General features: G+C 43.0%; 1 protein-coding gene across 1 annotated transcript; it reads right to left on the reverse strand.

Moving 5' to 3' along the window:
- Positions 1 to 2,428: 2,428 nt before the first annotated feature.
- On the reverse strand, positions 2,429 to 17,061 carry CHMP2B (charged multivesicular body protein 2B). The gene is made up of 6 exons (XM_072138533.1): positions 16,903 to 17,061; positions 7,983 to 8,074; positions 6,867 to 7,061; positions 5,840 to 5,942; positions 5,420 to 5,526; positions 2,429 to 4,271 (listed from the first exon to the last, which is right to left on the reverse strand). Exons 1-6 carry the CDS (start codon positions 16,934 to 16,936, stop codon positions 4,158 to 4,160), a joined length of 645 nt encoding a protein of 214 aa, XP_071994634.1. The 5' UTR covers positions 16,937 to 17,061; the 3' UTR covers positions 2,429 to 4,157.
- Positions 17,062 to 72,089: the final 55,028 nt, after the last annotated feature.

The following is a 72,089-nucleotide window of genomic DNA, read 5'->3' on the forward strand; positions in this document are numbered from 1 at the left end:
GTGGCCCCTCCACTCTCTTCCTCATGCACTGTCCCAGCATCAAATCGGAGAGGGGAATCCCTGCCTCACACCCTAAGATTATCAAATCTGCTGCTGTAAGAGGTATTTCTCTTTGCAGGGTTTATCAGGCAGCAGAATGTATCTTCATCCGTTAACCCATTCCCTGCCAAGGACCTATCTGGAACATCCTGGCAGGGTGGCACTTCGGTTGCCAAGGATGTATGAGATATGTCCTTAGTATTAGGGGAATAGCTCATGTTCTCTATGCTGTAGAAACACATGTTTGAGCTTATTTTATAGATGATCTAGGACTCCAGCTCAAAGAGATCCCCAGTTATAAGCCGTTAAAGTGAGGCCTGTCAGTGTGCATCTGCATAATTCCTCTCCCTCTGTATCTATTGTGGATGTGGTCATAAATGATAACTTTTTCAAATGTTTTCATTGCATTTTAAAGAGAAGATTCTCATTTTTAAAATGAGCCCATAGCATATATGTAGCTCACATAAATCTAAAGATGTAAATAGTTAAAGACGCAAAAGAGAAGCCTAGATCCCAGTCTGTCTGTATAAGCTGTATGACACAGGAGGGGTAATATGCAATGCTCTTCGGAGGTATATACCTCACTGATTGTATGAGAACACTTGCCCTCAGATTGTGTTCATACAATGCACTGTGTTATGAAATACAATTCAAGAGCAGGAATGATCTTCTCCTGATCGCAGATTCTGTGTACAGAGCTGTATGAGGCTTGTTTTCTGGGTAACAAATTGTCCTTCTTAATGACGGAATTTATATTTATATACCATGCTGTGTATTGGAAAGTGGCAAAAAGATACTAAATGTGGTGAATTTGCCGGCTCGGTTTTTAAATTTCAATTGCAAAATGGCAAAAAAAGTGCAATTAATTTCGGCGCTATTTTCTGCTACAGGTTTTATCACTGGGAATAATTGTTTTTATATCGGATATAATAGGAGAGGGGCCGCGTTCCAAATTTTGTCCCGGGGCCCAGTGGACTCTAGTTACGCCACTGCTCAGTAATGTGCTACTAGGAGCCCTCACGAATGTAGTAACAAAAAACCTAAACTTATCTCTCCCTCAGCTTTCCCTTCACATGTATAGAAGCAAATAATCCACACAGACACAAGATGCAGAGAGTTCACAATCGTCCCCAGTCACCTCACACGCCACAGCAGGAAATGGCAGGAGAGACTCTCCAAGTCTTCAAGCTGTGCCCTCATGTGCTGTGCTGAAGTTATAGATAGATACTCCAAAAAAATGAGACTGTACTCCAAATTCAATGTGAAAAAAAGGGATGGGTGCTTTATTTACCCAAGTGCAACGTTTCAGACCCTGATCAGGATCCTTTTTTCAAGCCTTGAAAAAGGATCCTGAACAGGGTCTGAAACGTTGCACTTGGGTAAATAAAGCACCCATCCCTTTTTTTCACATTGAATTTGGAGTACAGTCTCATTTTTTTGGAGTACATTTGCCTGGTGTGTCAAGACCAGTGTTGGGGTTTGTACCCACAAAGGTTTTTGCTATTGCTTTGGTGCTGCTGGACTTTCTAATGTTTAGAACGACCTTGGATAAGGGGGGATGGGTAGTCATTTTGGACAGAGACCTTTACCAAAGAGAGCTAGAGTCTGTGCTAGGTGATAGTACTTATCTTATCTTAGACCTATGCATGATCCCACAGATTGGGGTTGAAATGCCTCGCTGATGAAGGTTTATACTGGGTATTTTTTATAGATCTGCTGCCGATTATCTTATTCCTAAACATTTTTTATGGTTTACCTGAATCATGTGATTTGGGATGTTACCTCCCCTTTGACATGACACTCCTTAGTGTCATGCCCACCTCGGGATACACTCGTTTCCATTGTGTCCGACTACCCAGTGTTCCTCAGGTATAAATAAGGACGCAACTTTACATGGCACTCATTGTACTCATCTCCTCAATGTACTCATTTTGGACTGTTTTTGCGCCTATGACAAGAGATTGTCATTGTCTAATTTTCTGCACTGTTCTCAGAGTTATCACTTGAATCCAGATGTGAAAGTTGCGACCAGCAGAATAGCCAAAAACAAAAAGTAACAGAGACAAGGCCAGACTTATGATAAATGAGTGTATGGGCGGCCATGGGTCCTCAGGAACATACCCCCACTCATACCCCCCTTATGGGCATCTGCCATTGGCTGCCACTATATACAATCCTTTGAACGTGTTGTGATGTGTTAGTGATACGTAGACTTCTGCCTTGTCTGAAACTGGGCACTTCCTCAAGCCTTAGTCCAAGCCTTCCTGAGAAATACATTATAGTGGAGCCTGCATTTGATGGCCGGTAACTTTACAAAAAGGAATTGGGTCCCAGGACCTTACACAGGACCAGACACAGCTCATCTCATAGTCACTGCACTGAGAGGAGATGATGGTTATGAAAAGGCTTTAATGTACAAAGGCACAAAATCAGGGTTGGAAAAAACACAAATACAATAAAACCTTAAAGTCCAACTTCCCAAAATGTAAAAGCAGAAGAGAAATAAAAAAGGCAGAACATAGTGAATACATGTGTACAGGAGAATAAGGGCTTGTTCACACCACTATATTACAGCTCATGTGGAGGTATAGATGTGTATATATGGTTCCTCCTATGTCTCTGATTCACATTCACATTCACACATTCATCCATATCTACTCTTAGTAATCCGGGGCTATATACGGGCACAGCTCTGCCATGCGAGGGATCACAGGGGAGAACATGACATGTAACAAGCCCTTATAGACATACAGACAATGTATAGAAACAAAAGAAGGTTCAGAAATCTCAGGCCAAAACTTGCAATATGGAGGAGGACCCAAGTCCCCACAGAAAAGAAAATACGATCAGTAAGGAAAAATAAAATAATTTACATGCAGGGTTATGTAAATTCTCGCCGACACGTCACCTCTCGTAATGCGGGATGATAGCGGGAGACGAAGCAGGCTTCATTGCGCATGCACTTTACCCACGGACCACACGCAGTGAAGCCGGAGAGTACAACTTCGGCTTCACTGCTGCAATAGGCAGGCGCCAAGAGCTCCGAAACAAGTAAGTATTGTTTTATTTTATTTTTTTTACTGCCCCCACCTTGTAACTCATAAAGGGTGATTCAGGTTTAGTGTCGCCCAGGTAGGTTCCCTTTAAGTCCGGGACTGCCTGTATAAGATTTTATTCATCCGGGAAGTAATGACCCAATCAGGCTGACTCTCCACCATTACTCCTCCATTATATTCTATAGTGCGGAGGGATGATGGAGCTGTACAGCCGCTCACACACCCTGTGTGATGGGGAAAGAGAACAGATGATGTGACATGAATACAGTCTTCCTGATCAATAGAAAGTCCTGACTGAAGAATTGAATACTAGGCATGCATGTTACCAGGCACATGGCCGAAACCAATGGTGAAAGAGAACCTTCCAGCTTTGTTTTTGCCCCTAGATCTCCACCACAACTTGATGTAATAGTCTAATGAAGTCAAACCAGACTTGTGTGAAATGTAAATTATCACTGAAGAGTCATCTGTCAAGAAGGAGATTTCTACAATCACAGATCTGCACAGACACAAAGCTCTCCTGCTAGCTACACAGAGCAGCATCACATGAACTTCCCCAGCCCCCACAGTGAGCAGGGCCTTCCACCTCCAGGAATTACAGTCCAGTGTGGTATCCAGTGTATGTCCTTATACAGGTGTAGGCCCAGTACGGCACTAAAGCCAGGCACAATATACCACACTGGACTGGAAATGGTGCGCATTTTAATGGTGCATTTAATTACTAGGAAAGACAAAAACATTGTGACCGGTTCCCTTTACCAGGCTTCAGTTCATTCGATGAATAACTTACAATGGAGATGCATATATCCAGAGAATTTTTACAAAATTTTACAATGAGGCAGAACCTAGACGTCGGCATCTCAGGACACAATGAGAAGTTTGTACAGAGTTAATGGGTTGTTGCCTATATACAGTTACTAGTATTATACAATGTAGTGTCCGACCGCAAACAAAAGACATTTTCTTCTCTCAGTCCTCAAAAATAAACTCCTGTTCACACTGTTCCGCTAGTAGCCAAAATACAAGTCCACACATAGCAGGAAGCTTCCCATGGTGAGGTCCTTAGTCTACTCCCAGGGCCTTCAGCTGGCGCTCAATCTCTTCATCTGAGATGGTGTTGGCTTTGGTAGAGGATGCGGAGGGGAGTCCTTTAGCCGCTGATGGAGCTTTTGCCATCTACAACGAGAAGAAGATTGTGAAAGGGAGAACAGATAATTACACAAAAGGAAATCTACCACCAAAATCCACGATAATCCCACAACTGTGCCTATGGTAATCTTCTTATATATGTTATCCTTGGCCTCCTTCCTTCTAGAATCAACTTTTAAAATTATGCCAATGAGGAGCCAGAAGGGTCATCCTCTGCCTGATGTAATCTCAGGCAAAGCACACAATGCAAGGGGGTGGGGGAGTGCTCCAGCACAATGTAACAGCCTGTGAAGCTACAGCACAAAGGGGCTCTAGTAACAACCCCCAGAGCACTTCTGGCTCCTAAACACACTTTGAAAGAGAAGGGGGCCATGAATAACAGATGTAAGAAGATTAGTACAGTCACAGTGTCTGGATCTATGAGTAAGTGTCCCTGGTTTATCATGATGGATTTTGAGGGTAGATTTTCTTTAACTTTGAGAATTGGACTGGCTGCTTAATTCACAAGTAAAGGTGGAACAATCCACCTCCTACTGGGGTTCTGTATTTACCCTGGGCCATGCTTCAGCTCCTGTGCCCAGCCAGACATTATTCCTCAGACCATGGGACATCACTTGTGACTTTAGAGGAAGTGATGTACCAACATCTGAGGAAACCCCCGATTTTCCAAAGTGACCTGTGACCCGATTGGTGCAGGTGCCAAAGTACAAGCAAATCAAAAGACGAGGGTGCACTGTCTCCATCTGGAGAAAACAAGGTCACCAGAGGCGACAGGGCTTTTTTTTACTATGAGAACTGTCACTCTGTGGAATAGCCTGCCTCAGGCGCTGGTCACAGCAGGGACAGCAGAGAGCTTCAAGAAGGGTCTAGATGCCTTTTTACATCTAAATAACATTGATGGTTATGAACAAGTGTCTTTTTTCAACCATATAAACTATGATACTATGAAGAACCGGCATTGGAGCAGGGTACATACACATCTAGTCTGTTTCTGCCCCCAAGTGTAGTTCAAAAATTTCCCCAAATAATCCCCATTGGTTTTACTAATGAAAGTAAAACACAGTGAGCAGATTCTTTTCACATCCACCCAATACCCCCCCCCCCACTTTGCATAAGAAAAAAGAAAAATTCTAAAAGTTATTAACAATTCCGAAATTATTGTGCTTGATACATACCTTCCCTGAGATTTCAATCCCAATCTCATCCAACACCTGGTTCACAATGTCTTGGCTTTCCTCTTCATCTTCAGAGGCATCAAAGATGTCATCCAGGGTGTCATTTACTGCAGGGGACAGGGGCAAATGTCAAATCACTTCAAAACTCAACAGCGCCCCCTGCCCCATATTTGTTCCCATTAACATTCAATAATAATCACCAAGGACATCCCTGCATGTATGGGGTCTCACAACAATGGCGCTGAACTACAGGTAACAGCATGTCCAGTGTCCGGGAGTTGCACAGGCGGTAAATATCCCGGTGCGTCAGTGATCGCTGTTTAACCCCATACATGCTGGGATTTATGGTACATGCTATACCAGAGCAGGAATATTGCTCAATAATAATTCCGGTAGAAGAAAAGAATCCTGGAGACTTACTCATTTCCTCAGTCATCTCCATCTTCAAGTTTTCCTTCTGGAAGTTTTGCATTGTTTGCAGAGTTTTCTGAGGATCCATTTTCTTGTTCACGGCTTGCATCGTCTAGAAGAAGAGAAAAATTAAAGCATAAAACGCAGATAATAATATATATTCTCACAAATCAATAGCTCCCGGGATGTAGGACAACTTTGTCTATTGCTTTCATTACCTGCGTCCTGCAGTTTCTTTGCTATCCTCCTCGGTTCAGCCAGTTCCTGTAGTAGCTTTCTCCCCTGGCTGTGCATATCTCTGCGAAACCCTACTATTTTTACAAAATAAATTCTACGGATTCTAACTGCTGAAGGGGAGGGACTGCTGCTCCCTGCTCACTCTGGAGGGGAGGGGGAATCATGTTATTCTGCTATGTGTAGCTAGCAGGAGAGATTTGTGTCTATGCAGATCTGTGGATGCAGAAGTCTCTTGAAAATAGAGAGGGGCTCCCCCCCCCCCCATCAGTTCCTCCATCTCAGTTTGTGATTCTGCAGAACTTTTTTCTGTCACTCAAGCTGTGTCATGAGAAGTATATCCTTCTCCCAGCCTCTGCTCTCACAACAGGGAAGCTATCACAAACTACACTTACTGTAATCATTTCACTGCTGGTTTCTACTATTTATTCCATGTTCCATACATATTGATGATTTACTTCTTGGTTTCTAGTTGGATTTGCTGCTAAGTTTCTTTATGGGAGAACACAAGGTATTACGGAAGTTATGGTCAGGATGTCACGGATTCAGCTTTAGAGCTTAGACAGGAAGAGGTTTATATCTGACCTCTTGACAATGACTTCAGAATTGAAAAATTAAACATATGGAAAGAAATATGGGCAGGATTCTGTCAGCAACTACAATTCTGTAATAATCATTATAAACCTGTAGTCTGCTTTAACCCTGTGTCTGCTCCGTAAGATCTGTGCGTCCTGCAGAGCTTAAATGCCAAAGAGGTGTGTCCTAGAAGAAACACATAGGCACACGTGAAGGGGGCGCTCACCTTTGCAGTGGTGGACATTGCACCCGCCATCTTCATCTGGGAGCTCATGACTTTGGTCTGCGTTGACATTGAGGTGACCTTGGAGCTGACGGCATAAGTTCTTGTTTTCTGCTTACGGAGTTGGACCAGTTGCTTTGCTAGAACCCTGCAGGCGTCCTTGTTACCTGCCTTGGCCATCTTCTTTATTTCCATTTCCTGAGGAGGAGGGGAGAAAGGGAAAGCGTAGTTGGGATAATTTAATAAAGATAAGACCCTGGAGATCAAAACTAACATCAGATAGCAATGCCTTGTTCCACCTTGATTTATCTTTTAGATACTTCTTTATAGCCATGTGGGTGGGGCCAACACAAAAGGGAGTTGTCTATTGAGAAGGGAAGTGCCTTATGTTACATATTAGAAACACACAGTGTATCTAGATGCATCAATTTACCAATATACATCTAGTAATAGTTCTGTTCCGCTTTCTTGATATGTAAAGTGAAGCCTCCTGTCTTTTACCTCATCAGCCTGAGATTCCTGTCCATAAAATGGCTGCAGATGGAGGGTCATGTGATCTCGATCTGTCCATAAGCAATCGCCCTGCCAGGACTAGGCTAATGGGATAATGGGGAGAGCCCATTATACAGAATATGTGTAGTATGTAAAGCCGAATGTCCTAATCTCTAAATCTTGCAGCAAAATAAGTTATGATAGCTGCCATAGGATGCCACTACTGGGTATCAATGAGGACTTGTCAGGACGATTTAGGACACCAACTAGAAGTCCCAAACTGCCTTGTAACATCTTTGTGACGGCTGTTAAAAAAAAAAATATATAAAATAAAATATATAAAGTTTATACTTACCTGGAGATAATTCAGATGCCTGTGTGATGTTTCAATGAAGCCGATGTAGTCCATCACAGTTTTATTGTGCATGTGCCAGAGCTACTCTACCTGTGCCATGTATTAAAGTGGCTTCATTGCATAATTGAGCAGGACCGAGGTTATTAGTGTTACACAATAAGTATTATAAGGCCATTTGGGGCACTAAGGACTAGTGGATTAGTGTCCCATATCACCCAGACAGGTTCCCTGTCCGGCAGACATAAGGCTCTGCCAGTCTTCATTGCACTCACCAGCTGTTTCTCCTGCTTCTCCAGGGCGGCGCGGTCTCTGGTTATCGCCCTCTGAGTGCCTCTTAGCTCCTTATTCTGCTCCTTTATTATGTCTGTGAGAGAGAGAGGAGACATTGGGAATAAATAAAAGCGCAGTATAAATGTCTGACTCCTTCCTGCCGGATCCTCTAATTCTCTCACTACGATCGCAGCAGACAATGGCAGATTATTAATGTGCGTATTAGACGCGGCGGGGTCAGGCGGGCGATCGCTGGTGAGAGCCGTAATAATCTGCAGATGCTACGGGGCGACTTGTACTTATGAATATTTAATAGGGGGAAGATTTAGGGATGTTCAATCTCAACTCTCAACCACTTAAAGAGAAGCTTTTTACCTTCTGACTATACACAAAAGAGATAAGCGGTGCCCAGGGGGCGTATTACATCTAATGAGGGCGTTTATAGCCTTAAAGGGATAGAGATATAATGACAGACATAAAGGGAATGTTCATTACTAATCTGTACTGTGTTCATAGTCTCCAACCTGTCGCCCAAAAACACCCAGAATGCTCTAACTATACACGATTGTAGCCCCCCTTAAAAGGGACCTCTACTCATTAACTCCTATGCCCACTCTCTTCATCCTGTATCTGTGCCGCTTCACACATCACAACTCAGTTGGAATTTTTCTCGCTCCGTTCCTAAAAAATTGGCCTTTTAGTTTTGGCACCAAATATGTTAATCAGGTTCAGGTGGGTGGTCCTGGGCTACAGCAGATACTACAGGAAAGCCCATTTGACAGTAGAGTCTAAAAAGCTTATCTGGTACTGAAACTGACATCACTAATCTTTTAGGCTTAGTGCCGGATAGAGAAATATTCCAACTGTTCCGGAATCCCTCTTGTCTTCTTTAATGGAACAAATTAAAACCCCTGCACCCCTTCATCTCCTTTACACATATACACAGACAGTCCCCTGGGTTATTTACAAGATAGGGTCCGGAGGTTTGTTCTTAAGTTGAATTTGTATGCAAGTCGGAACTGTATATTTTATAATTGTAGTTTCAGACAAAATTTCTTTTTGTCCCAGTGACAATTGGAGTTTCAAAATTGTTTTGCTGTAATGGGACCAAGGATAATCAATAAAGCTTCATTACAGACACCTTACAGCTGATCACTGCAGTCTGGGACTATAGTAAAGCATCCAGAGAGCTTCACCAGAGGTCACAGTGGGCAGAGGGGTCCGTATGTAACTAGGTGTCGTCTGTAAGTCGGGTGTCCTTAAGTAGGGGACCGCCTGTACTTTAGTCCTAGGCTACAATAATCAGCTATAACAATTATCACAGGTGTCTGTAATGAAGCTTTATTGTTAATCCTGGTTCTTATGACAACCCAACATTTTTAAATCCAATTGTCACAGAGACCAAAATATATTCTGTCTGGCGTTACAATTATAAAATATACAGTTCCGACTTACATACAAATTCGACTTAAGAACAAACCTATAGAACCTATCTTGTACTTAAGCCGGGGACTGCCTGGATTTCACATTAAGTTTTCACACCATTCACAACAGGTTTTGTAACTGCAATAAGCTTTCCTGTACAATCCTAATTTTAAAAAATACGGTACAATTTCTACACCCAAATAAACACTTGACTATGACATTTATAATAAAGGGGCTTCACATTGTGTTTTGCAGGGTCTACGTGCCACATAAACCAAGGAAACAAAGGACCCCCTTGTTTATAGAGAAATACTAATGTGACTTTTGTAACTTTGTCTTTAACTAAATTTTAAAAATACAGACAGCCCCCAACTTAAAGGGGCGTTCCAAGTTCAGCAAATTAATGCTAATGTTTCTATCTTATAAAATTGTCCAGTTTAGCAATTCCTCACAGTTTTCTAGATCTCTGCTTGCTCTGATTTTACAGAAAGCTTGTTTACTGCCAGTGGATAGAAAGCTGACCGCGGTCACACAGGTGCACGGCTCGTTAGTATCAGAGAGTAATCAGAGCCGTGTGATGTAACGAGCCGTGCACCTGTGTGACCATGGTCAGATTTCTATCCATTGCTAGTGAACATAGAAGCTTTCTATAGAATGACAGCAAACAGAGATCTAGAAAACTGTGAGGAATTGATACAGAAAGTAGATTAGAAAATTGTAGAACTTTTTATCATAAAAACATTAACATTAATTTGCAGAAATGGGAATAGCCCTTTAAGGACACCCGACTTACAGACGACCCCTAGTTATAGAGTGACCCCTCTGCCCCCTGTGACCTCTCTGGATGTTACTATAGTCCCAGGCTGTAATGATCAGCTGTAAGGTGTCTGTAATGAAGATTTATGGATAATCCTTGGTCCCATGTCAATCCAAAAATGTAAAAATCCAGTTGTCACTGGGAACAAAAATGATTTGTCTGGAGTCACAATGACAAAATATACATGTAACATACCAATTCAACATAACAAGTAATCGGGGACCGCTGTATATATAAATTTTGGCTTACATTGGGAACTTTTGGGCAATATATACCAAGAGATTCCCATGTATAGGCTAAAGGAAATCCTTCTCAGAGGAAACTGCAAAATCAATTTAAATCCCATGAAAAAAATGTTCAAAAAATACAGAAGTCATAGTGAAAATCCAGTAGTCCTATAGCCATAAATAGAGTACGCCCCCTGCAGGGCTATGCATCACTCACACTCCTATCCATCACATTGCATATATCCATAAAGAGTCATTGCTGGTAGATCTGCCTGGTCCATGAAGCCAGGTCAGTAGAAGAAGTGAATGTAGTCGTAGTCTCCTGGCCCTTTGCTCGGTCCGTCCCAGCTTGCCCAATGTCGGTAGGTTATCCTCTACGATTGGGGAAGGTCTCGGGGCGTTTGCTCCGTGGTAGTCGGTGGTAGTTCTATGCTCAGATGGTAAGATGTAAATGCGGACTATGTGGCAGTGCCGTGCCCACTTACAGAGGGCAGAGCTTATACGTCGCACTGCCAGACGATCCCGATTGGTTCCCGAAACACAGCGAAGTAAGAGAAGGGGGGAGTAACACGGAGCTAAACGCCGTCATACGTCTACTTCTATAGTGACGCCATCATGGGATATATGTGCCAGGGGCGTTGCATTGGGCAAGTGATAGGACTATGATTTACGTAACTATATTGTGTCATTCTACAATCCCTCCGTCTGTGTACGGACGAGACTTCACATTACAAAAGCAATGGCTTCCTCTATGGGTCTCTGACCCTGGCACTAGTAATAAAATGTCATATAACACGGAGCCGCTGGACTGGGCACGATACCCTACACTAATACAATCTGTCACTAGAAACACAGGACAGACCGTAAAGACAGGCTTCTCAGGGTTAATACAATCACTGCTGGAGGTAAAGTCGATGCAGTCGGTATAAACGGGGCGCGTGTGCGGATTTATACATCCTAATGTGCTATAGTACACAAATATATACATCTATCTATATACAGTCTATGTGACTGCAGTATCGAGACTGGTCACTAGAGGGAGCGGTGGGATAAAACATAAGCAGATGCTGGGGATCACATTACACACTGTGTATGCACAGCTGATAACAGAGAACAAAAGACTGCATTTATTCCCATCCATGCTGGCTTGGACCATGGGTACCCCCAAAATCTATATGTTCCACATGATTTAAGTTTACAGAGAACATCCCCAGGTTGATGCCAAAAGTTAAAACACAGCCCAATCCCTGCAGGAGATGTTTCTCCATTATCTGGAGACTCTTTTTGGGGCTCTTTAGGGTAAGTAAACACTGGGGGGACTGGATCCCCAGTGCTGACCAGAGTGCCCAGGAGGCACACACCTGACGTGCCCTGTATTACACCCGTCCCAGTAACTTAAATATCGGACACTAGATCACGTGGCACACAGCAGATTGTTTCTGTACCTGCTGCGCCATTCTGAAAACGTTCTGCGTGTGATCCTGACCCCGCGCTCCACCATAGATGGGAGACACACAAAGAGGTTCTGAAGCAGAGTTTTATGTACTTGTGCAAGTCAAAACCCATGAACGGATTCTGCAGGATGGAGAAGAATTTGTCCTAATTTCTATTCTTTCTAAAGTTCTTTTTAGATTCTTTATTTTGGTTTATAAAACTGAAGTTAAAACAGTATCAAAATCAGTTTTCTGGATCCGGTGGGAAAAAAAAAAACCTTCACCTATAAATTCAAGGACATTGATGCCTGGACGACTACAGACACATTGCTTGTTTTTAAACTACAGGTGGTCCCCGACTTAACACCCGACTTCCAGACGACCCCTAGTTACAAACGGACCTCTGGATGTTGGTAAGTTACCGTACTTTATCCTAAGGGTGAAGACGTTTTTAGGCCGTTTTTGGGCCATTTTTAGTTAGTGCGTTTTCAGATTGTTAAAAACGCAGTTTTTCCAAAATTGCGCAATTAAAAACGGACAAAAACGCATGTGTTTTTTACAATCTGAAAACTAAAAGCAGCCCAAAACGGCCTAAAAACGCCACGTGTGTCTTCACCTTAAGGCTACTATAAACACCTATAACAGTTATCACAGGTGTAGTGAAGCTTTATTGTTAATCCTGGTTCTAATGACAACCCAACATTTTTAAAATCCAATTGTCACAGAGGCCAGAAAAATTTGGCTGGTGTTACAATGATAAAATATACAGTTTCCACTTACATACAAATTCAACTTAAAAACAAACCTACAGACCCTATCTTGTATGTAACACGGGGACTGCCTAAGGGACGATAACTTTAAACTGACTTTTTTTTACATTTATGCCCCATAGATTGGGTTTAGATGACACTAAAATCACCGGACCTGCATCTTTCCAATTTTCGGTTTAATATGGAGAAAATAATAATAATTCAATAAACTTTATTTATATAGCGCCATCAAATTCTGCAGCACGTTAAAATAACAAAAATGACAACTTTCTTTCCCCAATTATAATTCAGAATAAAAAATGTCATTGATACGAATATGATAAAAAAATAACCCCTCTGATTCCCTCATGTAATATCCATATCACACGGGTGCTGCGTTTAACCCCTAATCATCCCAACAAAGATCCTGTGTTTGGTCACTGTGTATGGGATCACTAGGAGAGATATGATCCATCCCCAAAACTCATCATTTTAGCAAAAGTCAAAAAGTATCCAGCGACACCAGTAACCACAGAGGGTGCAACTAAAGACTCTATCAATGCATCAATAAATAGAATAAAAAACACCAGCACCAATAACTCAATAAAAAATGTGCAGGTACTTTACTTCAAAAAGGCAACATTTTGGTTCCTTTGTCAAGCAATAAATAAATATATATATACACCAGATGCATGGAGCATACAGGAGATATTTGTATCACTATCTCAGTGTAATGTGGATACATAATATCTGGATGTATCTGTAGGACCCTTGTCCCTACATAACTCATCCCCTCACCCCAGGACAGTGGTAGAGAAGCTATGGGTGCTGGAGGAGGTGCTCATAGTGGTCTCTCTGGACACTTAGGACTTTCCCCCAGCACAGAGTTTACTAGAAAGGACTGGACGGATCCTACGATGATAATCCTAATTTCCCAGTGTCCTGAGGACAAAGATACTGTCCAGCTCCGCCGCTGCTGTGGATGTGTATGAGCTGGATATTCATAGTGGTGGGATCTGTACTATGATTACATTGTATCTCTATGGGTTCTTAAGTGTTACCTATTAAGTGTATACATTTACTCCTATGGTCAGCAGCTGTGCATACTCCTCATAGACTGTTAGCTCTTGTGTCACCCCCTCATCCTCATAGACTGTATGCTCTTGTGTCACCCCTTTATCCTCATAGACTGTAAGCTCTTGTGTCACCCCCACATCCTCATAGACTGTAAGCTCTTGTGTCACCCCCTCATCCTCATAGACTGTAAGCTCTTGTGTCACCCCCTCATCCTCATAGACTGTAAGCTCTTGTGTCACCCCCTCATCCTCATAGACTGTAAGCTCTTGTGTCACCCCCTCATCCTCATAGACTGTAAGCTCTTGTGTCACCCCCTCATCCTCATAGACTGTAAGCTCTTGTGTCACCCCCTCATCCTCATAGACTGTAAGCTCTTGTGTCACCCCCTCATCCTCATAGACTGTAAGCTCTTGTGTCACCCCCTCATCCTCATAGACTGTAAGCTCTTGTGTCACCCCCTCATCCTCATAGACTGTAAGCTCTTGTGTCACCCCCTCATCCTCATAGACTGTAAGCTCTTGTGTCACCCCCTCCTCCTCATAGACTGTAAGCTCTTGTGTCACCCCCTCATCCTCATAGACTGTAAGCTCTTGTGTCACCCCCTCATCCTCATAGACTGTAAGCTCTTGTGTCACCCCCTCATCCTCATAGACTGTAAGCTCTTGTGTCACCCCCTCATCCTCATAGACTGTAAGCTCTTGTGTCACCCTCTCATCCTCATAGACTATAAGCTCTTGTGTCACCCCCTCCTCCTCATAGACTGTAAGTTCTTGTGAGCAGGGCCCCCACTCCTATTGTTCCTGTAATATTATATTTATAGATGTCCCTAATGATATGTAAAGAGCTGCAGAATATAATGGGGCTTTATAAAAAAAATATTCTGAGTATTATTACAGAGTATACCCGGTCACATATAGCAAAGTCCAGCATAGACCATCCCCCTGACACTACATATGACTAGATGACATATCCCTCTGATAACACTCCTGGTCATTCATTCACTCCTGGAACACCCGGCACCCAACCCTCCAGTGAGTCACCCCATGCGTCACCCTCTCGTCCTGCCCCTTTCCGTCACCTGATGAGTTAATGACATCAGTTCCGAGTCATACGCCGCATCACGTGGGTCAATAAGAGTTAAAACAAACTTCCGGATAGAAGTATCTATAGATGGAAACAAAATCTGACACTTCCAAAACAAAAATAAAAACCTTCCAGCATGCACAGGGTGCAGAGAAGATTAATTCCCCCACGAAGATGTAGCAGAGGCGAGATTGTCACTGCTCTGAGCTCCAGCTTCTGCAGTGCCATGGAACACATCCAGCTCTGCTACGTCTGTACTGCTATGTAACACATCCAGCTCTGCTACGTCTGTACTGCTATGTAACACATCCAGCTCTGCTACGTCTGTACTGCTATGTAACACATCCAGCTCTGCTACGTCTGTACTGCTATGTAACACATCCAGCTCTGCTACGTCTGTACTGCTATGTAACACATCCAGCTCTGCTACGTCTGTACTGCTATGTAACACATCCAGCTCTGCTACGTCTGTACTGCTATGTAACACATCCAGCTCTGCTACGTCTGTACTGCTATGTAACACATCCAGCACTTCTACGTCTCCAGTGCCATGTAACACATCCAGCTCTGCTACATCTGTACTGCTATGGTGACAGGACGGGGATCAGAAGGATATATTATTACACATAAAAAAAGTATATACCCCCCACCTAAATCTATAAGCACAGGCAGAGGACACAGACGCTGCAGTAATGGCCGCGCTGCAGAGGGGGGAGGCAGACTCAGAGCCAGACACAATGATAAGTCTATGGCACCGGGCACTACTGCTGTGCCAGTACATGATGGGGCACAGCCCAGATCTATAACCACGACAAGGGCAACTAGAGGCCTGCTTAAAGGGATCTTCCACTTATATCTCATTTATATGGCCTCCATGCTAGTGAGGGGGGCTATGGGTGATTAGACAGGTACTAGGGGCTATGGTGCCAGTGTAGACCACCGAGTGTAATTATATAGGACCTGTACACTATAGAGAACAGGGGACGCAGGTATATGACCCCCAGATCAAGACGTATAACTGCCATACAGTGCAATGCATCTGACATAGGGGGACAGTACCAGGACAGCAGAACTGTCATAGGGTCGGGGTATTGGAGAGGATACAGGAGGACAGGCAGAACTGTCATAGGGCCAGGGTATTGGTGAGGATAGAGGAGGACAGCAGAACTGTCATAGGGCCGGAGTATTGGTGAGGATAGAGGAGGACAGGCAGAACTGTCATAGGGCCGGGGTATTGGAGAGGATACAGGAGGACAGGCAGAACTGTCATAGGGCCGGGGTATTGGTGAGGATAGAGGAGGACAGGCAGAACTGTCATAGGGCCGGGGTATTGGTGAGAATACAGGAGGACAGGCAGAACTGTCATAGGGCCGGGGTATTGGTGAGGATAGAGGAGGACAGGCAGCACTGTCATAGGGCCGGGGTATTGGTGAGAATACAGGAGGACAGGCAGAATTATCATAGGTCCTGGGTATTGGAGAGGATACAGGAGGACAGGCAGCACTGTCATAGGGCCAGGGTATTGGTGAGGATAGAGGAGGACAGGCAGAACTGTCATAGGGCCGGGGTATTGGTGAGAATACAGGAGGACAGGCAGAACTGTCATAGGTCCTGGGTATTGGAGAGGATACAGGAGGACAGGCAGCACTGTCATAGGGCCAGGGTATTGGTGAGGATAGAGGAGGACAGGCAGAACTGTCATAGGGCCGGGGTATTGGTGAGGATAGAGGAGGACAGGCAGAACTGTCATAGGGCCGGGGTATTGGTGAGAATACAGGAGGACAGGCAGAACTGTCATAGGGCCGGGGTATTGGTGAGAATACAGGAGGACAGGCAGAACTGTCATAGGGCCGGGGTATTGGTGAGGATAGAGGAGGACAGGCAGCACTGTCATAGGGCCGGGGTATTGGTGAGAATACAGGAGGACAGGCAGAATTATCATAGGTCCTGGGTATTGGAGAGGATACAGGAGGACAGGCAGCACTGTCATAGGGCCAGGGTATTGGTGAGGATACAGGAGGACAGGCAGAATTATCATAGGGCCTGGGTATTAGTCCTATAGAAGGGATATGAGAAGGTGATGACAGGTGATGTGTGTGGGGGGCACTCACCGTCCACCGTCTTCTTCTTGAACAGGGAGGCCATGTCTGCTCTCTTCTCTTCACTTCCTCATTCACTGTGCGACCAGGAACCGGTTCCTCCGCTTCGCCCCCCTCCTCTCACGTGATCCAATGACGCCACGCCCTCACCTGGACCATGTGACCGTGTGACCTCGCCCCCTGTAGTGACGTTATGGTCGCCGCGGGGAGCCCGCAGAGTTTTGGTCACGTGACTCAGGTGTCAGTCACTGCTGTGAGGGAGAGGGCGGGGTGTGCTGGGACTTATAGTCCTCTTGGTTTTAGTGTAGAGTCCATGCCCGGGCCTGTACATGGAAGTGACAGGGCAGGTGGTGTGAGCAGTGACCGTACACACCTTGTTATTGTACAATACTAGCACGTGAAAACCATACGAAACCTAAGCCAGGGGGTACAATAAGAGAGGGAGCTGCTGGGGGTGCAATAAAAGGGGGTACAATAAGAGAGGGAGCTGCTTTGGGGTACAATAAGAGGGGGAGCTGCTGGGGGTGCAATAAGAGGGGGAGCTGCTGGGGTGCAATAAGAGGGGGAGCTGCTGGGGGTGCAATAAGAGAGGGAGCTGCTGGGGGTGCATTAAGAGGGGGAGCTGCTAGGGGTACAGTAGGAGGAGGGCTACTGGGGGTACAATAAGAGGGGGAGCTGCTGGGGGTGCAATAAGAGGGGGAGCTGCTAGCGGTACAATAAGAGGGGGAGCTGCTAGGGGTACAGTAGGAGGAGGGCTGCTGGGGGTACAATAAGATAAGGGGCTGCTAGGGGGTACAGTAAGAGAAGGGACTGCTAGGGGGTACAATAAGAGGGGGGCTGCTGGGGGTTACAATAGGGGGGTTCTCCTGAAGAGTACAATAAGAGGGGGGGGGGCTTACTACTGTGTGGGGGTAGTGTAAGGGGGAAAACAATTCTGCAGTGCACACAGAGTGCTGGATCTCTTGCCCCACTACCTGCATCCCCTCACATCTCGTACAGTCTCTCTCCCAGCAGTCACTTCTCACCTCATTAAAATCCTCAACCGCGCTCTCTCTTCTGGTGTTGTCCCCTCTTCCTTTAACCATGCGGTTGTTACCCCTTTACTAAAGAGACCTTCCCCGGACCCATCCAATGCTACTAACTACAGACCAGTCTCTAACCTCCCTTTCATCTCCAAACTCCTGGAACGCCGGGTCTATTCTCGACTAACCCGCTATCTCTCAGCTAACTCCCTCCTGGACCCCCTACAATCTGGTTTCCGCACCATGCATTCCACTGAAACTGCTCTTTCTAAAGTCTCCAATGATCTCCTCACTGCAAAATCCAAAGGTGACTATTCTCTCCTCATTCTCCTGGATCTCTCGGCAGCGTTCGATACTGTGGACCACCAGCTCCTCCTCAGGATGCTTCGCTCCATGAGCCTAAAGGACTCTGCACTCTCTTGGTTTTCTTCCTATCTCTCTGACCGCACTTTCAGTGTCTCCTTTTCTGGATCTTTCTCTTCTCATCATCCTCTCAGTGTCGGGGTTCCTCAGGGCTCAGTTCTAGGTCCTCTCCTCTCAGTGTCGGGGTTCCTCAGGGCTCAGTCCTAGGTCCTCTCCTCTCAGTGTCGGGGTTCCTCAGGGATCAGTCCTAGGTCCTCTTCTCTTCTCCCTCTATACTGCCCCCATTGGACAAACCATCATCAGATTTGGTTTCCAGTATCATCTTTATGCTGATGACACCCAGCTATAAACTTCTGCACGTAACATCACCCCTGCCTTACTCTCTGCTTACTTACTTGTCTCTCTGCTGTCTCTAACATCATGTCCTCTCTCTTCTTGAAACTTATTCTTTCTAAGACTGAACTTCTTGTGTTTCCACCATCTACTAACCAACCTAACCCCGACCTCTCCATCTCGGTCTGTTGGATCACTATAGCCCCGGGGCACAGGCCGCTGTTTTGGGGTTGTGCTGGACTCTGACCTCTCCTTTTCACCATATATTCAATCTCTTGCTCGCTCTTGCCGGATGCATCTCAGAAACATCTCCAGAATCCGACTGTTTCTGACATTTGAAACCTCTAAAATGCTAATTGTTGCACTTATTCACTCTCGACTAGACTACTGTAACTCTCAATATAACAGAACAACACAACACCGATTAACAGTACTAACAATAACAGAGGTCACTTACCCCTTGAGAAAGACCAGCGGGTTGAAACGCACGTCGGGGGCTGAACACCAGGTACTGTGGTCCACGGGATCTCCCTTTCACAGATTTTCATCCTTGTTTGGGTCTGATACTTTTTTCAGATAACTGCATGTTTATTTGTAGTATTCATTTGCTTAACTTCTGTGTTTGGGCATGAGTTTTTGTTATGTGGTGCAGTACACATTACTGCCATTAGGAGGTGCGCTCCCTTTGCACTACTCCATATACAGCTGTGTACCCTTACCTGGGTTGTTCATGCATTGTCTCTCCTGGAACTTTTTAGTACATTTTAAAGAATTAATTTGTTATCAATAAAGTTTCTCTATTTTATAAGATTATTATTGGCATGGATTTCCCTTTTTTCGTCTATTTTTTTTGGTATTTACTGTAACTCCCTACTAATTGGTCTTCCACTCTCTAAACTCTCTCCTCTACAATCTATTCTTAATGCAGCTGCCAGGATCGTCTTTCAGGCCAACCCTACACGGATGCCTCCATTTTGTGGCAATCACTGCACTGGTTGCCAGTCTCTTCCGTATTCACTTTAAAATAATAGCCCTCATCCACAAAGCTCTGAATAATGCTGCACCTCCCTATCTCTCTTCTCTCATCTCAGTCTATCGCCCTTCCCGTGCTCTTCAATCTGCCAGTGACATTAGATTAATCTCTACCTTAATTTGAACCTCCCATGCACATCTCCAGGACTTCTCCCGAGTTGCACCAATTCTCTGGAATGCCCTTCCCCGGACTCTCAGACTAATACCCACCCTCCAAAGCTTCAAACGTGCTCTTAAAACCCATCTCTTTAGGCAAGCCTATCATACTCGCTAACTGCATGAAATGTCAACTCTCCCTTTACTAATCCATCCTATGTCCTATCTCCCGTCTTTTATTCGGCAAACAGCAGATATTTACCAAGCTCCAGGCTTCTCTGCAGTCACTTTCACCTAGGACCCTGTAAATAAGATGGCTGCTTATGGCTGTAATTATTATTATTTATATTGAAATTATTTTATATTGTTCCCTTATTAACAATGGCTGGACCAATATACAATCTCTTTTACCTCTTGTGTCACCCCTCATCCTCATAATCTGTAAGCTCTTGTGTCACCCCCTCATCCTCGTAGTCTGTAAGCTCTTGTGTCACCCCCTCATCCTCATAGACTACAAGCTCTTATGTCACCCCCTCATCCTCATAGACCGTAAGCTCTTGTGTCACCCCCTCATCCTCATAGTCTGTAAGCTCTTGTGTCACCCCCTCATCCTCATAGACTACAAGTTCTTATGTCACCCCCTCATCCTCATAGACCGTAAGCTCTTGTGTCACTCCCTCATCCTCGTAGTCTGTAAGCTCTTGTGAGCAGGGCCCTCACTGTTTGTTCTTTGTAATGTAATATAGTTGTATATGTCCCCTATGATCTGTAAAGCGCTATGGAATTTGATGGCGTTATATAAATAAAGATTATTATTATATTATTATCTGAATCTCACTAACAGAATGGGTGCTCATTTCCTAAGGGTCGTACTGCTCACTTTTGCTGGACTGTTCTCCTTTTTCGGGGATTACACGGCTTGGACAGGTATTTTACAGGGGTCTGCGCTGGGATTTTGGCACGTGCAATCTTTTTGTGGCTTCCATGCGACACATATTAGGGGTCGTGCAGTCGGACGAGATTTAACTTTCAAATTGTGTCGGGAGCCTAAGCACTTACATGCACCAGGAAGAAGATGGTGAGCTCTGTCGGACCTGAGCGGTCAAGCGGCACATGCAGGATATCAGGCGCACGATCTTAGTGAATCGTGGAAAATTGCATTATTGTCAGACAATGCACTTTCTGTGAACTCCAGCGGCCGGGTGTGTAAATGTCCCCCATTATAAGAATTTATCCTCTACAGTTTTACTCTATGCAGAATTTAGCTTATACAATGTAATTAAGATGACACTTTTTAACTCTTCTGGCTCCAGCAGTGTGCAAGCTGTTACCTCGCTAAGTTCGGCTTAAGACTCGGCTGTTCTGCTGCACTTCAAAACTGCAGGCCCAAATTTCTTCTTCCAATTCCTACCCAAAATTTTTTTTAAAAATTAAATTAAATTAAATATTTCCACAGAGGTTTGGCCACTCTTTTATATAAATTGCCCATGTGCCTTTACTGCCTTAATAATAATCCCTTGCATTTCTTCAAGTGTTTCAGTATTCCTGCAGAAAGCATGGACCTGTCTCTGACCGCACTGTTACACAAGACTCCATGAGAGCAGAGGAGCTGTGGGGAACACTGGTGGTAACTACTGAGTTTATTTTTCTTATATATGGAGAGACTGCTGGACATTTCATCACTGGGGGAGGCTGCTAGGCATTTCATTAGCGGGGGTGATTGCTGGGCATTTCATTAATGGGGGGGGGCTGCTGTGCATTTCATTAGTGAGAGAATCTGGGTATTTTATTACTGGGGGAGGCTGCTGGACTTAACATTACTGAGGGAGGCTGCTGGGCATTTCATTACTAGGGGAGGATGATGGACTTTACATTACTGGGGAGGCTGCTGGGCATTTCATTACTAGGGGAGGATGATGGACTTTACATTACTGGGGAGGCTGCTGGGCATTTCATTACTAGGGGAGGATGATGGACTTTACATTACTGGGGAGGCTGCTGCGCATTTTATTAGCGGAGGAGGCTGCTGGGCATCTCATTAGCAGTGGAGGTTGCAGGGCATCTCATTAACGGGGGAGGCTGCTGGGCATCTCATTAGCGGGGGAGGCTGCTGGGCATCTCATTAGCGGGGGAGGCTGCTGGGCATCTCATTAGCGGGGGAGGCTGCTGGGCATTATATTACTGGGGGAGGCTACTGGGCATTTCATTAGACAGTAGTGATAACATAAGGTGCTTCGACTTGTATTCCGGTCAGGTTATACTCGAGTATATACAGTAACTGATTATAGCACTCAGTGCCATAGAGAATTAATGGGGTATCAGGGACCTGCTCTCATTTAGGGTAATAGAACCTTACAGGGGGGCACAGCAGTTTCCCATAATGCACAGCAGTGATTGTGTGGCTCTGCTGTACCAGCTTCTCAAAAGCTGGACAAGATGTTACTGCAAGCTGCCCCCTGTCCTCCCAACACCAAAGAGGGGATAAATCTAGGATCTTGGGGTCACATTCTTCTTCCTCCCTGTGGATGAGCTTTACTGCTGCACCATCCAAAGTCTATATGACAGGTACCTGACCTTTGCCATTTGACCTCTACCACCTATCATTATACTATGGATGCCACGGCGGAGGATGTATGTAACTCGGTGCACTCTTTCACTGCTGTGATTATTTTCATACAGCAAAATCTAGTAATATAAAAATGTACACAGAGACTTAACACTCATGGGAAATTTTAAGTGAAAAGGGGGACGTGTGATGTTTGTGGCTAAAAGTCTGACCCAGGAACAACTTTATGCTGGGGATACACAGGTAAGTGTATTTCTTACTGTACAAAACATTCCACATGGTCTGATATTTTGCTTCAAAAATCCTCAAGCCCCTTTGCACCACATATTTTTTGCTCAGCACATAGATCAGATTCTGATGAAATTATCCACCATGATGATAATTTACAATGCGGCAGACTAGTTATCAGAGATTGTCTATCCTGTGTATCCTAACCCTTTGGCTGGATAGTTAAGCAGCAGAATTGTGTGATACATTTCTGTGATTCTCCCATTCACCTCTATGGGGCTGGTAGTGATCCTTGGACTTGATTACAAAACTACACTGAATGTATTACACATTCTTAGTGGGGTTGGCCTATATTACTAAACTTTACCCTAATAGGGTCACCCATGTAGTACTTACCCTGGTAAAGTTTGTGTAAAGCTATTGGGACTTCTAATGACGTGCTATGTGCTTCTATCTTTGGGTGGATGGAGGAGGCCGTGCAAGCAATACAGTCCCAAGTCCTGCTCCCCAGGGCCACATTATCCACAGATCTTGGTGACTTTACAGAAACTTTACCAGGGAAGTACAAGACCCTAATAGTGTCACCCATGTAGTACCCTAGTAAAGTTTGTGTAAAGCCACTGGGACTTCTTATGACGTGCCATGTTGCTGCAACCTTAGGGTAGATGGAGGAGGCCATGCAAGCTGTACTATCCCGAGTCCTGCTGCCCAGGGTCATATGACCCACAGATCCTGGTGGCTTCACAGAAACTTTACCAGGTTAAGTATAAGACCCTAACAGTGTCAACCATGTGGTACCCTGGTAAAGTTTGTGTAAAGCCACTGGGACTTCCTTGGATATCCCATGTTCTGCCTTCAGGCGGATGGAGGAGGCCATGCAGGAATTACTGTCCTGAGTCCTGCTGCCCGTGGTCACATGACCTGCAGATCATGGTGGGTTTGTAGATGCTATACCTGGGTAAGTACTATATGGGTGACCCTATAAGAGTCTTGTACTTACCCTGGTAAAGTTTGGTCAACCCCTTTAACATAAAAGTGCAAAATGTGCTGAAACTTTATATTACCCCTGAACAAATCTATAAACTCTATCTAGAACATCACATACAATATTCATCAGGACTGTGGCAGTGACTAATATTCTGATCAGACTCCGGGGTAATTAGATGTGTAACTGCTCCACATCTCACTACATTGATAGGATGAAAGACCCCCTGTATGAGAGCACAGATCCCCCTCTGATGACACTAACAGGCTGTGATTTATCTCCTCCCTGTCCTATTACATGCTGTTATCTAATCACATCTGGATCACAGGAGCCTTTAAGATGCAGAACTTTTTTTGTGACAAATTGACAGACTTTTCTGTGAGCGATCAGAACTGGGGGTTAATACCGACTGCCTTATTACCTTAAAAAAATCTTTTAAAAAAAATTGCTGTAAAATTTTCCATGCCCATAGGGTAATTTATTTTCACATTCTTTATTGTGGCAGAATAAACACAGGTATAAATAATGAATTATATTAAGCATTGAGGAAGATAAAAAATAGAGAACAGTAAATGTGCATCATTTTTTATGGAGATATTGGTGTCATTTTTTGACGTTCTCATTCATATCATTTGGGGGAATGCAAAATCTTATGATCACTTTTTATAAAAATTTTTAATGGAAACCTACCCATCAAGCGTGATAAACCAGGGGCACTTACTCCTAGATCCAGGCACTGTGACTGTGGTTATCTAATATTTGTTATCCATGGCTTTTTTCCTTCAAAAATTATGCTAATGAGTCAGAAGGGCTCTGTGGACATTAACAGAACCCCTCCGTGCTGTAGTTTCATAGGCTGTTACACTCTGTAGGCGCACCTCCCCTAACCCGCTGTGTAACATGTACATGTAGAGAAAGGTGAAAATTCTGTGGAGAGGAAGGGCTGTATACTACTGGGGGCAGTGCTGTATACTACTGGGGGCAGTGCTGTATACTACTGGGGGTAGTCCTATATACTACTGGGGGCAGTGCTGTATACTACTGGGGACTGGCTGTATACTACTGGGGACTGGCTGTATACTACTGGGGGTAGTCCTGTATACTACTGGGGGCAGTGCTGTATACTACTGGGGACTGGCTGTATACTGCTGGGGACTGGCTGTTTACTACTGGGGACTAGCTGTATACTACTGGGGGCAGGCTGTACACTACTGGGGGCAGGCTGTACACTACTGGGGGTAGTCCTGTATACTACTGGGGGCAGGCTGTATACTACTGGGGACTGGCTGTATACTACTGGGGGCAGTGCTGTATACTACTGGGGGCAGTGCTGTATACTACTGGGGACTGGCTGTATTCTACTGGGGACTGGCTGTATACTACTGGGGACTGGCTGTATACTACTGGGGGCAGTGCTGTATACTACTGGGGGCAGGCTGTATACTACTGGGGGCAGTGTTGTATACTACTGGGGGCAGGCTGTATAGTACTGGGGGCAGTGCTGTATACTACTGGGGGCAAGCTGTATACTACTGGGGGCAGGCTGTATACTACTGGGGGCAGTGCTGTATACTACTGGGGGCAGGCTGTATACTACTGGGGGCAGGCTGTATACTACTGGGGGCTGTGCTGTATACTACTGGGGGCAAGCTGTATACTACTGGGGGCAGGCTGTATACTACTGGGAGCAGTGCTGTATACTACTGGGGGCAGGCTGTATACTGCTGGGGACTGGCTGTATTCTACTGGGGACTGGCTGTATACTACTGGGGGTAGTCCTGTATACTACTGGGGGCAAGCTGTATACTAGTGGAGACTGGCTGTATACTACTGGGGACTGGCTGTATAATACTGGGGACTAGCTGTATACTACTGGGGACTAGCTGTATACTACTGGGGGCAGGCTGTATACTACTGGGGGCAAGCTGTATACTACTGGGGGCAGGCTGGCTACATACTGGGGGGGTCTTTGACCAATGCATGTCCCACCCTTGGCTTATACTCGAGTCAATAGGTTTTCCCAGTTTATGATGGTAAAATTAGGGGTCTCGGCTTATACTCGGATCGGCTTATACTCGAGTATATACGGTAATTGTGAAAATTTTTTGAAGATTTGGGTGTTTTTTGTTTTTTTTTTTCGTTACGGCTTCCACCACACGGGATATATATTTTTATTTTTTTTGTACAAAACAGGGATATTGTGATGCAGTGATGCCTAAGATGCTTATGATTTGTTTATATTTTTCTATTCTAGGGCAAGGTGGTGATTTGAAAATGTAGTCTTTAGTTTTTTTGTCTGTTTTTTTTGTCTGTTTTTAACTTCTATGGTCTTTTGAACTCTAATCTGATGTCTCCTACAATATACTGCAATGGAACTGTGCATTGGTAATTTTGTGAGTCTCGCTGGATCTATTACGTATCATTTTATGACTTGTCTTATGTCATAGCAACAGATTGCTGCCCCCAGTGATAGTTGGTGACAATTACATTCAGTGTAGCAATGCGTTTGGCTATGACTCCTGATCTGTAACATCCACGGTCAGTTCTAGTAGAATGCACCATACAATCTTGTTTTCTGAAATTTCTGCTGTATTTGTTCTACAGACGCAGAGGGGAGAAGGAGCAGGGAGTCACAGCTGCTAGATTTCCACCCCCCAGCTCAAGGTGTACTATGAACCAAAGAGGGGAAAGCTGGTGGAAAAATGAAGGATCTAAGTCACTTAAAGGGGTGTTCCAATTTCAGCAAATACTGTATATACTCGAGTATAAGCTGAGTTTTTCAGCACAATTTTGTGATTAAATAGCCCCACTAGGTTGATACATGATTATATGAAAAAAAAAAAAAAACTCATATACTCACCCTCCGGCACTCTCCGCAGCTTCTCTTTTCCACGCAGCTTCCTTCTCATGCACAGGAACACATGAAGCCCATGTAATCGGGTCGTATATTATTGCAGGTATATAGGCTTATACTCGAGTCAATACACTTTTTATAAGGTAAAATTAGGTGCCTCAGCTTATACTCGGGTCGGCTTATACTATTATCAAATATTCAATAAATATTATTGTTTATATGATGAACATTTTTCATTTCAATTTTCCAATATCTTTCCTGTATCAATTCATCAGAGTTTTGTAGATCTTTGCTGGCAATTTACTTTCATTTGATAGAAATCTGTCCATGATCATATGATGTCACACAGATGCACGGCCCACTAAATTAGGCAGCTCTGATTACTTTCTGTGACGATAACAAGCCGTGCACCTGTGTGACATCACATGAGCAGAGATTTAATGAGCTGTGCACCTGTGTGACATCATATGACCAAGGATAGAATGAGCTGTGCACCTGTGTGAAGTCACATGACCTGGGATATAATGAGCTGTGCACCTGTGTGACATCACATGACCAGGGACATAATGAGCCGTACACCTGTGTGACATCACATGACCAGGGATATAAGAAGCTGTGCACCTGTGTGAAGTCACATGACCAGGGATATAATGAGCCATGCACCTGTGTGGCATCACATGACCAGGGATATAATGAGCCATGCACCTGTGTGACATTACATGACCAGGGACATAACGAGCCGTACACCTGTGTGACATCACATGACCAGGGACATAACGAGTTTTGCACCTGTGTGACATTACATGACCAGGGATATAATGAGCCATGCACCTGTGTGGCATCACATGACCAGGGATATAATGAGCCATGCACCTGTGTGACATTACATGACCAGGGACATAACGAGCCATACACCTGTGTGACATCACATGACCAGGGACATAACGAGTTGTGCATCTGTGTGACATCACATGACCAGGGATATAAGAAGCCGTGCACCTGTGTGACATTACATGACCAGGGATATAAAGAGCCGTGCACCTGTGTGACAGCACATAACTGGGTATATAACGAGCCGCCCACCTGTGTGACATCACATGGCAAGGGATATAAGAAGCCGGCACCTGTGTGACATCACATTACCAGGGATATAACAAGCCGGCACCTATGTGACATCACATGACCAGGGACATAACGAGCCATGCACCTGTGTGACATCACATGACCAGGGACATAACGAGCCATGCACCTGTGTGACATCACATGACCAGGGACATAATGAGCCATGCACCTGTGTGACATCACATGACCAGGGGTTTAACGAGCCATGCGCCTGTGTGAAATCACATGACCAGGGACTGGTTTATATCGACAGGTAAGCAAACAAGAAGCTTCATGTTGAAGAACAGCAAGCAGAGATCTAGTAAAGCACAAGGAGTTACTGCAGAAGGTATATTGGAAAATGTTATAACTTTGCAGTGTAATAACAATTGTACTTATTTGCATAGATGAGACCCCCCCCCCCCCCTTTAATGGGGATTTACTCGTAATTGTTTAAAGGTTACTTCCACTTTGCACCATTTTCCTGAACTATAAAAGTGAAAAACTCTGCATAAAATTTGGAAGACAAAGGACAGATGAAATATACTGCGAGTGGTTGGCTCTGGGGGACCCACTATTAGCAGATTTTAGTAAATGACCTTCCTTCCTGCCAGTGAACATGTGGCATTGTCACTTCTGGAATCTACAGGAAACTTCTTGGGTGATATGGGAAGTTTTGGCAGGTGCAGGCGGACACCATTGTGCTCTCATGTACCACTTTCCATCCATGCCCCTGCCCAGTGTATGAGCTGGCACGTCTTATATCTACATCTCTATGTGACACTTATTACTGGGTTCATTAATTTGTAAAAACCTTGGCGTACACATCCTGAAGAAGGTTCAAGGTAAATGAATGGCTGTTGCTGGGTGGTCTCCGTGTCTCTGCAGGAGGGCGGGTGATTAATGGGTTTGTCATTAGGGCCAAGTCTGGGATAACGCGGTGACGATCCTGTAGAGACGTAGAATGAAGGGTTACAAGTGCTGAATAATGTATTTCATTACTTCTCCTCACAAGGAAAGTCCTTCCCCCGGTTATGATGAACGCTTGTTTCTACCTCCATTATATCGTCTCCATTTTTTGACTAATTATCGGCCCCCTTTGGACTTTGGATTGGGGCACCATTAACATTTGGGTGAGGGGCTTCATTTGTTTTTTATGACATCAGTCATTAATCTGGCGCACCACATCTCATCCTTTCTAAATAGGTCAAATGATTCTGTCTGATAAACATTTGCTGCTTAAAGTGGATGTCCCATTATTAAAGGAGATGTCCAGGTAAAAAAAAAAATAAGAATCTTTAACCCTTAAAGGACCCCATTATATATTGTGTAAGTGATCAGACATGTAGGGTTCAAGTACCCTGGGGGGGGGGAGAGGGGGCTGAAATAATAGTAAAAATAATCAATACGTTTTTAAAAATTGTAAAAACAAGTAAAACAATAAACATATTGGGGCTTATTTACTAAGGGTGCTGATCACACTTTCATCCGACTGTTCACGGTTTTTGGGATTTGCGCAGCTTGGACAGGTTTTTGCACTGGGATTGTGTCGCATGTGATCGGATTGTGGTGCGGCTGCACTGCTTCCATGCGACAGAAATCAGGGGGCATGGGTTGTCGGACGATCAGACTGATTCAGACTGAGCGCGGGATTTAACTTTCAAATTGTTTCGCAAGACAATGCACTTACATGCACCAGGAAGAGGAAGGAGAACTTTGTCTGACCTGAGCGGGGAAGCGACATATGGAGGATATAGGACGCACGATCTTAGTGAATCACGGCACAGTACATTGGAGTCGGACAATGCACTTTCGTGAACTCTGCGGGAGCAGGTAAATAAATGTGCCCCATTAGGTATTGCTGTGTCCCAAAATGTCCTATGGCACAGAATATTGAATGTTGCCACTAGACTATACAATTCATTTCGCAGAATTGTATAAAAAAAGAAGAAATAAAAAAGAGAAATGGAGAGGAGTGATTTTAAAAAAAATTTAAAACTTGGTCCTGAAGCAGTAAATAATGTGAAGAGCTGTGTTAGGTGGCATTTTTGCGGGATGAGCTGTCATTTTCATTGTTACCATTTTGAGGACTGTACGACCTCATTGTCACTTTTTGTTCAATTTCTTATGAGTGGCAAAATGGCGATAAATTGTTGGTTCAGATGTTTGGAACTTTGCCATGAAGGTGTATACTGCATGGGCTGCTCATTTTTGCAGTATGATAGATGAGGCATTTTGGGGCTGTGGGGAAACATAATGGGGCAAATTTACTTATCTGGTCCTGTACAGATCCCCGATCCGGACAGTCCGACGAGGATGAAGTCCGGTGCTATTCATGAAGATCGTGCGCCCGAGTTCCTGCATGTGTCGCTTCCCCGCTGAGGTCCGCCGGAGTTCACCTTCTTCTTCCCGGTGCATGTAAGTGCATGTCTTGCGACACAATTCTAAATGTTAAATCTTGCGCGTTGTCCGAATCCATTGGGTTGTCCGTCGGCCACGCCCCCCAATTTCTGTCGTGTGCAAGCCGGCGCCGATGCAGCAAAATCCTATCGCGTGCGACACAATCCCAGGCGCGACGTGGTGCAAAAATGCGCTCCGCGGACCCTTAATAAATGAGCCCCAATATGTTTATTATTTAATTTCGTTTTATTATTTTATTATTTCATAAATATTAATTATTATTTAATTTGTTTATATATGGAAAGGGCGGATTATTAGACTCTTTACTTTTTAATCATTTTTAGTTTTTATAACATTTTCTTTAGTCTGTTGCTTATAAAATATACTATATTGTGAATATACTGCTCATCTATTGTGACCTGCCTCCAGCAGACTGTAATGGATATGGTCAAATGACAGGCCTAGAAGCCTCAGAGAGCTTTGAGGATTTCATGGCAATCAATTGTCACCCCCAGATGAAGTCACAGGGGCTGTCAATATGTTGAATGCTCATGTGCCGCTGGTGTTTAGGTGCCTAAGAGGTTATCTACTGTAATCAGTAATCAGTAATCAACTACAAAATGCAGAAGATACCTGGCCTTCATGAAAAGGGCTTAGCCATGAGTCTTCTCGATGCAGCCCCTACTGCAGCACAACGTATCTGTGTATAACCAACATTACCAACTCTACTTACCTTTTTATACCCCAGCATGATACATGTGCGATATGAGCCATTGTGGCACATTTATCAGGAGATTGTCTGCCATTGGGGGTGGATTTAATAATGGAAACTATGCAACTTATTATTGAACCCTAGTGGACCATTTGTTATAAAAGGGTATGTTCAAGAAAAATGGGAAAAAGCTAAAAAAACTGACTTGCATCACATGTTCATCCACCCTTATGGGTGTGCATTTTAGCAATAATCGCTGTTGTCATCGGGGAGCAATGATCTGTTTTTATGACAGCCTTGGGTCTTTGTAATACCCACGTCTATAAAGTTTATGATCATTTGTTTCAATGTGCCAGTGATGGTCATTGTCATATTCCAGAGTGGGGATGGGGACTCTCTAAGCAGACACTCCATGATCCTTCTGTGCTGTGAGATGCTGTGTGCTGACAATGTGCTTATATTATCAGGGTACAGGGTTTATCTATACTTTTATTAAGCTTCTGAACATTCTACCAGTATCTGACACATAGAAAAAGAGAGATAAGACATTTCAGAGATGAGAGATGATGAGATCCTTGTCACACAATGACACACTATCAGCTCTGCTATATCTCAGCTATTACACACACAGCATCAGCTTTGCTATATCCCTCGCTTCCTGATAAAGACCTTATCTATCTGTAACTTCTAGAGTAAGTCTCTGCACACTTCTGCTTGTCGGCAGGAAGTGCCTGTGTCTGAGCTGGTCTTGTAATGCAGGGGGGATGGGGCAGGGTGCAGAGAGAACTATAGTGTGCAGACAGCAGAAGCTATTCATGGGAAGAATCGACCACAGTCTGAAGATTTACAGTCCGACCAAGGGACAACCAAAATTGTGTACACCAGGACTGGTAGAGACAGGTTGGACTTGTATCTGTAAAACACTGTGGGGCACATTTACTTACCCGGTCTTGTCGCAATCCCCGATCTGGACTGTCCAACTAGGATGAAGTCCAGCGCGATTCACCAAGATCGTGAGCCCAATATCCTGCATGTGTTGCTTCCTCACTGAGGTCCGCTGGAGTTCACCCTCTTCTTCCCTGTGTATGTGAGTGCATGTCTTGCGACACAATTTGAATTTTGAAACCTGTGCTTAGTCCGAATCTGTCGAGTTGTCCGATGGCCACGCCCCCAATTTGTGTCGCATGAAAGTCGGCGCGATTGTGCCAAAATCCGATAACGTGCTCCAAAAACTCCTGGCGCAAATCGGAAATAGTCAGGAAACCCGATGGAAATGTGGTCCACGGACCCTTAATAAATGTGCCCCTGTATTTTTGTTAATAACAGTGAATTAGAGAATGTGTTATTTTGTTATCCTGACTATACAGAAAAATCTTGTCTTTTTGGAAATTACCTCTTTAAAGTGCATCAACAAATAAAAGGTACACTATCCCAAAGCACTGCCCTACGAGCCGTATAATTAAACAGCAAGCGCTACAATTTGATAATATGGCGCAAAGTGCACATTATGGAGGCAAATCGCACTAAGGCAGTTTGCACCAGTTTTCATATATTTGGGCCATTTAGTAGAAAGTTATACAAGTCTTTTCTTCTCTGCAACACAAGCCCCTGGTATACACCAGACTGATCTTTTATTGCTGATCTTCCAGTATCTCAGGACGCCGTCCCATCAGTCTTCAGGCTCTTCCCGTTATTTATTGGATTGATGCCGTTCTGGATGTATGGCTGGTGACTATAACATAAGGAATGTAGCGCTGGTGATACATGTTATACAGCAGACTCATGATTTCATAGTAATGTCATAAAAACAGTGTGTTACTTGTCACCAGTGAACAATAGGGTTATGTATATGATTTCCTTCCTGCGAGTATTATAAATTGCACAACCAAAACAAGAAAACCAATTAATGTAAATCTGAAGCAGACAAAATGTGCAGCGTCTTTCTTAGAGATTTCTAGGGGAGAGATAAATCAGAGGAGAAATCCCATTGAGCCTGTTTACTCAGCTGCAGATACACGAAATGACAGTAATTCAGCTGGAGGTCATCGCTCTCCCTCACAATCTAACACAGATATACAGGGTAAGGCAGTACATAGCAGGGAGCAGAACTTCACAAGTGTATATACTGGTGGTCCCCTACTTAAGAACACCCGACTTACAGATGACCCCTAGTTACAAACGGACCTCTGGATATTGGTAATTTACTGTACTTTAGTCCTAGGCTACAATGATCAGCTGTAACAGTTATCACAATGAAGATTTATTGTTAATCCTGGTTCTTATGACAACCCAACATTTTTAAAATCCAATTGTCACGGAGACCAAAAAAATTTTTTGACTGAGGTTACAATTAGAAACTATACAGTTCTGACTTACATACAAATTCAACTTAAGAACAAACCTACAGACCTTATCTTCTATGTAACCCAGTATACAATTAGAGAAATACGCACAATTTCAAGGTTTGTGTAGTCCTATGTGATTACAGACAGTATCCGGGTTACATACAAGATAGGTTCCATAGGTCTGTTCTTAAGTTGAATTTGTATGTAAGTCGAAACTGTATATTTTTAAATTGTAGATCCAGACAAAATTTTTTTTTGTCCCAGTGACAATTGGAGTTTCAAAATTTTTTGCTGTAATGGGTGCAATGATTATCAATAAAACTTCATTACAGACACCTTACAGCTGATTATTACAGTCTGGGACTATAGTAACATTCAGAGAGGTCATCAGAGGTCACAGTGGGCAGAGGGGTCTGTCTTTAACTAGGGGTCATCTGTAAGTCGGGTGTCCTTAATTAGGGGACTACCTGTATATCCTAACATGAGTAAAATAGCAGTCATTTAAGCTCATTTTATAAATTGTGTAATTTGCAGATACCTTCAAGTTATCAATTTTAAAGGAAATCAACCACTAAAAAAACACAAAAAAGACTACAAATACTCACCTCTGCTCACCTTCACCTTGATCCCGGCGCTGTCCCTCGCTAAGCTTGACACGCTGGGATCACCTAGAAAATAAACGTATAATTAGCAGCACGGAGCGTGACGTCTTGTCCCCAGGCTCCATGCTGCTAATTAGAACTTTCTTTTCTTGGTGATCCCCAAGTGTCAAGACTTCAGTGGTTGATTTCCTTTAATCTGGCATCTAGTGCTAATTTCCCTAATTATATTAAAGAAAAAACTATTTACCTGGCGACTGAGTTTGCAAAAATGTTGTGCGGTTCCAAAGCGACTGAAACCCCCTGGCAGCTGATTGTCCAGATGAAGGTGACCCTATCAATCATAGCCAGAGAAGTTGGTCATTCCAAATCTGTGAATTTCTAGAATTTTGCATCTTTACAACCTCAAGAACTCATTCCCAAACTCCCCCAAGAAGGCTGGTTGCTCTCAAAAGACAAATGCAAGAGAGGACAGGATAATGCAGAGAATCTCCATAGGTAATTTTTCAACACTTTCAACATTGCTCACCAGTTTAGCACTGAACAGGGTATGGATCCGACTCTAATACAGTGTATCCATTTTAGCACATTTGGACTGAAAGCCCACTATGCAGTGAATGAACCTCTCATTAGCAAACATAATCAAAAGGCTTGACTCACCTTTGCTGAGGAGGATGTTGTGTGGACAGAGGAGAAGTAGTTCACAGATCATTACATTTAAGTGATAAAAGCAAGTTCTAGTTATTTGGATCTGATGGGAAACATAATGCTTGTCTACAAAGACTGAACGCGAAGTGTGTATATATGCAGTACTGTGCAACTGTGTTAGGCAGGTGCAGAAATTGCTATAGATAATTTCAAGAAAGTATATAATCACTTAAATATGAGTGCATGCTGCGCAAGGATAACATCCTCAGAATCAAGGATCCCTGTAGGTGACTGATCACAACTATATTAAGTTGTCTATCTTGGTCAATTCTCAAGTCAAAAAAGTGATAAAAATGTTAAAGTTCTTCCAAATTTAAAAGGAATCTATCACATAATTTTGCCCCCCCCCAAACTAAAATTAAAGTTGTGTAGGTTTTAAAACCCTTAAACCAGGCACCATTTGGTTCATTCTCACATTTCTTTATTTGATGTTTAATGTCCTAATTCTGTAAGTTACAAAACAAAATGTTTTAATAAATACATTAATGAGCCTAAAGCCTGCCTGTTACATACTTACAGTACTTCTCATGGTAGTGATACTGCGGTGGATCTTGCAGTCTGATTGTCAGGATGTGGAGTTAGTGGATCCTCTGTACCACCACGGACGATGACGTAAGCCGACACCTTGGACCAGAGTCTAAGTGGTACCCGGTTTTCACCAGAGCCCGCTGTAAAGCAGGTTGGACTTGTTGCGCCATGGTACCACCGGGTCATTCCACAGGCACGACTTTGTCTGTGGTGGCGGCCAAGGCGAAGTACAGAATCGTAAGGCAAACTCATGGTCGGGAACAGGCTGAAGGTCAAGACAGGCAGCACAGGATTGGAACAGCTTGGAACAGATTTCTGTGAGGCACTAGGCACAAAGATCCGTCGGGGAATGCTGGGAGAGGCCTGCTTTTATCAATTTCCTGGAAATGGTGCACTGGCCCTTTAAATCTTCGGGTGCCGGCAGGCGCACACCCTAGGAGGCAGGAATGTGCGCGCTAGGCTGCCGGAGCAGGAACGTGGACAGGTAAGGCAGGTAAGGGAGCCGTGGCCGCAAAGAGGCATGGGTTTGACCGTGACCCGGGACGTGGGTTGCGGATGCACCCGTGACACTGATGACGTCTTTCAATTGCACATGTGCAATTTACATCTAGAAGAAGTCTCCACTACTTCTGTCCACTGTCCAGTGCGGTAACCACCTCTGGCAGGTATATTTATGCTGTCATAGATACTGATTTTAATATTTTTTCATTATTATATAATCACATACATAGGGGATCGTCCCATTTTTGCATGTTATGTCTTATCCAACCAATATGACCCCCACAAATCACAAGCGGGTCCAACTCCCTTAACAAATAAATACATTTAATAACTATGACATACACCTCCTGTCACTCCATTGGAGGAGGAGGGCACCAGTGGACAGACCCCCACTGAGCATATTATCATATTGGGGCAGATTTACTTACCTGGGCCATTCGCGATCCAGCGGCGCGTTCTCTGCGGTGGATTCGGGTCCGGCTGGGATTCACTAAGGTAGTTCCTGCGACATCCACCACGTGTCGCTGCTGTGCTGAAGTTCCCCGGAATGCACTTATCTTCACCAAGCCGGACCGAGTGAAGGTAAGTGCGAGTCCCGCAACGCTTATTTTTTTTAATGCGGCGGTTTTTCCGAATTTTTCGGCCATACCCCCCCTCGATTTCCTTTGCGTGCATGCCAGCGCCGATGCGCCACAATCCGATCGCGTGGGCAATACCGGGAAAATCGGCGCAAATCGGAAATATTCGGGTAACACGTCGGGAAAACGCGAATCGGGCCCTTAGTAAATGACCCCCATTATGTCCTATTCTATGGATAGTAGAAATAGTGTAAACTCCGACACTCCGTTTAATCACCCATATTATTAAAATAAATCAATTTTCAAATATATATATTTTACATCATGTGAATGGCTGGGTGAATATTCATAATAAAACTTGAATATGAATGTCCATGTTCATTATATTTGTGTGAATTACATCTGTGAAATTTATTGTACAAATAATTTACCTCAATTCAACAATTTTTTAAGAAAAGCATTTAAGATGTTGACCCAGATATCAATAAAAAAAGCAGGGTTTAGATGTCTTTTACACAAATCGAGTCCATGGAGGCTCCGTCCTACCACTAATTAGTCAACTGACGGTATCCTGGTGCTACAAGACACCATCAGAGGTTTTGTAGCGTCCATTCCTCAGTTGGTCATAATAGTAATAATCTTTATTTATATAGCGCCATCAAATTTCGCAGAAGTTAACAAATCATAGCGGTTTTGAAGTCAAAAGTTGAGCCTGAGTAATAAATTCATGAATTGGTGATTGGTGTGTGTATGCTATGACTGTGGCTCTAGACTGGATTTGCCATCTAAATAAAATTATTCTGGGGCACAGTCTCCATCAAAGCTCATTTCTAGTAGCCTCTGAGGTCCATTATTGTGTTAGAGTCTGGGCCCATTTTGGATCCTTTGGTACTTTGGTGGGCCAGTCAAAACTTATACGAAACATCTAACAATAATAAATGAGTGGTACCCCCATTGTAACTATGACTTTTGCTACAAAAATGTCCTTTCCATTACAGCCGTGGGGTATGTGATCAATACTGAGGGTATGGATGTGGGGCTCAGTCCTTTCCGTAAGGACATCCAAACATATTCAATAAAGTTATATAAGAACGGAACTCACCCTCAATTCTTCACTCAAAAATTTTCTTTAATTCTCTTAGTTATCCTCACAAAACCACAGGTGATGGTAAAACAGTGTAAGGAGGGAGGATATAGGAGGACATCTCAGGCTGCCAGAAGAAGCTAGTCCAAGCGAGAAACCGGTGTTGCCTCTAGACAAGCCGTCCTTCTATGTCCTCCCTGATTAAATAATTGAGGTGCTGTTCTTACATAACTTTATTCGATACACTGTACACAATACACAATATCCAATTGTTCTATAGAATTGGGGGTTTCTCTTGGTTACCGATGCCTTAGGTGCTGCAAAATTCTGTACAAGCTAAAATACACATTGACCTGCACCACACAATTTACCATGAGTAGAGTAACGCTTAGCATATATACTCGGGTATTAGCCAACCCGAGTATAAGCCGAGACCCCCAATTTTACCACCAAACCTGGGAAAACATATTGACTAGAGTATAAGCTGAGGGTGGGAAATGCATTGGTCACAGCTTCCCAGTATACAGCCAGCTAGCCCACTGTAGTATATAGCCAGCCAGCCCCATGTAGTATACAGCCAGCCAGCCACATGTAGTGCATAGCCAGCCTGCCCCCATGTAGTATATAGCCAGCCCCATGTAGTATACAGCCAGCCAGTCCCAGTAGTATACAGCCTGCCAGCCCCCATGTAGTATATAGCCAGCCAGCCCCAGTAGTATACAGCCTGCTAGCCCACATGTAGTATACAGCCAGCCAGCCCCATGTAGTATACAGCCAGCCAGCCTGCCCCATGTAGTAGTATACAGCCAGCCAGCCCCATGTAGTAGTATACAGCCAGCCAGCCCCATGTAGTAGTATACAGCCAGCCAGCCCCATGTAGTATACAGCGAGCCATCCCCATGTAATTTATAGCCAGCCAGCCAGCGGTAGTATATAGCCAACCAGCACCATGTAGTATACAGCCAGCCCCCTGTAGTATACAGCCAGCCCGCAGTTTGCCAAGCACATAAAAAAAATAAACGTACATACTCACCTTCAGATGGTTCCGATGCCTGGCTCCTCTTCTTTCTTCCCTTTGCTGTAACAGCCGACAAAGGCGCGTCCACGCAATCTGCCGGCATCTATGACATCATCAGCTAATACAGCAAAGAGAAGACAGAAGAGGAGCCGCGGTGAACATTGGGCCGTCGGAAGGTGAGTATGTAAGTTTATTTTTTTTATTGACTCGTAAATAAGCCTAGCTGATGTTTTTTAGCACATTTTTTGTGCTGAAAAACTCAGCTTATACACGAGTATATACGTTATTATATAATAGACAAGTATAATACAGACATTTTAGAAATAAAGGTCACTTCAGGGTCCAGTATACCATAACACATTTTTTCAAGATCTGTCCATTAATAAGCTTATTTTTCTGTGAACTCAGACTCGTATAACAACATCAACATTGAGATATCATAAGGATAAAACTCCGCTCCTCAGTAGTAAATTCTCTCCGTCGGTTGAAGGTTATGACTTGGATATCCTGTTAACTACAATACGGAGCTCTGTCATCTTGACACATTTTCCATGTCAGGAGTCCTTCTAAATGTTAATGTCAACATAAATTCATTACCTCATGCTGAATGCCCATATTAATTTTGATGGCCTTTGAGAGTTTCATATTTTAGGTCTGCGTTATCATTTTGTGCTTGTGCTGCGCTGTAACGCGGGGATGTATGTAGTCGTTACAAGTGGGAATTAAACATTGTGGAAATGTATTCAATCGAGCGTGACACTAGGTTTCATGACCCCGCTGTTAGTTTGCAGCCTTAGGCTTTACATCTTCCCCCAGGAATAAAGAGAAGAGGAAATTCATTACAAAATGCATTAATTATCATATAGAGCAGAGCGCTTAAGAATTTCCAAACAGATTACGAGAGCGAAGTCATTGCCCTTGGATAGAAATAGTTAAAATATACATTGGTGCGGTAAAAACCCATTATGTAGTCTGACCTACTAAAATATTTTTCTGAAAATTATAAAGAATAAATAAAGATGGAATTTTTTAATTAAAACAAAATGTGATGTGAATGCAGATAACACAGGGCAATGTGTAATATTTGTCTTCTGCTAATTATCAATAATCACATGTGCTCAGTCAGAGGGGTAACCACTGTGTATATGTGGATATAGGGTAACCAGGGTTCAGGCGCCTGCTGCTTTATCATCATACTTTACATAATTCTTGTTTTCTTATTTAATATATAATCAAGCTGTTTAGTTGTGTAAATTGGCTTCTCTCTGATTAATAACTAGACTGTTCGCTTCCAGCGTTTGTTACTACGTGGAGTCACACTTGGATCCATTTTGTTTGAAATGAAAAATTTCTTAGTTGGAACTTTTTTTTTAAAGGTATTGTCCTTCAATTGACATCTATTTAATTGACCACTTTGATGCCCTGGTAAAAAGGTCCAAAAGTGCAAAGAGCAGTTTCACACAAAGGCACCAGCATTATATTTAAATAAGGAACATTCTTATGATTGCTGGGGGTTAGGATAGTTGAACCCCAAAAATCAGACGCACTGGGGCACATTTACTTATCCGTCCACTCAAGTTCCACGAAAGTGCATTGTCTGACCGGAATGCACTCTGCCGCGATTCACTACGATTGTGCGCCCAATATCCTACATGTGTCGCTTCCCCGCTCAGGTCTGCCGGAGTTCACTTTCTTCTTCCTGGTGCATGTAAGTGCTTGGGCTTGCGACACAATTTGAATTTTAAATCCCATGCTCAGTCCAAATCAGTTGCATCGCCCGACGGCCCGCCCCCCGATTTCTGTTGCATGAAAGCCGGCGCTGCTGCGCCACAATCCGATCACATGCGATACAATCCCCAGTTAAATACTTGTCGCAGTGGCGCAAATCCCGAAAATGTTGGAAAATCCAACGAAAGTGCGATCTGCTGACCCTTAGTAAATATGCCCCATTGTATAGTGACGAAGGGGACCTGAAACGTAAAGTACTTTGGTCAGAAGTCCAGGTGCGGTTCAACCAACCGCAATCAATGCCGTGATGTCACAGGGAACCCAGCCAATATGGTGATGCACATACCGAGGGTGGCTTTGCCTGCAGGATTACACCTGTGATTGGTGCCAGGTGCTACCGATGAGCGAGTGAACCAAATTATAGGGATAACTGCAATCGTGCAAGCACCAATCGTGGGTGTTCGGATTCAAATCTGGGTCCACGAAACTGGACTTTGACCAAACGTGCAGGACCCAAATACTGATGAATCCTAATGCTACCAAACATACCAGTCACCTCCAGTCCCAATTACCTCAAGACTCCATTGGCCCCTATTTTGTTGATGATCTCAACACAGAAATGTGACTGTTCAGCCCATGACTGGTCTTATATAGTTTGTTACCAGACATTGATTGGCTACATTTCTGATAGATCGGGAGACAGGAAATGACATAGTGGTAATTGCGGAAATGAAACCCATGGAGAAAGGTCTATGGAGTCACATAGTAACCCAAAGGGGAAGAAACATCCACCAGGGTTGGAACTCTCAATCTGTAGCTGCTCACCTTTTTACCCACTTGGGTCCCTGCTTTCCACCTTAGGTCGGATGCTGATAAAAATATTCAATTATACCAAAGCATCCAAATTCCACCCACATATAGTGAGATGTATATAAACTCGTAATCCATAGAAAAAAATAGACACTAAAACGGTGCTGAGACAATCCCTTTAATGACTCCCATTCTCAGTATGGAATCATTTATTAAAGGGATTGTCCTGACAAAATAATCCCTGTCTTTCTGTCATATAACTTTGTGCCCAAAGTACTTTGTTAGCATTTAGTTTGTGTTGTCTTCTTATGTGGCACATGGACTTTTGGGCTTCTCTTAGGCTAAACTTTTTCTGCCTTCTTGATTTACTCAAGAGGTGGGTTGTGAGGTTGCTCTTAGAAAAATATTGACAAAGATATCTGTAAAATAGGTTCTCAATATAATATGAGCACCCCAGCATATCAGCTGTTATAGGTTATAGGTTATGGAACAGGAAGCACATAGCTCCATTCTTTGTGTAGTGGACAGACCAGGTTACTGCAGATCAGTTTCTGTTCATTTAAATGGCAGTTAAGCTGCAGTGACTTGGTTCATTCGCTACCTAGAGAATGCCACTGCCTGCTTTCTGTTCCATTCCCTTATTTTTAGCTTGGACTAATGAAATTTATCATCAAAATCATCATGATAAACCAGGGGCACTTACTCATAGGTCCAGGCACTGTGACTGTGGTAATCTTTTAAAACTGGTTATCCGTGGCCTCTTCTAAATTCAACTTTTAAAAAGATAAACCTGAAGGGTTCAACGGGGAGTTCCCACAGCTTTTCCGTAGTGCAGAATCATAGGCTGTTACACTGTGCTGCACCCCCCCCCCCCCCACACACACTGTGTTCTGAAACTTCCTCTCCTGCCAAGAGATCACATTAGACAGCAGGAGAGGGGAAGTCCTGGGAGAGCAAATGGGAGACAGTGTAACAGCCTGTGAAGCTACAACACAGCGGGACTGATAATGACCCCCAGCGCCCATCAGGCACATTAGCATACTTTAAAAATTTGTTTTTAGAATGAAGGAGGCAAAGAGTATCACATATAAAAGATTATGACAGTCTTAATCTATGAGTAAGTGTCCCTGATTTATCACAATGGATTTTGATGGGAGATTTCCTTTAAAAGGAAACCCCATTTTGTAGCAGATCTGATAATGGACTAAAGGGATATATGAACTTCATTCCTTCTGATGAATATACACAACTTATTTCCTCCAATACTTTTATTGGTTTAAGTGGGTAGAAATATAAATATATACATGCGGTCCCCTACTTAAGGACACTTGACTTACAGACAACCCTTAGTTACAGACGGACCCCTCTGCCCCCTGTGACCTCTGGTGAAACTCTCTGGATGTTACTATAGTCCCAGACTGCAATGATCAGCTGTAAGGTGTCTGTAATGAAGCTTTATTAATAATTCTTGGTCCCATTACAGCAAAAAAATTTGAAACTCTAATTATCCCTGGGGCAAAAAAAAAATGTTGTCTGGATCTACAATTATAAAATATACAGTTTTGACTCACATACAAATTCAACTTAAGGACAAACCTATGGAACCTATCTTGTACGTAACCCGGGGACTGCCTGTATATGGTAACAAAAACCACACAGTAGAATGTAACAATTGCAGACTTGCTTTGTTAGGGTGAAGATGTATCACTCCATCCTGCGGGGAGTCTATTTTTATGCAGAATCTGTTTTTCAAGTTATTTATTACCTCATGTCAGTGTCTGTGTTGCGTTCACGATTGTCTGCACTCACCGAAATTTATGGCATGTTGTATAGAGACAGTAATAATGGACACGATTCCATCCGCGGCTCCATGATTACAATATTCACTCCGAGTGTAAATTCTCGGTAACAGGTCACAGGATGTAATTGGCTCCTCCATATCCCCTACCTGCAGTATTATTATGGAGACATTGCTATATCTTGTTTTATGCCAATTAAGTCTTTGTTTAGTTTTTTTTTTTTTACGATCTTGTTCTTTCTCGAACAGAAATCAATTTCCACAGTGGAGAAATATCATTCAGTTTTATTGGAGTCACATTCTATTACCAAGAGGTTTTCATGACAGTCTCATTGATTCTCGAAACAAAACTTAGAAGAATATATAAAATATGATCATGATACGGCAGAGACGAGATGTTCCTCAATTATTGAGCTCTGGACACAGAACGTACCGGAAATATTAGATTTTCGGGGATTACACGGCTTGGACAGGTATTTAACAGGTGTCTGTGGTGGGATTTTGGCGGACACAATCCTTTTTTGGTGCATCGGCACTGGCAAAATGTGCTCCAATGGGGCACATTTACTTACCGGTCCCATTGACGCAGCCAATCTGGAATGTCCAACGAGGATTCAGAGCTGCCGCGATTCAAGATCGTGCGTCCAATTTCCTTCCCCCGCTGAGCTCCGCCGGAGTTCACCTTCTTCTTCCCGGTGCATGTGAGTGCTGATCATGCAACACAATTTGGTTTTTAAATTCTGTGGTTTGTCCGAATCAGCCTGGTTGTCTGACGTCCACGCCTCCCTGGTTTGTGTTGCATGCAAGCCGGCGCCGATGCGACACAATCCGATCCCGTGCGTCAAAAACCCGGGGAAATTCAGGGCAAATCGAAAAAAATTGCGTACCGGCGATGGCTTTAAAAAAAAAATAAACATGTACTCACCACGCTTGTCGCTTCCAGCGATCCCGCGCAGCTCCACTCCAACATCCTCCGGCCACAGGCCACTGCAACCCGTCACCATGTCCCAGTGCCTAATCCAGTGCAGATACTGGTAAGCAAGGCCTGCAGCTGGAAGATGTTGGAGCCTTACACATTGATGAGATTCCAGGTGATAAAGGCAATGTAATGTTTGCTTCAGACCCCCGGCGCATGCTCACACCCAAAGTCAGTGTACCATGCTGCGCTGTGGATGCCCTGTACATCAACACATGCAAGGTGAAGCAAGGTGTACTGACCTTCACTATGCTGGGCATAGTTGTCCCAGACAACTGAAGTCACTGAAACAATGCCACCTTTACCACCTTGAATGTCTGGAACATGGCTACATAGACACAGGAAAGGTAATAAGTTTTGGGACACTAAAGTTGCCTGCAATTCATTTAGGTGCCTCAAACATCCTGATAAGAATTGGAGTTGATGGTGATGAATGGTCCTTTTAGCAGATACAAGCAGACGTTCCATTTGTGTCCTTTATAATTCACTTCAGTATTAACAGATTTCCATTTTTCTCAATTGTCTGCATTATTATTTTCATCTACTTCCGTCAACTTTTGAGTTTTTTCCATTCTAGGGCTCTGAGCCTTTATAGAGAAGATGGCAACATCTTTGCCCCTGATCTTGGTAGTGAAACATATTGTCGGAACAAAAATTATGATCTCTCTATCGACTTCCAAACACATTCATATTGTCATATGAATATTTAATTATGTTTGACGGGAATGGTTAAAGGGAAGCTGCCTGTGAAAAATGTGATGACAGGTTCCCTTTAAGTCATCAATTATTTTTCTTTGCTAAATCCCTTCAAATACAATTGATTTGCCTGTGATTTTAAGGCTCATGGGGAAAAATATTATTTTGATTTACCACATATAAATTTAAAATTTTAAGACACAGCTTCACCCTTGTCCATGATTTGTATTTAGTATTGCAGCTCAATCCTGCTCACGTAACTGATTGCCATCAAAATCCATTATGATAAACCAGGGATACTTACTCATTGATCCAGGCACCATGACTGTGGTAATCTTCTTATATTTGTTATTCATGGCCTCTTTCCCCTTAAAAAACAACTTTTCAAATTATGGTAATTAGTTAGAAGGGCTCTTGGGGTGTTACCAGAGCGCCTCTGTGCACTGCCTTTACAGGATATTACACTGTTCATCCCCTGCTCCGTCAGCACTTCCCACCTACAATGGGCTGCAACATGCCCAGGAGCTCTTATGACTCATTAGCATAATTTTTAAAGTTGATTTTAGAAGAAAGGGGCCCATGGATAACACAGTCATAGTACCTGGATCTTTGAGTAAGTGTCCCTGGTTTGTAATGTGGATTTTGATGGTAAATTTTCTTAAATTTGTTTTCATGCATTGTGAACCTAACATACCTTGAGAATGCTGTAGCTACACTGATGCAGAAACATATCTTGTTTATTCATTGAAGTGAGTGGTTTTGCTGAAAAAACAATTATAAAATTATGATAATGAGGCTCTGTCACTCCTGTGGCTGCTCGGCTGCTTCAATGAATGCTGTAATCACTATGTTGTCCCTGACAGGCAGAAGTAATCGATCGCTGCACCCCCCCTTCCCCTGCTGCTGACTATGAGTCATCCAGTTCAGGATGATTAGTCCTGTCTGTACAGTTCAGGAAGCTCCGTGTAATGTGTTTATGTACTGCAGCCAGTCTGTACCCAGCTTTCCTAAGGTCCTAAATTCCTAATTCTTTTTTAAACAAAACCACTCGGATCAGGGATTAAACAAGATATTTTTCTGCATCAGTGTCACTACAGCATTCTCAAGGTATGTTTGGTTCACAATGCATAAAAAAACAAATGGTAGATTTCCTTCAACTACAATACCCGGCATAACTCAAAGTTAGTAGAAGTCTTGCCCTTCCCCACCCCCAAAAACAACACTACAACCTACAAACAATACCAAGACTTTTTTTTTAATTTTTTACTTTCAGAAAACCCCAAGGTTTTGTAACGAGGCTCTTTTGGTAATGACCACATGTAGCACATGAAAGGAGTGTTGACAGTTAATTGATCAATTTTAATGTGTTAATATCTAAATCAGAGACAAGAAGCTTCTACAATATCATAGTGATAGTAGAGATATTTTTCAAGTATAAAAAAATATATATAAAAAAAAAAAACTTCAAAGGCAAAAGCTGGAGAAGATGTGTTTTCTCGATGACTTTGCCCAAGGATAAACATGTAACCGCTGGTGCCATCCTTGTAATAATAATAAAAAAAAAACTCTTTTAGTGCTTTATCATAGGCTGGAAGATCTCCTTAAGGCATCTGTCTATGCAGACAGAGATTGCATGAGGGAGATTTATTAACACAAACTACCGAGTCAAAAGGGATTCAAGCTAAATGCTTATTTTTTTTTTACATAATAGCTTTTAATACTAATTCTTGCCTGAAGCTCTAGAACTCTTTATGATTAGCTATTACGGAGGCACAACTATGTTTGGTCATCGTTTTAACAGCCACCTTAAATAAATTAGTTTTATCCCCCCCCCCCCCCTTCCCCTCTCCCTGATCCTAGCAGATACGCCGCGTAACACTCTACATTGTATTGTAGGTAATTGCCATTTAATTGGTTGTTTGCTTAGCGATACAAAAATTAAAGCTGTTTAAGCAATTTTTGCCAGGAGCATCGCAACGTAACAGGAAAATTCTTCACGAAATAATCAAGTTTTAATTATCACAGTATGTAGGTAAACAGAACATATGTGTAATTAGTCCGTCGCGCTAATCGTTCAAAGGGTACTATTGTCTGACAAAATATTTGGGGAATACAGGTCTAATGGATGTGGTAATGGTCATTAAAATAAAATCCGCCTTAATAAGTGTCCCTGACAACAGAGGTCTTTGAGATCGGTACCGCTGCTCTGGTGTGCTCGGTATTTCTCTACATAAAGATCAAAGATATGGAAAATAAGAGCTGTACTGAATACATCAAGTATTCGAGTCTGCTGTGTGTGGGGCTACCATAATGCAGGGTGCCCAAGAGTGAAAGAAAGTTCTCAACATAATAAAGATGATTTATAAACCCCTTAATTTACAATTTTACTCAGTTTTTTGATGTTTTAACTCCTATAACTGATGGTCAGTGAAAATTCCTGAGTGTGGGGGCGGAGATTCTCTAAGCAGACACATTATGAATCCTCTGTGCTACGAGATGAGGTGTGCTAACAAAGTATTTAGATTATCAGGGTACAGGTTTATATACACTTTTATTTAGCTTCTGAACATTCACTAGTATCTGACATATAGAAAAATAGAGATAAGGCAGATCAGAGATGATGAGATCCATGAGATGGATATAACATACAATGACACTCTGCAAACTCACCTGTAACACACACTGCCAGCTATACTATATCTCAGCTATAACACACACTGTCAGCTATACTATATCTCAGCTATAACACACAGTGTCAGCTATACTATATCTCAGCTATAACACACACTGTCAGCTATACTATATCTCAGCTATAACACACACTGTCAGCGCTTCTATATGGCTCTTTCCCTTACTATAAAGATGTTGGTGCAGATTTACTTACCCGGTCCATTCGCGATCCAGCGGGGCGTTCTATGCGGTGGATTTGGGTCCGGCCTGGATTCATTAAGGCAGTTTCTCCGACGTCCACCAGGTGGCGCTGCTGCGCTGAAGAGCATCGGAACGCACTCAAGTTCACCGGCCTATTCCTAGTGAAGGTAAGTGCTAGCTCCGCGACACATTTTTTTTTTTAAAATGCTGCGTTTTTTCCGAATCCGTCGGGTTTTCGTTCAGCCACGCCACGAGTGTGGGGGCGGAGATTCTCTAAGCAGACACATTATGAATCCTCTGTGCTACGAGATGAGGTGTGCTAACAAAGTATTTAGATTATCAGGGTACAGGTTTATATACACTTTTATTTAGCTTCTGAACATTCACTAGTATCTGACATATAGAAAAATAGAGATAAGGCAGATCAGAGATGATGAGATCCATGAGATGGATATAACATACAATGACACTCTGCAAACTCACCTGTAACACACACTGCCAGCTATACTATATCTCAGCTATAACACACACTGTCAGCTATACTATATCTCAGCTATAACACACACTGTCAGCTATACTATATCTCAGCTATAACACACACTGTCAGCTATACTATATCTCAGCTATAACACACACTGTCAGCGCTTCTATATGGCTCTTTCCCTTACTATAAAGATGTTGGTGCAGATTTACTTACCCGGTCCATTCGCGATCCAGCGGCGCGTTCTATGCGGTGGATTTGGGTCCGGCCTGGATTCATTAAGGCAGTTTCTCCGACGTCCACCAGGTGGCGCTGCTGCGCTGAAGAGCATCGGAACGCACTCAAGTTCACCGGCCTATTCCTAGTGAAGGTAAGTGCTAGCTCCGCGACACATTTTTTTAAAAAAAATGCTGCGTTTTTTCCGAATCCGTCGGGTTTTCGTTCGGCCACGCCCCCCGATGCGCCACAATCCAATTGCGTGCGCCAAAATCCCAGGGCAATTCAGGGGAAATCGGCGCAAATCGGAAATATTTGGGTAATACATCGGGAAACCGTGAATCGGGCCCTTAGTAAATGACCCCCATTATCTTGCCTGTAGCTTGTAGAGTAAGTATGTACATTCTGCTTGCCGGAAGGAAGTGCCTGTGTCTGAGCTGGTCTTGTAATGCAGGAGGGAGGGACAGGAGGCAGAGAGCACTACATCCTGCGTACAGGAGAAACTATTCATGAGAAGAATCTGCCCTGCCTGATCATAATCAGAAGATTTAAGGTCGTATCCAGGGGCAACCAAAATTGTGTACACCAGAACTGATAGAGACGGATTGGAATTATATCTGTGAAATGCTGTATTTTTGTTAATAACAGTGAATTAGAGAATGTGTTATTTTATGATCCTGAGTACATTTAAGTATCTGTGAGCTAATGTGTTTTTCGAGGGAAGGCACTTCTGCAGCCAGTTACCTCAGCCGTGACCTCTTCACCTCCGGCACTAACCTCAGAGGTGACCCCCAAGTCTGACGTTCACTGTCAGATTTATGTGACAGAGACGGCAGATATCGGAACTGAAATAAAATGGAGATTACAAGTCACATAATGACTAGAAACAGTAATAATAGCGATTGCTGCAAAGTTTTAGATACTCTTAAAGTCTTCACAGTGTATATTACTCCACAAAACTGTCTCCAGTACATTGATAAATGCCGCCCACTTGGTTTAATTGGGAATGTATTCTTGACATTATCGGCAATTTGCCCAGCCGAACATAATCTGTAATTCTTTTTTATTGTTTAAAAGTGGTAATGCCATTATAATGCAATAAAGAGCCGGCTATACCCACAATGCTGTGCAGTGCTATCCTCGGAGTGGAGAGGTTTCCCACCATCCAGTCTCCGTAGAGCATCTTAAGTGATAAAGTTGATGAGAATAATAGTTTTTGAATTTCAATGTTGTTAGCATCTGCTTAATTGATTTTTGTCAACGTTAACAATTTCCCATTAGATCACAGCTGTTATGTTTTATTTCACCGAGTGGCTCTACTAGACGCTCTCCGAGGGAACATATTTCAGTACAGTATTGCATCTGTACCTGACAGCGGTGGAGAGGGCCAACCTCCCCGATAGAGACAAAGCACTTACCGAGACAGCGATCATCATCTACTCTGCACGTTATACCAGATTCATAGAGGGTTAAACACATAGTAATATAATCTCACAGGTATCACGGTAACTCGGCAAAGCAACTCACGTAAAGGGCATCTACCACCAGGATGAAAAGTTGTATGCAAATGAGCCTGAGGGACTCCAGGCTCCATTAACACCTATGGAGCCTGGAGCCCCTCAGACTCATTTGCATACAGTCCTTCATCCTGGTGGTAGATGTCCTTTAAATGAAGCAGATACTATATATACAATTATGTGCAAAAGTTTTAGGCAGGTGTGCAAAGCAAGTGGCAATAATTTATTTTAATCAATTACCGTAATACAATTGTAAAGAGAGAAATCAATATTTGGCGTGGGCCCCTTTGTCTATAAAACATTGTTAATTCTTCAGGGTATGCTTGCACACAGTTTTTGAAGGAACTTAGCAGTAAAATCTCAGACCACCTGGGGCAATGCCCTATGCCCTGGGGGACCATCTTTCCCTCCTCTTATACAGCCCTGCTCTGACTTCCTTCTATAATATCTTGTAGTTCCTCTGGTTATTTATGGTACTTTGAATCTCCGCCCCCTATTTTAATAAATATTTTGTGCTGTACGCATACAAAGGCAATTCTCTGCTGCCCCTCCCTCTGTATAGCCGACGCTAACACTGAATTCTCACTATTCACCTATGATAATACTGTGTGTGCGCCAATTAGTGCTTATTCACACCAGAGATTTACCAAAGCTAGGGAGAGGGTTTTATAGTAGGATGGAGGAGCAGGTCTGTACTGAAGGTGAGGGGGATAGTGCCCCCGGGCGCCCTGCATCCCTCATCTACATATTGGTTAAAAGTATTATTTTGATCTTTAGAGCAGTTTCAGATGACTGTGATCAGTCCATGAATCACAATTACAGGGCGTCCATGCTGCTCCACCACAAAGATGTGCAATCCCCAGCACTGTGGTCAGTTCCTGAAACAGGACAATGCGCAGTCCGTTATACAAACCCAGCCCAAAACAGGTATTTCAGGTATATGACTGAACTCAATTAGGGCGAGCTACATGGACATGGGTTTACTTTAGGAATCTGGCTGTTTCCTGCTTCTGTCCGAGACTGTAAAAAAAAAACCTTGGTGGCCAGGAGGGGGCTGCCTCAAAAAAAAAAAACAGTGGGACCGCGTTTCCGCCAGACTTCCCCACTATTTTGGGGATTGCACGACTGGGACAGGTATTTAGAAGGCGATTGTGTCGCACGCAATCGGATTTTGGTGCAATCGCGCCGGATTTCATGCAACAGAAATCAGGCGGGCCGTCGGACAATCTGATGAATTCGGACTGAGCGTGGGATTTAACTTTAAAATTGTGTCGCAACACATGCACTTACATGCACCAGGAAGAAGAAGGTGAACTCCGGGGAAGCGACACATGCAGGATATCAAGAGTACGATCTAAGTGATCGCCGCACACCGCATTATACACGATCAATGCACTTACATGCACCAGGAAAAAGAAGGGGAACTCCGGTGGACCTCAGTGGGGAAGCGACACATGCAGGAAATCGGGCGCACGATCTTAGTGAATCGCGGCACAGTGCATTATTATCAGAACAATGCACTTGTTCACTTCAGGTGAACTCCTCGGATGGGTAAGTAAATGTGCCCCATTTAGTCACCTCCCGCCGCCCTTCCGATATTCTGTAGTGCCATCCCTCAAGTCTGTGCCCCTTGTAAACAAACAGGGGCACGGAAGCCGCACTTAGCTCAGCTTCTGGACAGCTGAGGAGACTGGCCACAACCATCCCTATTCCCAGCGCTGTATATGCGAAATGGGTGAGCAAGCCGGCCACCTTGGCCGTCCGGAAGCTGGGCACAACATGGCTTCCGTGCCCCTGTTTGTTTACATGGAGCACAGACCAGAGAGATTGCAGCACCGGACGCCGTGAGGTTTATTTTTTTGAGCAACACATTTTATAAACATTCTTACAATTTTAAACACCAACTATACCCGGGAGTCCCTGACCATGCAGAGTACTGTGTATGCATTATGGGACATAATGGGGCAAATACATCAGATTTACCAATAGTCACATTTGGTTGTTGGATTAGTACTAGACAATAACTTTATAACCACCGCTTGCCTTTGGACTAAATATGTGGAAAGCATTAAAGGGTTTTTTTTAGGGGTCAGTGGCAGGGCACTAAAATAGTCTACTGGTTCCCAGTCCCAGGATTATGGTGGTCTACCGGCCTTTAGCTGTCAATGCTGAAGACTGGAGGCCGCTACAATACTGGATACCGGGTATCGGGTACTGGAGGAGGTTGCTGTGTTGGGATACCATCGCTGTATGAAGAAATGGAGAGAGGCAGTGACCATTGCCCGGGAGTCCCTGGTCTCTTGACCCTGAATTATTTTTGCAAATTCACTTGCAGATTTCAATCTGTGCAAAGCAAAACTGGGCCAACCACAAGCAATTCACAGCTAAAAGCTGCAGGGAAAGCAGAATTTTTTGGCTTCACTTTGACCCATTTTTCCTAGTTTTAAAGATAAACCCAACATGATTTTAAAAAAAATAATGGGCACAGAATAGCCAACTTTTAGTAACCTAGAACAGTGATTTAATCATAGTGTGATATCCTTGAGTACATTATAGAGTAGTACACGCAGCAATTTCTCATCACCTATGGCCGAGAAAATGTCATTTAAATATTTCACAGCAAAATATAAAATTTGCTCAGGGCATTCAAACCTCAGTAAGAAATGGCATATAAAATAATTCACTCCTATGAAATTAAGTGTAGTGTCATGGGACCCCGGTATAATTAGAGGACAATCTGGGCATTCGGTGAGCCAGTCCTTGAGCGTGTCATACAATATCATAGCAGGGAATACGCCACATAGAAGATATAACTATAATGTAATATGGTAATTATAGTGGGGAACTCAAAGTAAAAAGCATTTTCCAGTGAAATAAAGTGAAATGTTACGTTTAGCGGACCCCGGATTATTCATCGGCTTTTATAAGAAAACTATATTGAGAATTATTACTTTCGGCGTAATTGTATTTTATACCACAAATAATTATCATGATGATGTATTTTACTTATGGATATGCGAATTAACTACACATAATTAAAATCTCTCACACTGAGTTACACTAATGAGCCACTAATTAATTGATTAAAACATTGTTAATGTTTCCTATTTTCTCACAATGAATAACTCCGAAACCGGAGACAGAACATTCATTTTCCTGCGTCTCGCTGTCAGGTTGAGCAAATTAAAGAGTTGTGCAGAGAAATACATCGGGAAAAGTTTTTACTTCCAACATTAGATCTCGTTGCAAAAAAAAAATAGAAATATTTCAGTCATGGTCTTAGGCTGCATTTAGCGGAACGTATGCTCGCACAGCTACGGCCGGGCGCGCTGGAGAGGAGGAGGGGTGACCACTCCCCTCTCCATAGAAATGCACGGCCATAATATGGGGAAAGATTGGACATGTCCTCTCTTTTCCCTGTGTATGGAGCACTCCGTGCGGTCATTGCCGTCTATGGGGAAGTATGTACTGACGCAAGCTTGCGGCCTCACATATGTCCCACATATGGTCATGTGAATGCAGCCTTACATGGGTAGTTTTTTTGACCATTACCCTTGTCCATGACCTATTAGAACATATGTATATCATAGAGGGGCATCCACTGCTTTGGACCCCCTTCTATGAGTTACACTGGAAAGCCACTGAGTATGAACATCTACCCTTCTCTGGTCTTGAGTCATGATGGACATTCATCTGATATACCTCTATGTAATATTTTGGTCATAATAAGAGCTTTATAGAATATCAAGGTATACAATGTATTTTGTATTTTACCAATCGAAAGAGAATAAATGGCATGCTCCATGAAATGCCATTTGTTAAAAGATCATGGGTAATGAATATGCATAAACATTTTGATTGGTGGGTACTACGTCAGCACTACCTTAAAGGAAACCTGTGACCAGCGACCCCTCTCCACAAACACTGTATGTCTTTATACATGTTTCACTGATGCCTATCCACGGGATTAGAGCCACCATTCTTCTAAAATAAAACTTTTATTGATGCCCTCTGTTCTATGGATTCAGTCATGAAAGCGGTGGGAGCTCCTACATACAGTTAAAGAGAACCTGTCATGCAAAATAACCCCCCTAAACTAAATATATTTTCATAAACTGCCATTAGAGAGCATTGCCTCTATCCCTTCATTGTCCCTCTACATGCCTGTAACCCTAAGCAATGAGGTCCTAAAGCTGTATGCAAATGACCTGTGAAATGTCCAATGAAGCATTAGCATATTCAAGCTGTCCACTCTATTCATGAGTGGGAGGCACAGCCACACCCCCAGTGCATGACTGACAGCCTGTATAATGATGTGAGGCTGTATAATGATGTGCTTCCTGGTGCTGGCGCCCCCTGCAGCCTGTGTGCATAGGAGAGATAAAACAGCTCCAGGCAGCCATGTCACAGCAGAACATGTCAGATTCATGTGTAGCTGATGTCTGTGTCTCTCACCTGTATATTAGGAGGATGCAGCATGTCAGCAGATGACATACACACACTAGCCATGCTTTACTATACATTACACACAGACATGAGCAGGGGGAGGAGAGGGGAGGGGTAACAGGGGTGACATCACTGCCTCTGACCATGTGACCAGCCTCATTCACATGATAAAAAATAGATGATTTTACAATGAATAATGTATGAAATAACTAGATAAAGGCTGGGATGGGATCCTTGTGAGCTGCTCCAACAGGCAGAGGTGACAGGACAAGTGACACAGACCTGATGACAGGTGTCCTTTAAGTTACCCCACCTCCTAACTAACACTGCTAAAGCAGCCAGCTTCAGGAATGAGGGAGTTGAGAGACAAGTTGTCTGTGTGTTCCTTGCTGAAGAAAATTCCTGAAGGAGGCCTGAATGAGGGGGTTGAGAGAGACACTGGCTGCGTGTGACTCATTGAAGAGAAATCAGCTCCCTCGTTCATAACGCCCTCCCCACCCCTCATTCATCCTGCCCTCCCCACCTCTAATTCTCAGTGAGCCACACACAGCAAGTATCTCTCTCAATCCCCACATTTCCCCCCTCCTTCAGGAATTCTCTTCAGTGAGTCACACATAGCCAATGTTTCTTTCAACTCATTATTTTCTCTCTATATTTTTTCTCTATTCAACATCATTATTATTTGCATATTCCTTTTCTTAAAGTCTTCAGGCTCCGCACAGCTCTAAAGGTGGTCTGTAAAGACAATTTCTAAAAGGATTTTTGTTTCTTTCCTGACCCATTTACTTCTATGTAGAAGGTTGGTTCTGGCAACGTATGTATGTAGTAATCTTGGTTCTGGTTCCATAACTCGGTCCCTTTTGTAGTAATCTTTGTTCTGATGATGTATCTATGTAATAAACCTGGTTCTGGTACCATGTGCAGTAATCTTGTTTCTGGTACTCTGTCTATGTGGTAATCTTGTTTCTGGTACTTATCTCAGTTGTGTTGAAGGTTAGTCGCCATTTTTTTAAAAAGAGTATTCCAATCTAACACTTCTATGATATGCCCATAATATATTCCATAAATGTCTCGCTAATATGGTCCATGTCCTGTCTAATGAGGTGTCTGCCAGCTTCAAGGTGTATGAAGAGGTAGTTATGCATCTGTTTTTGACCAGTCATGTCTCCTTTCAGCCATTTAAATGGCATTTCCTGTGGATATGTCATGATAATCTAAGATGATAAAATCCCTTTAAAGCGTTATATTGGCCAGAAGCTGTTACTTCCCTATGGTCAGGCCCCTACTGGGCTCTGATACTATACAGCAGCTTTTATGACCTTCCCATACTTGCTGCTGAGCAGAACACCCCTTTGAGATCTACATTGGGATTTACAGTCTAATCTTAAAGTGTTTTTACATCTATTTCACATTGGAAAATCTGAGAAAAGAAAAAACTTTAAAAACCTACATAATCAAAACTAATGAGGTGCTGAACATTTTACTCTTTCTCAGCTCAGACTTTCTTTCTTCATTACTAACAATTAATTGGCAAATGAGCAAATTAACGTTCTGTGGTCTTTTCTTTATCCGTAAATGTTGACACATTAAACATGGAATCAATTAAACAAGTATAATTAGATATTTAAATGAGTAACTTAACGTAGTCAATGGAAAAATTAAGGTTGAATCACAGGAATTAGTCTTTATTGTAAGCTAATTATATTCTATGGAAATTTGGGATGTGTAAAGGAGTACTTAGGACTAAAGAAAAAACATATTTTACTATATTTTACTAATGAATCTATTCCTATAAACTCCTGCCTTTCACATTCTACCTGCAAGGCCAATCTGTATTAGGACAAGGCTCTACGTCACCCGGGTCATTACTTGCTGCATGTACAGAACCAACAGCGAGTAGCGAGGAAATTGATGACAATGGTAACCTCTTAGATGCTGCACTCTCTAGTGACCATGGCATTTAGGAGGTTTACTTGTTGTACTGTCATCCTTACCAGCCTCACCCACCATTTGATACCTGTAGTGATTCTTCGGCCAAAGGTAATGGTCATTTATGCAACACGATCCACATAGCAAAACTTGTAACTCAAAACACTATGGCATTCAATTTACCCACCCGGGAAAAGGCGGATTTTTCTAAAAAAAGACTTTATAACAATATATACACTACTGCTCAAAAGTTTGGGATCACTTAGAAATGTCCTTATTTTTGAAAGAAAAGCACATTTTGGTTGCTGGTTTTTAATGCAATATCTATATAGGCCCAATTCCAACAACCACAACTCCAGTGGTTTAATGGTACATTGTGTTTGTAAACCCCTTGAAAACCCTTGTCCGAGTATGCTAGCACAGCTGAAAACTGTTTGGCTGATTAGAGAAGCTATAAAACTGACCCTCCTTTGAGCTGGTTAAGAATCTGGAGCATCACATTTGTGTGTTCTATGAAACTCTCACAAACGCCAGAGAAAAAAAACTTTTATGTGAAAGTCTATTCTTGTTCTTAGAAATATAGGCAATTCCATGCAACAAATAGCCATAAACACACTACAACAGTGTATATTCCCTTCAGAGGAGAGCACAAACCAGCTCTAACCAGAATAGAGAGTGAGGTGGGAGGCCCCGCTGCACAATTAAGCAACAAGACAAGTACATTAGAGTCTTTAGTTTGAAAAACCAACGCTTCACAGGTCCTTTACTGGTAGCTTCTTTAAATGGTATCAAAGAAAAAGCCATATCTGAGACTAATAAAAGGAAAAGATTAATGTGGGCAAAAGAACAAAGACATTGGACCGAGGAAAATTTGGAAAAAAAAGTTATGGGCGGACAAAACTAAGTATGAGGTGTTTGGCTCACACAGAAGAACGTTTGTAAAATGAAGAACAACTGAAAAGATGATGGAGAAGTGCCTGATGCCATCTGTCAAGCATGGTGGAGGTCATGTGTTGGTCTGGGGTTCCTTTGGTGCGGGTTAGTTGGAGATTTGTACAAGGTCAAAGGGATTTTAAATAAGGAAGGACATCACTCCAATTTACAACACCATGCCATTCCATACCCTGTGCTTGATAGGAGCCAATATCATCTTACAACAGGACAATAATCCAAAGCACCTCCAAATTATGCAGGAATTGAGCTGTTGTGGACCGTATGGTGCGCAAAAAGTTCCAATCAAGCCAATCCAACTTCTGGAAACATTGGGTGAAATTTCTCCAGAATACCTCAGTAAATTAACAGCTAGAATGCCAAAGGTCTGCAGTGCTATAAAAGCAGCAAAGGGAGGAGAAAGTTATTAATTTTGCAACATCCCCCACTGGGCCTAATCTTTTTCTGGCTTGGGAGCAGCTGGATCCCTGAGGTACCGGAGTGGCTGGTGGAGCGACCTAATGCTCATCTGCGGTCACTTTGCTGGGTACCAGGGACAAAGGTGGCCTATCTCTGGCAGGTGGAAGCACAAGAAAGGAGGGAGAGGCTGAAGAAATCAGATGTTTCTCCTGGGGCAACCCCGATGTAGATGTAGGGATCCCTGGTGGTGTTGAATGGGGCGCCTTAGGGCACACTCAGAGAATCGCAATAATTCAACTTACAGTTTGTTTATTCAGTACCAGGCAACGGTCAAAACAGCAGTAACAATCATCTGGGTCAAGATGGCTGGTTGGTTGGTGTTCCAGCAGGATGATGCAGACTCCTGAAGGTGCATGTCTGCTAGAGCCTGGTCTCCACACAGGCCAGATTTGGCAGCAAGCCACAGACACATGTACAGGCGGACCCCCCTACTTAAGAACACTCGACTTACATACGACCCCTAGTTACAAACGGACCTCTGGATATTGGTAATTTATTGTACTTTAGTCCTAGGCTACAATGATCAGCTGTAACAGTTATCAAATGTGTCTGTAGTGAAGCTTTAGTGTTAATCCTGATTCTTATGACAACCCAACATTTTTAACATCCAATTGTCACAGAGACCAAAAAAGTTCTGGCTGGGATTACAATGATAAAATATACAGTTCATATATACAAATTCAACTTAAGAACAAACCTACAGACCCTATCTTGTATGTAACCCGGGGACTGCCTATACTTCTATGATGCTCTCTCAGCATTCTCTTTACAATGTAAGAATAACAAGGTATCTTATTGGTTACAAGAATTATACCTTCCTTCTCAGGCAGATACTTAACCACTGCATTTCCAGACACCTGAGATCTCCCTAGGTTGATCAGGCTGAGAGAAACACTATTGAATGGAGGGAGGTTTTCAATTTCGCAACACTGCGTTGGCAGGGGTGTTGCAATTTCAAAGGGAAAAAAAATATTGCAAACCTTGTCAATGTCTGGACTATATTTTCTATTCTTTTTGCAACACATTTGAAAAATAAAAGAGTCTTCATTGAATTGTGTGGGTGACCCCAAACTTTGGAGCGGTGGTGTAGATGTCCCGGAGGCGCTCTAGCCTACCTCGTCCCACTCATTGCAGCCTGGTCCCATCCGTCGATTGTGATGTCTCTGGCTGTCTGCGCGAGTGATGGGCTGCAATGCAAAGAGTGCATAAATTATCATGTGGCGGATCCTCAGACTCGTCTTCATATTTTTGAAAAAAGTCTTTTTTTTGAAGAATCTGCCCGTTCCCAGACAGAAGGCTAACAGGGACGGCAGGAGGCGGCTTTGAGTCCTGTCTAGTAAACTATGTGCTGGGATGACAGTCTAAATACCCCTAGAGAGGACTCTGGCACCCATGCCATGGGTTTGTCACCATTGTACTAGTCAGAAAAGTTACTAAAACTTATTCAAACACGTAATAAATGTGATTCATGGAATGCCCGACAGCTTTTGGGTGCAGATTTCGACAGAAAGCTGTTTCGCCTATTGTGTTTATTTTATTCAAAACATGTACGGTGCAACATTAACCCCTTAAGGACGCAGCCATTTTGCAGGTTAAGGCTCAGCCCGATTTTTTGGATTCTGACCTGCGTCGCTTTATATGGTTATAACTTTTGAACACTGTTACTTATCAAAACGATTCTGAGATTGTTTTTCATGTACTTCATTTTAGTGGTAAATTTTGGCTGATAAGTTTTGCGTTTATTTACAAGAAAAAAGAAAATATGATACATTTTTTGAAAAATTTGCCATTTTCGAAATTCAAAATCATTGCGTTTCCAGGCAGATAGATTTACCACCTAAATAAGTTGCTGAATAACATTTCCCATTTGTCTACTTTACATTTTCATAATTTTTGATATGTCTGGATAATTTATTTTGATGTCAGGCGGCTTACAAATAGAATATCGCTTTTCCGGATTTTCAGAATTGACTATTTTGGGGATAAATACAGTTTGGAATGAAATTTTACATATTTAGCATCAAAACCCCCTATATAACCAACCCATTTTCAAATCTGCACCCCTCAAGCTATCAGAAACAGCTTTTACAAAGATTGTTAACCCCTTGAGATCTTCATAGTAATTGAATCAAAATGGAGGTGAAATTTAGAATGGTCAAATTGTTCCCTTATACGTTCATTTAGCACTAAAATTTACACATTTCCAAAATATAAAAAGAGAAAACCCACCATACAATTTGTTCTGCAATTTCTCCTGAGTGCAGAGACCCCCCACATGTGGCCGTTACTTGTTTTATGGGCGCACAGCGAGACGCAGAAGGGAAGGAGCGCCCTGCAGCTGCCAGGATTTTAGTTTCCTCATTGGCCCCTTTTGAAGGCTATAAAATTTTCGCTTTTGCGTTATTGGGGCCATGTGATGCCATTTTTTTTGCGCGATGAGATGCTTTTTCCATTGTTACCATTTTGGGGTTGGTATCACCTATTGTTGAAAATTTAGGAACTTTTTTTGAGGGCAGGAGTAGAAAAGCATCAATTCTGTACTGGATTTTTTACTCTTTTTTTTTTTGGTGTTCACCGTATAGACTAATAATCATGTTATCTTTATTCTATGGGTTGATACGATTACGGGGATACCAGACATGAATATATTTTCTTACGTTTTACTAAATTTGTCAAACAAAACCCTAATGTGGGGAAAAATCTATCATTTATGTATTGCCGTCTTCCAAGTGGCATAACATTGTTACTTTTTTGGCTACGGAGCTGGTTGATGGCTTGTTTTTTGCGGGACAAGTTGTACTTTGCACCAGTATCATGTCGGAGTACACATGGTTTTTTGATCGCATTTTATAGCATTTTTTGTGGGATTGAATAGCTAAAAATCATAATTTTTGGAAGGTTTATAGCAGTTTTTTTTTACGGCGTTTATCGTGGGGGTTCAATAATGATTTACTTTTATTCTACGGGTTGTTACGGACGCGGTGATACTATATATGTGGGGTTTGTGTTATGATTTAGACTTTTTTTTTAGTTATATGTCTCTTTATATGTTTTGGGGGTTTTGGGCATTTTTAGTGATTTATTACTTTATTTTTTTATTGAATAACATTTTTTTTTAACTTTTTCACTTGTATACCATGGGACATGAACAAGAAATCCTCTGATTGCTTGTTCATGATAATATTCTGCAATACTCATGTATTGCAGAGTATTATCAGTGTCAGCCTATGCACTTGCATAGGCTGGCACTGTGCCAGTAAGATGACGTCACAGACGCCATCTTACTGGCAATTCTTGCAGGTAACTCTGGGGTCCAGATCGGACCCCAGAGTTACTATAGCAACGATCGGCGCACCCCGAAAACGGTTCGGGGGGGCCGATCGTGGGGGAAAGGCCCCCCAGATACATGTTAGATGCCGCGGTCGCGCTGACCGCGGCATTTAACGGGTTAAGCACCCGCGATCGGAGACAACTCCGATCGCGGGTGTTACACTGGGGTGCCGGCTATCAGTCACAGCCGGCACCCCGTCTTTCCCGATGCCGGTTCGGCTCAGATCTTGAGCCAAACCGGCATCAGCTCAGCGTCCGATATATCGGACGCTGAGCGCTAAGTCACTGAGCTCAGCGTCCGATATATCGGACGCTGAGCGGGAAGAGGTTAAGAGGATAAAACGACAACAATGGAAGTTTCTTTTTTCTATTGTCTATATTGTACATATTTTCTATCTCCTATTTTGACTCTGTATTTAACCCATGATTTGTAAAGTGCTGTGAAATGATACTGTTATATATAAAGATGTCCATGGATTTTTAAACCCGGCAAATGCAATAGAACTTAAAAACAAAATTGGAAAACATAAAAATATTTTGAGTTTTATTATTACATTTTCGCACGAGCCGTACTTCAGTTCAGACTATAATCTTCCTGGGTCAGTAACTTCTGTTGGGGTTTTAAGCCGTGGGAATTGACTTGATTTGGGCTCATATTTCTTATAACTGTATTTTGTGAAGTCGTTCCCCCCGCTGTGCCTATAATGCACTAATGGGAAATGTCTGGTAATCTAAACATGGCAGAATGTGCCTGTCTATTACTATTTTCAAGGGTTTTCTTTACAGACTGTTTAACTCACAGTCGTTTCCAAAAAAATCTCGTCTCATTCTCATGCTGCTCACAATTTAGCGCTCACCAAGACCAATGAAGTGCTAACAATTTCATTCTGTTTCAACACATGCTTTTTCCATTCACTACCAAAAAAATTAGCCTGCAAATGGTACACCGGCGCTGTATTATCCCCTGTGCTGTGGATGCATCATGGCAGGGAGCTGGTGCTTAAGACACTGATCCCGACTCAATGAGCTGATAAACAGCCATGTCCCTCCGTGCGATATCATGGGACACAAAGCTTCTAATAGCTGTTTCACAGTTTATTGAATACAGACCATTTCATTTCTGGCCGGCGGTGCTGCTAGTCATTGAATTAGTGTATACCTCCGAGGTGCGTCATGCAAAAAATACAAAAATACACTCAATAGAGATATTTAGTATTGCATTGGTGTAAAACATTATAGATGTATAGGGAGAATCTGGAAAGCAAAGTGTTAATTAATAAAGTATATCCCCGTTTTTTTTTAACAGGACACACCCCTAAACCTACAGTCTTGAAATCACATATAAACCCCTTCATATAAACTCAAGGTGAATACTGCTTTAACAAATATAGATTTTTCATGGACCAATATATTTTTTTATTACTGACTTTGAGTGGTTTTTTTAAAAAAACATAAAAACTAATACTTAACATTGTTCACTTGAGTCCAGTGCGGTGCCCCCCTTGACATTGTGCACCCACTATAGGCACAACTGCAGGAGACATACTGTAAGAACAACATCTCAGCTAATCCTCGGTATACCAAAATATATTTTTTGTTCTTTTTCTGCCTACCACTGAAGTCCACTATTTAAAAAAATTTATAGAATTGTCACACAGAATGCTGACCAGCCCCCACAAACTAATACAGATCACAGACCAGAGTCCGGAGATACATCCATTGTCCCGGTAGTCCTTAGTCCTCCATGGGTGCTCCCTGACACCAGGAGTCTTGGGTAGGGGCCCGAATGGTATCTGTGAGCAAAAGGTCCGATCCACAGTTTCAAGAAACTTAGAAATATATGTCCACTTCTATCATACATGTTTCTTCATTATAGACCAAGGTTACCTGATAGACTAATTAGCATCACTGGGTCACTTGCTATTACATTACGATCAAACATCATGTGACCTCAAGGCAGGGAGGGAGCTATTTACTACTCTGAGTCTGTTCCTTCTGGAATAGATATACTGGTTTGGTTTTAATCCCCCATCATGTCATAAGGCTTCCTTAAGGTCATGCTTGATGTCAAGGGAGCTGCCTTACAAGGTAGCTAGAAGAGGCGTGGTTTCGCTTAACCCATCCTGGAAAACTTTGCATATTTTCCAAGAATCTCCTAGTGGAGCGTCCATGGCTATAAGTCTCCACATTCCTACAAGGCAGCCTTAATTACAAGTCTCTGTGAGGAGAACTCTTACTTTACCATCACCATAGACAAAGGTTCTTTACTGTAAGAGCAGTGAGACTGTGGAAATCTCTGCCGCAGGAGGTTGTTATGGCCGACTCTATGTACATGTTCAAGAGAGGCCTGGATGACTTTCTGGAGAGAAAAAATATCACGGGTTATGGGGATAAAACATTTATTTAATTCTTGAAGGTTGGACTTGATGGACTTGCGTCTCCTTCCAGCCCTTATATACTATGATACTATGATACTTCCCAACCCTAGTCACAAGTCTCTCACTCAGCCAATCCAGTTCCCTACACCGTCCATAAGGAGAACTCTTACTTCCCTACTCCTCCCAGTGTCAGATATTCACAGTCACATCACTACAAGAGGCTGGATACATTGTAATTACCAGACTTTAATGTCACACCCAGATACAAGGAGGGACTATGTATTATTGGTGTGATTCACTGTCACAACAGACCCGATCCCGACCTTCATGAGATCTCAACCTGCTGCTAGTAACACCCGCGTTTAGTGCTTTGGATTAGAGACAGTTTTCTTAAAAAAAAGACTTTGATTTATGTCCTCTGTTCCAGTCATGGAGACAGGGAGCTGTGGGATACAATCTGTATACCCCACCCTCCCTACTGACATCGTTAACCCAGCCCCCCAACCTGGGTCTCTCTTAGCCCCTGCCTTTCTGAGGTTGTGGTTAATGATGAAGCAGTGCTGAGTCACACACAGACCATCTGTCTCTTTCCCAATGTTCCACCAAGGGATTGTGTACAACTTCTTACCTACCTTTCCTCCAGCCCCTGAAAAATAAAGGAAGCTGTATATGTCTGTAGTTAAACATTGGCAGATGGTCCCTAAGTACTACTTCAATAAGGCAGCATGTTTGTGGCAGTAAGACCTGACAATCAGCAGCAAGGAAGCAGGGCAGTGCAAGTATTTTTCGGACTATAAGGTGCAGTGGATTTTAAGGCGCACCATCAATAAATACCTGTTAAACCTTCTAGGTTCATATATAAAGAGCTCCTGATAATAAGGATGAAAGACCAGCAGGTGGAAGACCTGTGCACAGTTCAAGGCAGCTGTTGTCTGTAAGTACGGTTTATATATAACGCGCACCTTTGATTTCTGAGAAAATCAAAGGATTTTTGTGCGCTTTATAGTCCGAAAGATACAGTAACATGCAGGACTCCATTAATATCATTGGACTCAACTGAGTTGCATATAATTCTACAATGTAATAATGACAATGCTTTTCGATCATCAAAATATTTATTTAGGGTGGGTTATTATGAATGGCAGGTTCTCTTTCAGACATCCGAATGATATATGTGAAATTACTACTGCATACATGCGCTGGAGCATACATACAGTTTACAGCTACCTCAGTTTGTTAAAGAAAAATGAACAGGGGTAGTCCAATTTTATAAAATAATGTTTTCCTAGTGGAAAAGATCATTTTATGTGTGGTCTAACTTCTAGGACCAAAGTGGATATGAGGGACCACAGCACTGGTTTACTACTGCACCTCCTTCTCTGTTTTTCTCTGACAATTTGTTCCAAAGCCATCACCTCCACCAACGCTGCATGAGAGACTCACTCTTAAAGGGGTTTTCCCACAAAAGAAAATTCTCACATTTCAATCCCCTAGTGATGTTAACTCAGTGAGACTCAGTGAGAGTCTCTGAGCTCCATGCAGGGGGCGGGGCTACAGCCACACAGCAGAGACAGGCAGAAACTCAGCTCCAGGATCTCATCCAAGATGACGCCTTACCCTAAGAGAAGTTACAGGGTTGTGTCTATGGGCGACTGAAATTGTATACACCAGGACTGATAGAGACAGGTTGGAATTATATCTGTGAAATGCTGTATTTTTGTTAATAACAGTGAATTAGAGAATGTGTTATTTTGTTATCCTGAGTACATATAACAAACTTGTCTTCGTGGGAACACCCCTTTAATACTTTGTTTTTTATTAAAACATTTTGGAAGGTTCACTCACCACAAAGATACAATAAAATCCAAAATATAATAAAATAAAAATGTAAAAATCGGTTTCATCTTAAAAGTAAAAAATATTTACACTCTAAATATTTATATCGAGTGCCAGATATAACAATATGTAGTATTAATTTACATTGTGTATTTTAGGAACTTTCTTGTTTCTATTCTATTTATGTTCTATTTTATGTTCTAAAAATTGTAAAAAAACCCTTTGATTCTGCACATAATAGAACACAATAGAATCCTCGGAATCTGCACAAGCGCGATATCTACGGCACAAATGAGAAGGAGAAGCAATACATATTTATGGAGATGAAATTTGCATCTCTACATACGGCGCACATATGGTTGGAAATTTCTAGCTGGGATTCTCTGCGTGTCGTCGTGTTTTATTGTACCTGTCCCTTGATAACAGTCAGGGAACAGAACCATTACAGGAAATGCCACACATCTGGTAATTAGGAAAAGTTTTCAATTTGGAATTTCATTGTCTATCGTCCCCCCTCCCTTTCCCCTCCATCATCTTTGTCTTTAGTGTAACAGAATATTTGCGATTGCAAATCAATTAAAAAAGATGCATCAAATCAGCAAAATTTCATCTAATTAAATCACAAAGAAAATCGCTCAGCAACACAAGTTAGATAAATCTTGAGACAGACAGAGACACCGGGGTAGGTCTGGGGCGGAGGAGCGCGTGAAGTCTCCGAGGTGATTATGACTCTCACAGTGAGGATCATTACGATAAAATACCGGGTACATAACCCAGTTATTCCTCCAACTCGCTACTTCATAAAACATGAACCTCCACGTGTCACCGATCCCGTTCTCCTTCCACTTTTCATGCAGATGTTAATTAAATTGTCATTATAACAAGTGTAATTGTTCCGCAATCTAAATTCTACTTTGTGATTTGTTGACTTGACTTCTGTTTTTACAGTTGGGCATTAATAATTCACACTATATTTATGGACTCCGCACTTCTATGCGGCGCATGTAATGTACCTTCACATAATTATAAAATATCCAAATTGAATTTATCGTCTCGGGATGTAAAAATGATTTACTTCAAAAGTGGAAACTTGTAGGGGGCTTATGTGACAAATTCTACAAAACTGCAGTCTATTTACATTTGTAGGGAATATCATTTTCATTTTTTGAAAGGTGATGATCTCATAAATTTGTACCTTCATTATCTGATTTATTGTTAAATCATCTATAGCTTCTAAAAATCTGGTTTGGTCTGCAGGCAGCATGTTATAGTGCAGGGGGAACTGAGCAGATTGTCCATAGTGTCCTATCTTCAGGCAGCATGTTATACAGCAGGAGGAGCTGAGCAGATTGTACATAGTGTCCTATCTGCAGGCAGCATGTTATAGTGTAGGGGGAACTGAGCAGATTGTCCATAGTGTCCTATCTGCAGGCAGCATGTTATACAGCAGGAGGAGCTGAGCAGATTGTATATAGTGTCCTATCTGCAGGCAGCATGTTATAGAGCAGGAGTAGCTGAGCAGACTGTACATAGTGCCCTATCTGCAGGCAGCATGCTTTAGAGCAGGGGGAGCTGAGCAGATTGTACATAGTGTCCTATCTGCAGGCAGCATGTTATAGAGCAGGAGGAGCTGAGCAGATTATACAATGGGGCAGATTTACTTAACCGGTCCATTCGCGATCCAGCGGCGCGTTCTGTGCGGTGGATTCGGGTCTTCCGGCGATTCACTAAGGCAGATCCTCCGACGTCCACCAGGTGTCGCTGCTGCGCTGAAGTCCGCCGAGGTCCGCCGGAGTTCACGATCCATTGCTGGGTGAAGGTAAGCGCGTGTCCAGCGACACTTTTTTTTTTAAATGAGGAGGATTTCCGAATCCTTCGGGTTTTCATTCGACCACGCCCCCCGATTTCCGCCGCGTGCATGCCGGCGCCGATGCGCCACAATCCGATCGCGTATGGCAAAAACCCGGGGCAATTCAGGGAAAGTCGGCGTAACACGGAAAAATTCGGGTAACCCGCTGTAAAAAAGCGGCTCGGGCCCTTAGTAAATGACCCCGATAGTGTCCTATCTTTAGGCAGCATATTATAGAGCAGGAGAAGGTGAGCTGATTTTACATAATCGGGCTCATTTACTAAGGGTCGCACTACTCACTTTCGTTATCCCCTTTTTCGGGGATTACACGGCGTGGATAGATATTTAACAGGTGTCTGTGCTGGGATTTTTGCACACACAATCGATTTTTGGCGTAGCTGCGCTGGCTTCCATGGAACACAAATTGGGGGGCGTGCTGTCAGACAATCCGACTGATTTAACTTTCAAATTGTGTTGCAAGCCTTAGCACTTACATGCAACACTAAAAAGATGGTGAACTTTGTCGGACATGAGCGGGGAAGCGCCACATGTACGATATCGGGCGCACGATCTTAGTGAATTGCGGCACAGTGCATTATACATGGACAATGCACTTCCGGTGAACTCCAGCGAACAGGTAAGTTAATGGGGGTCATTTACTAAGGGCCTGATTCGCGTTTTCCCGACGTGTTACCCGAATATTTCCGATTTGCGCCGATTGTACCTGAATTGCCCCGGGATTTTGGAGCACGCAATCGGATTGTGGTGCATCGGCGCCGGCATGCATGCGACGGAAATCGGGGGGCGTGGCCGGCCGAAAACCCGGCATATTCGGAAAAACCGCCGCATTTAAAAACGGAAAATGTGTCGCTCGGGACGCACTTACCTTCACTCAGCCGGCCTCGGTGAATTCCGGTGCGTTCAGATGCTTTTCAGCGCAGCAGCGCCACCTGGTGGACGGCGGAGGAACTACTTTATTAAATCCCGGCCGGACCCGAATCCAGCGCAGAGAACGCGCCGCTGGATTGCAAATGGACCGGGTAAGTAAATCTGCCCCAATGTGCCTCATTGTCTTATCTGCGAGCAGCATGTTATAGAGCATGTGGAGCTGCTCTATAGTAGGTACCTTATTTATCTAGACTGCTCTTTGGTAATCCCAAGTAAATCTGCCATCTTGACCCTGGTTATTAGTTTCCTATGTTTGCATCTGAACTATAAATAAACATTCACTTTTGCCTTTTAGCTGACATGATGGACATACAAATCCCAGTAGTCTATGACTGACTATTACTAAGTCTAAGTTTTAGACAGTGCAAACTGGTTAAAAAGACGCTAAATACAACAAAATCCACCACATCTGTTCTTTAAAATGTAAATTCTTGCGTTTTTCTTACTTATTACTCAGCCCCTAAGCCCCGCCCTATTGACAGACAACCATATTTCTGAATAGTTCATTGAAATAAAAGCCTCCTGAACATGTCCGGCTCGTCTTTCCCTAATTCCTCAGTTCGGCGCCGGTTTGGTATCACTTTCATGGACTAGAACCATTAGACTTGTGTGAGACGAGTGCCGAGTCTTCGGCCCCTTTGTACAATTAATGGACTTTGAAAGATTGTTGCGCTTTATTGTAGGGACGATAATTGAATTCATTTTCACATCGCTCTGAGCTGTAGTAAACGGAATGAAATACCAGATGTTGACTCTGGAGGAGGTGGAATTAGATTAATTAGCGAAGCCTAAAGTGTGGATTAGAGTAGGAGAAGCAGAAACGCATCTGTCTTTGTAGTATTCATCATATCTGGAGCTTTCTTCAGGCTGTTACTAGAAGAATAAATACATATGCAAAGTACAGAAGGAGCCGCAACATCAATATTATCTGCCCAAAGTGGTGCGTAGACAGGGATGACACCCAAAAAATGGATGTGCCTTAAAGAAAGTGTGACTTCACTTTATATAAACTTCTCAAGTGACTTACAGCATTATTGAATATATCTCTACTATTCTGAATCTAATTTGGTACTTCAGGAATTTTCGGGACTGTTAAGAGAGAGTTAATCAATGGGTCCAACATTGTACCCAGTGTAATCTCTTACCACCAGCAGTGACCAATGTAATGGGGCTGCCCCGGAATTTTTGGAACCTTCTGGTACCTTCTGCAGTTGCAGCAACCCCTATAGCTACGGAGAAGATTGACTACAAGTAGATTGACTTCAAGATAACAGTGAGAGGAAACTTCACGTTTCCATTAAAGGTTAACCCCTTAATGATTGACGTTTCAACTTTTTACGGTGGTCATTGAGGGTCCGTCTTCTGACGTGATGCCTTTCTACACAACGCATCATTAGAATATTGCAGGACATCTGGTCTTGTAGGTGCCAGCCCAACCCCGGCACTAACACTTGGGATTGGAAAAGCTCTGATTCTGGGTGTTTAACGCTTTAGGCACCATGGACCGTGATGGATAAGTGGCTACACGGGAAGCTCTCTACCACCCATCTGTACCCTGTGCTTGTGGGTGGGACACGGAGTTGGAGCATTGGGTGTGGTTTAGGGAAAGGGGGAGGGGCTTTTAGCCCAAACGTTAGTAGGTATGTTATAGTAGGTAATGTTTTGCAGGCAAAAGTGTTGTATAGTTACAAAAACAATGCAAACATTGGGGTTCATGAACAGGTCCTTAATATCAAATTGATGGCAGTTCAACACCTACAACTTTATATGCTGAGTAGTTTTTGGCTGCACTATAAACACACTCTGGCTACCGACCAATTACAAGTCTGGATTGTCTGTGTAATTATAATAATATTTTACAAAGAATTCAAATGTACACAATGGGGAAGATTTATCAGAAGAGTCTGAGGTAAAACTGTTCTAGTTGCCCATGGAAACCAATCAGAGCTCAGCTTTCATTTTATAAACAGCTGTGGGAAAGTGAAAGCTGAGCTCTCATTGGTTGCCATAGGCAACTAGAGCAATTCTGCTCTCAGACACTTCTGATAAATCTCCCCCAATGTGGGGAGATTTATCAGAAGTGTCTGAGGTAAAACTGTTCTAGTTGCCCACGGAAACCAATCAGAGCTCAGCTTTCATTTATTACATAGCTGTTGGTAAATGAAAGCTGAGCTCTGATTGGTTGCCATGGGCAACTAGAACACATATGCTCTTTTGATAAATTCCCTCCAATATTACCAACGTTATTGCTATTTATTATGTAAAACATTGGAGTCTTTCATCCACATTTACAGATTTCTATGACTTGTAGCTTTCCCTAGTAGATGATTTGGTGGAAAATAAAATCACCCAGAGATGGAAATTGTTGAGTGAGTTATTAATGTTTCATACATGACATAAGCTCCCAAGATTTGAACATTTGCTTTACAATCATGGAAGAAACTGTGTTACTATAGAGGTGTGTATAGTTTACTACAAGAAGACACTGATCTGCTGCTATCTGAAGGCTTCCCGACTGAGGAGCATCTGATCATTACACACGGGCACCCGCAGGAGCTTACAGTTGTTTACAGTTGTTTTGCATATAAAAAAATTCTAGTATTTATATTGTTATAACCAGAGTCATCGACAATTATTGTATCCTTAAAGGAAATCTACCATCAAACTCCATCATTATACACCAGGGACACTTACTCATACATCCAGGCACTGTGACTATGATAATCTTCTGTAATCTTTGTTATCCACGGTGTCCTTTTAAAATTATGCTAATGAACCCTAAAGGCTACTGGCAGTTCCCTGATCCTCTACTTGCTGCAGATTCACAGGTTGTTACACTGTCTTCCTCTCCCTCTGCTCCCTTAGCATCCTCCCTATGCCTGATGTAATCTCTCTGCAGCAGAGGAAGTTTCAGCACAAAGTGGGAAGAAGGACTCACAGTGTAACAGCCAGTGAGGCTGCAGCATGGTTGTGCCTCCCAGAGCCCTTCTGGCTCATTAGCATACTTTTAAAAGTTGTTTTTAGAAGGAAGGAGGCCATGGATAACAAATACAAGAAGATTACCACAGTCATGGTGCCTGGATCCCCTGGTCTATCTGTACTTCATTTTGATGGTAGATTCCCTTTAAAATTGAGACAAACCGAATTGATTTATGTAGAATAACCTCCAGACTCCCTTTTGACTGAAATGTTTCCCATGTTTCAACACGCTCTGATTAACTTTGTAAACTGAATAACTTTCAGATAACTTGCTGCCTTTATGAAGAGCAGAAGTCACACTAACATTTTTCCAGAAGGGTAAAAATACTCCTCTCACCATTTTTGAGGAGTATTTTTACCCAAGGAGGAGTATGAAAATTTTGGTAGCACACTGCGCACACACTACACTGCGCACACCGCACACACTACACTGCGCACACAGCACACACTACACTGCGCACACAGCACACACTACACTGCGCACACACTACACACACTACACTGCGCACACACTACAATCCGCACACACTACACTCCGCACACACTACACTCCGCACACACTACACTCCGCACACACTACACTCCGCACACACTACACTCCGCACACACTACACTCCGCACACACTACACTCCGCACACACTACACTCCGCACACTCGCACACTGCGCACACACTACACGCACTACACTCGCACACTGCGCACACACTACACGCACTACACTCGCACACTGCGCACACACTACACTCGCACACTGCGCACACACTACACTCGCACACTGCGCACACACTACACTCGCACACTGCGCACACACTACACTCGCACACTGCGCACACACTACACTCGCACACTGCGCACACTGCACTCGCACACTGCGCACACTGCACTCGCACACTGCACACACTACACTCGCACACTGCGCACACAGCACACACTACACTCACACACTGCGCACACAGCACACACTACACTCACACACTGCGCACACTACACTCGCACACACAGAACACAGCACACTACACACAGCACACTACACACAGCACACAACACTACACTCACACAGAACGCTACACTGCACACACAGAACATTACACCTACAATCACACACAGAACACTACACCTACAATCACACACAGAACACTACACCTACAATCACACACAGAACACTACACCTACAATCACACACTCACCTGTCCAGATCTGCGGGCAGGTAGAGATGGAGCAGGACAGGGAGCAGCAGCCCTGCTGTCCACAGGTATCACGGGGCCTGCGCTCTCGCTCCGGAGCGCTGCTGACACAGATCACTGTGTCACGTGTCCCGCTGAGCGGCCCGGCGCGCGCTGTGATCGCGCGACATTTACCTCTTTTGCAGCGCGCGCCGAACCGCTCAGCCTGCGCGCTGCAAGGAATAATTGCCAAGCGTAACTTTACGCATGGCAATTATTTTGGGGGGTAATGGCGCCTCATCACGCGTCTATGACGCGTGGTGAGGCGTTAATGCGACCTCTGATGAAGAGGGATGATAAATTGTTTTGGATGATGTATTCTGTATCCAACAGATGGCAGCAGCACTCTCTAATTCTTTACTCTGAAAAGTGTCCATGCCAGATATTCACACTGAGCCTTACATCGCTTGTATACCGAAATGTGATTATGTATGTTCCATATATATATTGGGGTGCAGCCCATCTTAATAGAAAAAAAAACAGAAATATAGATATTTTTGCTAATTTATTAAACAAGAATAACTGAAATATCACATGGCTGACACTTATATTTAACTCACATGTTGTCCATTTGCTTCTGATCCTTGTTGAGATGGTTATGCTCCTTGAGTCCAGCTGTGTTTAATTAAACTGATTGGAGGCACATCTGTCTATATAAGACATCTCAGTTCACAGTGCATGTCAGAGCACATGAGAATCATGCGGTGTAGGGAACTGCCCAAGG

The sequence above is a fragment of the Engystomops pustulosus genome, chromosome 2 (genome assembly GCF_040894005.1).
Source record: "Engystomops pustulosus chromosome 2, aEngPut4.maternal, whole genome shotgun sequence".
Lineage (NCBI taxonomy): Eukaryota > Metazoa > Chordata > Amphibia > Anura > Leptodactylidae > Engystomops > Engystomops pustulosus.

Excerpts from the sequence above, each read along its gene's own strand:
- CHMP2B (XM_072138533.1), bottom strand. The coding sequence starts at position 16,936 with ATGGCCTCCCTGTTCAAGAAGAAGACGGTGGACG. Across the intron at positions 7,062-7,982 it reads AGAAGCAGGAGAAACAGCTG|GAAATGGAAATAAAGAAGAT; the intron begins GTGAGTGCAATG and ends CCTCCTCCTCAG. Across the intron at positions 5,527-5,839 it reads GGAGATGACTGAGGAAATGA|TAAATGACACCCTGGATGAC; the intron begins GTAAGTCTCCAG and ends TGTCCCCTGCAG.